A 58,938-nucleotide genomic window follows, 5' to 3' on the forward strand; every position below is an offset into this window, starting at 1 on the left:
TGGAGTTAATGTTTTAGGTCCAGTGACCCTTCATCAGAACCTGTTTTGCATATAGTTTGCTCATAGTAGATGGTACAGTATAAAATTTTAAACAGTTTTCTAAACTCATAAGCAACTCATCAACAGCTCATGAATTTGGAGGTGAAGCTACTCAAACTTCATTTGCTGCAACTGTGTTTGCCCTGATCAGACTGGCACCCAGAAGCTCATATGTACTTCGGCCGCGACACATTACCATTCCTGGCATCCTTCACGTCTAATTGAACAGAATGAATTTCTCCCACCTACCCTGACCTACTCTAAAAACTTCATTATTTATCTGGTCCCCTTGCCACCTTGCTTCCAGGCAGTCTACCCACTTGGCACAGTCACTGCCATCTTACCCCCAACTCAGCTGGTAACCTATCCACCTCGCACCCTACTTATCTAACACACTTGCAACTTACCCAGCTGGAACCCTACTAAACTAGTACCCTATTCAGCTGACAACTTACTTACCTGGCACCCTACAACCCACCTCTCCCCACTCTCCTGGCGCCCCTAACTTCACACTTACTTTATATACTTGCCATATGACAGCAGCCGTCAAAGTGATTCTCTCTGATTTTATATCTTTATATTTCAGAATACAGGAGCTAACTGCTATGAAAAAGGGATTGTGGTTTGCCCCCCACGAAAGAAGTGTCAGAATAGAAGGATAGTTCCACATTTCTGAAGGAGCCCTGATCAGAATCTCGTGTCAAAATGCAGAGTTCTTGCCTTTCATAAAAAAGGATATGGAGTGGCAGTTTGCATGAGACTACCATTCCTTACAAAATATGGTCATATACTTGTAATAATTGTTCATAGTTATTATTCAATGTCAAGAAATAGAACATCCTGTAATTACTCAGAAAGAGAAAAGAAACAGTAATATTGATACAATGTACTTCTTGATAAACATTCTTGTCAAGGTACTGATTCCATTGTTCTTCTAATTGGACAATGTAGATCAACACGATGAACGTTGTATATGTAGATTTTCATGTTGCATAAGGGGTTTATTACAAAAAAGACATAGCATGAATGGATGTGCAGATGTTTGAATAGAAAACTAACCAGCGGAAAGAAAACTCAGGTAGAAAGCTTAGAAAGAAAAATCAGAGAAAAGGATACTTTTTTTTCCAGATTGTGATAGTATTCTCTACCTCAGGACTTCTGCTTTCTAGTGAAATGATGATAAACATTAGATTAATTGTATAGAGGTTTTATGATTGTAACAAATTAAGAACGTGACAAAGAATGAACCAGATTGCAGAACTGGACAGTTTTTTTTGGTGAATTGATACTCTATATTTATGCAGTTCACTTTAGAGCTTCAAATGATAAAATCCTGCAACATAGAGAGAGGTATTTTAGCCCATTGTTACTGAGCATTTGAGAAAAAACAGTCAAAGAAAAATATAAGCTGAACAGTAAAACTCAGCACAAGTAGTGAGACATAGAGAAATAGATGCATAAGGCTGTGAGTTCAAGTAGAAAAACAAACATGATTCTTGGGTTTATATACTTAGAAGCACTGAACCAAAATAGAAGGAAATAAAGTTTGATTTGTACATAATATTTATTATGTCACAGTTGGTTATCCCAACTAGGAAGTGTGTTAAAATCATATGACGTATATAGCAATGCATTTAGACTGATTACAAGATAAGAAGAAAAGCTTGAGGAACTTTTATCCCTCTGGAACAGAGAGGAGTACTTCTAATAGGGATGTTCAAACTATGAAAAATTATAGATTAAAAAAAAAGGTTGTTTCCAATAGTAGCTGGTGAATCGTGAACAAAGGATTATCTCAGAAAGAGCAAAGGAAGAAGTCAGAAGAAAAGTTTCCATACAAAATTATAAGAATGAGAAATGTTTTATCAGAACAGAGGGCATAATACAATTTACAAAGGAATTGGAATGAAAAGAACAAAAAAGGACATAGGGAAAGAGTAGATAAATACACCAACCCAGTGGATTCAAATGTCTTACATAAACATGCAATTCTTATGACTATTTCTTATTCTAGTCCTTTTTGAAGTCTTTGGTTACCATTAAAAATTTATACCTTGTGAATCAATGGCACGAATGGAGGTTGGTGGATATGATCGCATAGACGTTATGAAGACAGGTTACATGAAGACCATATTTGGGAACTGACCATTCAGCAGTGTGTGACCTTTCAGAAGTTCAGGAAGAAAGGCAAGGGTGGATTTGTTAGTATGTGGTGGAATTATACATTAGTAGGAAATGATCTTGGATTGGATAATGTAAAATTCTCATGGGTGGAGTTAAAAGAAAGGGAAAAAAGACACTGAAGAGAGTAGTCTGTAGGCTCCTGAAAAGTAGCTGTTCTGTACGACAAAGAATAAATGGGAAGATAATGAGGGCATGTGAAAAATGTAGTACATTGATCATGGTTGAATGTAATTTTCATATAGTTTGGGAAAACCAAATTGGCAGAGGTAGCCAAAAGGAAAAATTCATGGTGTGCATTCAGAATAGGTTCCTAGAATAATATGCTATGGATCAACCAGGATTCAGGCTACCTTACCTATTCAGGAATGTGTATTGAGACTTGTTTAATAAATAATCTGAGAATAAAAAAGATCTTTCAGAAAACAGTGACCATAGTAGGGTAGAATTTAGCATTCCATTTGAGATTGAGAATTTGGATTGGAAACAACTGTGCTAAAGTTAATTTTAAAAAACCGAAAGAACTGCAGATGCTGTAAATCAGGAACAAAAACAAAGTCGCTGGAAAAGCTCAGCAGGTCTGGCAGCATCTGTGAAGAAAAGGTCAGAGTTAATGTTTCAGGTCCAGTGACCCTTCCTCAGAACTTCCTCCGTTCTGAGAAAGGGTCACCGGACCTGAAACGTTAACTTGGACTTTTTCTCCACAGATGCTGCCAGACCCGCTGAGCTTTCCCAGCAACTCTTTTTTATTACTAAACTTAATTAAAGGTGATTATATGGGAATGAGAATACAGTTGGCTGCACTGGACTGAGAAAGGGGTTTAGTAGAAAAGATAGCTAAGGATTAATGTCAGATGTTTTGAAATAAAAACATTCATGATTCACATGAAAGATATGTCCCTGTAAGGAAGGTGAATTCTAGGAAGGGGATAAATTGATCATGGATAACCAGGAAAGTTAGGGACAGTATCAAAATGAAAGAAAAATACATGCAATGTGACAAACATTAGTGGTAAATCAGAGTATTGGGAAAGTTTTAAAAACCAGCAAAAGATGACCAAGAAATAATAAACAGAGAGAATAAACTAGGAGGACAAACTACGAGGGACATAAAAAGAGAGTAAGAGCTTCTTTAAATATGTAAAAAAGAGAACATAGGCCCTTTAGACAATGAGACTGAGGAAATAATAATGGGGATGTAAGAAAAGGCAGAGGAGTTGGATCAAGTACTTTGTACCAATCTTCATGGTAGATGATATTAATAGCATTACAAAAAATTACAAAAATAATCAATGGTCTAAGGGAGGAAGAGGGGACACGTGGAAATAAACACAATAAGTATCACTAGAGAAAAAGTACTAGGGCAACTAACTGGCCTAAAAGCTGATATGCCCAATAGATGTGATGGGTTACATCTTAACATTTTAAAACAAATAGCTGCAGAGACAGTGGAGACATTGGTAGTAGTCTTTCAATAAGCCTTAGATTCTGGATAGGTCCTAGGGATTGGAAAAATGCCAATATATTACCCTTAAACATAAAGGGAAGGAGACAAAAGAAACAGCTAACTATGGGCCAGTTAGCTTAGCACCTGTCATTAGAAAAATGTTAGAGTCTATTATAAAGTTTGCAACTGCAAAGTATTTAGAAATACACAACATAATCAAGCAAAGTCAGCATGGTTTCATGAGGGGAGATCATGCATGACAAATTTATTACAGTTCTTTGAAGAGAATAACAAGCAGTTTGGATAAAGGGGAAGCTGTAGATTACAATATTTCTGGATTTCCAAAAATAATTTTGATAAGGTGCCACACTTAAGGCTACTTAATGTGATGAGACCATGATGTTGGGAGAGATATATTGCCACGTGTAAGAGATTGGCTAATTAATAGAAAACAGAAAGTTGGGATAAGGGAGACATTTACAGGATGGCAATCCCTAATTAGTGCCACAGGAATCTGTACTGGGGCCATGATTATTTATAAGATATTAATAATTTGGATAATGGAGGTGAAAGTACTATCATCAAGTTTGCTGATAACACAAAAATAGATGGGAAGGCAAGCAGCAAGGATGACACAAGGAGCGTTCAGAGTGATATAGACAAAGGGCAAAGATTTGGCAGATTGCATACAATGTGGGAAATTGCAAGGTTTTGCACTTCAGCAGGAAGAATATGAGAGCAGAATATTATTTAAATGAGGACAGATCTCAGAAAGCTGCTGCATTGAGGATTTAGATGTCCTGATACATGAATCACAGAAAAGTTAGTACCCGGTTCAGTTGTTATTCGGGAATACAAGTGCGGTGCTGGTCTTTATTTTTAAGGCAATGGAGTATAAAATAGGGAGATCTTGCTAAAACTACACAAGGCATTGGTCAGACCACAGCCAGAATTTTATGAACAGTTTCGGTCCCTTTATCTAAAGAAGAACATACTAGCATTGGAGACAGTCCAGAGAAGGTTCGCTGGGTTAATAGCGGGTATGGAGAAATTTTTGTATGAGAAGTTTGAGTAGTTTGGCCTGATGCTCAATGGAGTTTAGAAAAATGAGAGACATTTTTGAAACATTATATTCTTATGGGGCTTGACAAAGTAGTTGTGAAGAGGTTGTTTCCCCTCGTACAAGAGTCTAGAACTAGACAGAAAAATCTCAAGAGTAGGGATTCTTCTATTTAAGGCTGGGATGAGGAAGAACGGAGGGCAGTGAATCTGTTAAATTAGTAAACACAGCGGGCTGTCATTAAACATATTCAAGGCTGAGAAAGACACATTTCTAATCATTAATGGTTATGGGGATAAGGCAGAAAAGTGGAGTTGCTAAATATCAGATCAGTCACGTTCCGCTCCAACATCTTATTATCTTATCATGGAGCATATTCAGGCATCCTGAAATAAAAAATTGATAAAGCATCAGAGAACATCAAATTTTCACGGCTATTTTTATGAATTACTGGACTATTTAACTGCAAAAGGAATCACAGCCAATCCTGATCACATAAAACACTTATGTTTTTATACCAAGTACTTTAAAGACAATTAAGTATTTTTGAAATATAGATACCTTTAATGTAACAAATACAGCAGTCAAATTGTACAATGTCCTGTGATAATTACACTTCACCAACACCTTCCAGCCCAACAAGTTCACCTGGGCAATCTCCAACACATCCCTCGCTTTCCTGGACCTCTCAGTCTCCATCTCAGGTAACCAGCTAGAAACTGATGTCTACTTCAAGCCCACAGACTCCCACAGCTACCTAGAATACCCACCCACCCTCCTGCAAAAATTCCATCCCCATTCTCAATTCCTCCGCCGCATCTGCTCCCACGATGAGGCATTCCACTCCCGCACATCCCAGATGTCCACGTTCAAGGACTGCAACTTTCCCCACGCAGTGGACAAGAACGCCCTTGACCGCGTCTCCTGCAACACATCCCTCACACCCCACCCCCGCCACAACCGCCTGAAGAGGATCCCCCTCGTTCTTACATATCACCCCACCAACCTCTGGATACAACGTAACATCCTCCGACACTTCAGCCATCTACAATCCAACCCCACCACCCAAGACATTTTTCCATCCCCACCCTTGTCTGCCTTCCAGAGAGACCACACTCTCCGTGACTCCCTTGTCCGCTCCACATTCCCCTCCAACTCCACCACACCCGGCACCTACCCATGCAACCGCAGGAAGTGCTACACTTGCCCCCAGACCTCCTCCTTCACCCCCATCCCAGGCCCCAAGATGACTTTCCATATTAAGCAGATGTTCACCTGCACATCTGCCAATGTGGTATATTGTATCCACTGCACCCGGTGTGGTTTCCTCTACATTGGGGAAACCAAGCGGAGGCATGGAGACTGCTTTGCAGAACACCTCCGCTCGGTTCGCAATAGACAACTGCACCTCCCAGTCGCAAACCATTTTAACTCCCTCTCCTATTCCTCAGACGACATGTCCATCATGGGCCTCCTGCAGTGCCACAATGATGCCACCCAAAGGATGCAGGAACAGCAACTCATATTCCGCTTGGGAACCCTGCAGCCCAATGGTATCAATGTGGGCTTCACAAGCTTCAAAATCTCCCCTTCCCCCACTGCATCCCTAAACCAGCCCAGCTCGTCCTTCCCCCACTGCATCCCAAAAGCAGCCCAGCCTGTCCCCGCTTCCCTAACCCGTTCTTCCTCTCACCCATCCCTTCCTCCCACCTCAAACCGCACCTCCATTTCCTTTCTACTAACCTCATCCGGCCTCCTTGGCCTGTCCGTCTTCCCTGGACTGACCTATCCCCTCCCTACCTATACTCTCCTCTCCACCTATCTTCTCCTCTATCCATCTTCAGTCCGCCTCCCCCTCTCTCCCTATTTATTCCAGAACCGTCTCCCTATCCCCCTCTCTCATGAAGGGTCTAGGCCTGAAATGTCAGCTTTTGTGCTCCTGAGATGCTGCTTGGCCTGCTGTGTTCATCCAGCTACACACTTTGTTATCTTGATAATTACAGATTAGCCATTGGCTAAGGACCAAATTTTGGCCAGTACAGCAGGGAGAAATCCTCTGCTGTCTTCAAAATAATTATTTTGTAATTATTGAGACAGCAGACAAAACAAGGTCTCAACCAAAAGACATGTGCAACAGTTCAGCACTTTTAGAACATGCTAATCTTGATATTCAAACTCAAGTGGGACTTGAACCCACATTTTCTGCTGATGCTGGAGTCAGATTTTGGAAGAGGGGTCCAGAACTGAAACGTCAGCTTTCCTGCTCCTCGAGATGCTGCCCGGACGTGCTGTGTTCCTACAGCTCCACACTGTGTTACCACTTCCACGACAGGTTGCTGGACCTAATTCGCTTCCTAAATTAATGGAAGTGAAATCTTATGGCAACGTCTTCAGCAAATCCCAAATAAGAACTGATTAAATTCGTATCCAGTTTAAAAGAAAATGAGCAATTGTTTTTCAGCTGAGAGACTTGGTTAATTACTGAACAAAATTACTGTATTATTAATAATGCTAAACACGTTCGATTTTTAAATAATTCATTTTTTCTGATTTCTTCAAATGAAAGTAGAATCACAGAACCGTTAGGAAGACCATTCGGTTTAATGTGTCTGTTCTGGCCCTCTGAAGGAACAATTCACGTCAGAGTCACTCCTTGCCGTTTCCTGATAACCTAATATTTTGTTTCCTCTTCAGACAATCGTGCAATTCCCTTTCGAAAAGGCTCGCCTATCTCCAAAACATCTTTGGGCAATGCGTTTCCAGATCCTATCCAATTATTACATGAAAAAATTACCTCATATGGCCAGAACTCCATGTAATCGGAATTGTTTTTTGGTGCATGTTTGTTCCAGCTAACTTGCACTTCTAACATTAGTTCACTGAGAACGAGAACCACACGCCCGACTGGCGTCAGGTTAATTATAATACACAGATTATTCTCTATTACTAAAATAGTGATCAATCTCGGCTGTTAACTATGTTCTCCTTTACTAAGATGACCTTTGACAACGGACTCCTTTACTAAGATGGCCGCAAATGCGGCATCGCTGGTTTCCTGTTGCTTGGCATTGTGGGAATGGTGATGGTGACTTCCAGAGTTCCAAGACTGTCAGGTATTACAGCAAATGAATTCTTAATTAATATTTCTTGTATGGTGGATTGTCAGCCGCACTTTGGTTGGTGGTGGAGATTGTTCATACCGGTTTGGGAATGTAAGGACAGTTGTTTTTTTTTGTCGTGAGTTGATTACTCACTTTAGATAAATGGTTATCTCGTCGTTTCTGATTCACTATACTCGTTGTGTTGCGGTAGCTCAGGTGGTTAAGTCATTGGGTAAACAGTCCGGAAACTTCAGCTTATATTCTGGGTACATGGGTCCTACCATCGCCGACTATAATGAAAAACTAGTCTAATGCTGGCCGTGAAGCTATTCCGATGTCTATACCAAACGCAAACAAGGAAATTGCTGGGGAAACTCCGTAGGTCTGGCAGCATCAGTGGAGTGGGAAAACGAGTTAATGATTTGAATCCAGTATGCACTTCTTCCGAACTTTGACTTTAATTGATGTCTTTACTTGTCTGGCCCGCATGACTCCAGTCTCAATGTGTGCTTTCCCCTGAAGTGATCAAGCAAATTTCTCTATTGTATCAAACTGCGACAAAGTCTGACACCAGATGAACCAAGGCTTTGATCTAAGCTGCAGAAATGACTGCAGCAATCTCAGCTTGTTGACTCCCTGAAATCCTCTTTACTAATACATTGCCAAATGTGCCATAATTGAGAGGGCTGCCCTGCAGACTGATGAAGCAAGTCATACTCACTAATCATAACTTACACCACCATTATATCTTGGGATATGCTGCCACACTGGCAGGAGATATCCAGTAGACAGTAGTTGCTGGAGTAGGCCATTTGGCCCTTCGAACCAGCACCACCATTCATTATGATCATGGCTGATCATCCACAATCAGTATCCTGTTCCTGCCTTATCCCCATAACCCTTCATTCCACTCTCTTTAAGAGCTTGATCCATATCTTTCTTGAAAGTATCCAGAGAGTTGGCCTCCACTGCCTTCTGGGGCAGAGCATTCCATATGTCCACCACAATCTGGGTGAAGACGTTTTTCCGCAACTCTGTTTTAAATGGTCTATCCCTTATTTTTAAACTGTGTCCTCTGGTTCTGGACTCACCCATCAGTGGAAACATGCTTCCTGCCTCCACAGTGTCCAATCCCTTAATAATCTTATACGTCTCAATCAGATCCCCTCTCATCCTTCTAAACTCGACCGTATACAAGCCCAGTCGCTCCAGTCTTTCAACATATGATAGTCCCACCATTCCAGGAATTGACCTCATGAACCTGCGCTGCACTCCCTCAATAGCAAGAATGTCCTTCCTCAAATTTGGAGACCAAAACTGCACACAATACTCCAGGTGCAGTCTCACCAGGGCCCTGTACAGCTGCAGAAGGACCTCTTTGCTCCTGTACTCAATTCCTCTTGTTATGAAGGCCAGCATGCTATTAGTTTTCTTCACTGCCTGCTGTACCTCCATGCTTGCTTTCATTGGCTGATGTACAATAACACCTAGATCTCATTGTACTTCCCCTTTACCTAACTTGACTCCACTTGAGATAATGGTGTAATGTTGTGCGGTCAGGAAGGATTTGCCCTTGGGATCCCAACAGGCCAATGAAGACTCCACTTGCTTTTGTTCAAACCACTTGGAAGAAGTATTGAGGGTTTTAAGGGCACAGAATGCACTCTGGGGTACATCAGTGTTCACCACCAAGTGTTGCTCTGTAGAGATGGCCGAGTGTGAAGGTACATAGCTGCTTCAGTGTATCTGTGGCAGGGGCTGAGGGAACTCCACGAGGGAAAGCCTGCATCTGAGAATGACAATAGGAATGACCACTGCACAGACCTTTTGAAGACGTGGGTGTAGTCTTCAAATTGAGGATATACTGCACGATGTTGATCGGCACTACATGATGCTAGTAATGAATAGATTCAAATGGGTCTGGCATCTCAAAACTACACCCTTGAGACTCTTTGGGCCATCAGCAGCAAAATTGTAGTCATCCTAATCTGTGTTCTAATCAACAGGCTGTAAAATTATGGCCCAACATGTTCCCCATTGCAACGTTCTCCTGCAGCAAGTGATGACCCTGGTTCAACAACGAGTGCAAGAAGGTATATCAGGAGCAGAACTAGCCATATCTAACAATGAGGTGTCATAGAACATAGAACATAGAACATAGAACAGTACAGCACAGAACAGGCCCTTCAGCCCACAATGTTGTGCCGACCATTGATCCTCATGTATGCACCCTCAAATTTCTGTGACCAGTTCTGGTAGGTCTTCACAACGTAGACATGATTCTGTTAGTCACTTAGCTCTGTCTATCACTTGCTGTTTATGCTGTTTGGCATGCAAATAGTCCCGTTTGGTAGCTTCAACAGGTATGCCTGATGCTGCTTCTGGCATGCACTTCTGCAATCTCCATTGAACCAAAATTGATTCCTGGCTTGACTGTAGTGATTCAACAGTTCTTTAGGCTAGAGTAAGGAATGCCGTGAGGTTCCCAAAGGTTAGCCCTGCTCTTCCTGATCTATAGTAATAACCTAGTTTTATGACTATAAAACACAATTTCAAAATTAGAAAATGGCATAAAATATGGCTGTATTGCAAACTGTAGGAAGATTAGTGATGAACGTCAAGAGGAAACAGGCTGGGAGAATGGGCCGAATAGTGGCAGATGAAGTTTAATTTATAAGTGTAAAGTGATTTATTTTGATCAAAATAACAAAATAAAATTCAACTTCTAATGGGAAAGCACAACAGAGGAATTTGGAGATGCACATGCACAAATCACACAAGATGGCAGACAGGTTAAGAAAGTGATTAACAAATAGTGTGGAATTCTGAGCTTCAAATATAAAACGCATAGAGTCAAATACACAGTTCAGCCTAATCTGGAGCAGAATCCAGTTCTCGTGGCTGCACTTTAGGAAGGTTTGATGAAGCGGAAAAAACATTCACTAGAATATTTCCAGAACATAGCTTGGAAAAGCTGGAGCTGTTGCAGTAGTAAAGATTTGATAGGGACATTCAAAACTACAAGTGGTCTGGTTTGAGTAGCTAGAGGCAAACTGTTCCCAATGGTGGAAGAATCAAGAACCAGAGGACTGTACTGCCATACAGAATAAATGTCCTCTATAAATAAAAACAAGTGCCACAAAAGTTCCACAAGTGAGTTAATAAAATAAACTCCTTTGAAATGGTGATCTTGTGAAACAGTCTGATAAGTGTAAGATCAAAAGGTAGGTAAGAATCTTAAGTTGTCAGTATCAGTAGACATTACCATTACACAAGCTTTGTGGATACAAAGTCCCATCTTTAAAACATGAATATCCTATATCATGAAGTGTGGCACTCCCACTGTGTAAAACAGACTTATTAACTCAAATTTGCATACCTAGGAGGCATGATCTAGGATGATCTGTTGCAGAATTATATTCAGTCATAATCTGTAACCTCATAGCCTTATATATTATCCACTCTACCACTTCCATCAAGCTAAGAGATCAGACTCTCAAAACACAGAAACAAGTTCTTCAGTCCAAAACGTCCATGCCAAGTAATCATCCTAATATGACCTACTCCCATTTGCTAGCGTGTGGCACGTTTCCCTCCAAACCCTTCCTATTCATTTACCCATCCAGATGCCTTTTAAATGTTGTAATTGTATCCACCTTCAGCACTTTTTCTGGCAGCTCTGCACAAACAAAGTTAGCCCTCAGGTGCTTTCTAAATCTTGCCCCTCTCACCTTAAACCTATGCCCTCTAGTTTTGAATACCCTCATCCTAAGGAAAAAAGACCTTGGCTATTCAGCCCTTCTATGCACCTCATGATATTATAAACCTCAATAAGATCACTCCTCAGCCTCAGATGCTCCAGGGGGAAAAAAAAATTCCCAGCTAATTCAACCTTCCCCACAACTCAAAGTTGCCAGTCCAGACAACTGAAGTAGTTTGAGTTTATAAGCCACAAAACCCGGACAAGTTCTGTCTCAGGCTTCAGCTGATATGCGGCAAGAAGGGGGAGATGACGGCTTAGCGGAATTATCACTATACGGTTAATCCAGAGACCCAGGTAACGTTCTGGGGACCTGGGTTTGAATCCCGCCATGACAGACGGTGGAATGTGAATTCAATAAATATCTGGAATTAAGAGTCTAATGATGATCATGAATCCACTGTCGATTGTCGGAAAAACCATCTGGTCCTTTAGGGAAGGAAACTGCCATCCTTACCTGGCCCGGTCTACGTGCGACTCCAGACCCACAGCAATGTGGTTGATTCTTAACTGTCCTCTGGGCAATTAGGGATAGGCAATAAATACTGCATGGCCAAAGACACCCTCATCCCATGAATGAATAAAGAAAGAAACATCCACACTACACAAGTACCAGGCAACAACCATCTCCACAAAGGAAAATGTAACCACTGCCCTTGACATTTACCACCTGTACATTACTGTTGCTGAATCACCACTGTTAAAATCTGATCCAACAATGCCTTGGTTTGGAATTCTCGTCCCACAACACAGAGCAAGAAAACATGGGCTGAGGTGAAAACATGGCAGAGTAGGGGACTCAATTACTAGGGGTCATGAGTTCAAAGTGAGAGGAGGAAAGTTTAAGGGAGATATGCATGGAAAGTTCGGTGGGCGGTGGGTGCCAGGAACGCGTTGCCAGCGGAGGTGGTTGACACAGACACGTTAGCGTCTTTTAAGATATATTTGGACAGGTACATGGATGGGCAGGGAGCAAATGGACACAGACCCTTAGAAAATAGATGACAGGTTAGACAGAGGATCTTGATTGGCGCAGGCTTGGAGGGCCGAAGGGCCTGTTCCTGTGCTGTAATTTTCTTTGTTCTTTTTTGTGTCACCTGCAATGTGATTGGAGTTACGGAGCAATAACCCCATCACTTAAGCAGGTTACTAGAGTTTGCAAATTAAAAAAAAACTTGCATTTATATAACATCTTTTCTGATTTTAAGTTATCTAAATATTTTCCACAGTTTAAAAAATCCAGCATTTAATCTACACACAGCAATGTGATAATGACCATATAATCTGTCTTCCTGGTGGTGGTTGAAGGATAAATATTGGTGAGGACATCAAGACAGAGTCCGCTGATTCTTTTAGAATCATACCATAACTATTTTTATACCCACCTAAGTGTCATGTGTAACAAATTGCTGCAATTTCTTGACTGAGGTTTAAAGCCACAGACTCAAAAGGAGCTACAATTAATACATTACAGGCCATTCCCGTTACATACACAATGCCTTTGATGTCTGTTTTGTATGGACATTCTCTCACCTCCACTGAACACATGTTTCTTCCAGTTTACCAATAAGATTCTGGCACTTGGCAAACCCCACCTGGGGATTTGTATCTCATTGTGACCCACATCAAAGCCCAAAGAATGTGTAGTTTCTCACCTCACTGTCTCCTTCCTGTCCAACAATCTTCAGGTTCTTAACCCCAGTCAGTGCTCCCCTGCTGCACTCGAGGACCTGCATTCACTCACGCATCACATGTGCGCATTTGAACAATGGAGCGCGAGACAGGAAAGTGTTGCCCCTGACCTGCTTTACCTGGGTCCAGGCAGGTGAATTTGCAGCATTCCTTTGGGTCCTTTTCATAGTGTTGACAGCCCTGGGGCCGCTCACACAGAGCGGCCACACACATTTCTGCTTCGCCATTGTGGCAGGTGCAGCTCAAACATGGGTCGTTCCCCTTTGGAGTGAAATACTTGCCCTCATCCACCACGTTATCTTTTATATCCACACAGGTTTGACTTCTCAGCCTGGTGTTGTTGCAATGCAAGATGACTTGCATGTTGAACTTTAGAACACCATGTGCTGGACAGAGCTAAATGGACAAAGGGATCAGATCTAAGCTCTGCAGAGCTGCTGCGATCAGTTATAAATGATGGTGTGCAATTACAAGTGGAAGATGCACAACAACCTCCATTGTCATTGATGGGAAAGCCCTACACGCCAGTCCACAATATGAATTTGAAGTGTTTCTAATCAACTTCAGAGAGTTGCTGAGTGGGACGATCCATCTTGGCTTTCTCCTTTAGTACTCAGCAACATAGATATCAGTCTTTAGCCAAGTAGATTTATTCCATTTGATATAAAGAGACAGATGGAGGCTCCAGCTACTTCAAAGACTGTGAAACCTGACAACATTCCAGTAATCGCGTTAAAGATTTGTGCTCCAGAACTAACATGCCCTAGCCCAGCTATTCCAGTAGAGCTGCAACACGACATCTAGCCAACAATGTGGAAAGTTTGCCATGTAGGTGATGCCCACAAAACCCAGGACAAATCCTACCTGATCAATCACTGCCCTGTCAGTCCACACTCAGTCATCACCAAAGTTGTAGAGGGAGTAATTGATAGTGTCATCAGGCGCTTAGAACCATTAAGTTATATACCATGGAAACAGACCCGTCAGTCCAATTCATCTGCACCAATCAGACATCCCAATCTGACCTAGTCCTATTTGCTAGCATTTGGACCATATCTCTCAACTCTTCCTGTGTACATATTTTAAAAATATTATAGCAATATTGCTAGTGCAGTGTTTAATACAAAATGTATTGTTATTAAACAAGAAAGTTTGCATTGATGTTGTACGTTTGATTTCTTCAGTGTACCCCCAAAGCACTTCAAAATGGATGACATATACATTTTATAAATACGTTTAAAACTTTGTCAATGTTGACAGTCTTAATGCCTTTTAATAAATAATTTTATTTGCAGTTGACAATGATGATAAGACGATTATTGTTCAGCTTGAAGCCTGCAACATGGGAGCAGTGTCTCCATGAGATTCATACTCTGAGATGGAGAAATACTCGTGACTCACAGCTTCGTTCAGGTCTATTGGTTTTGCAGCAAAGCTGGTTACTTGGGGGAGTCAACAAATTCAACCTGCCACTTGTTAGGCGTTTAGCAACTAAAAGGGTAAGGTACTGTATTATAGTTTTTGGTCAGCTGATAGTTTGACTGACTTACTACAGTGCAAGTAAGATATCAAACTGGTTAATTCTAGTTTTGTTTTCATGTTGTGTTTTATTCTTTAAATTGTGGGAACTAGGCTATATTAGATTTAATTTTTGACCACATGTACACTCTATACCATTGTGATTACATCTTACACTGATCAATGCCAGTGAATATTGGTCCATTCTATTCAATCCACCCTCATAGACAGTCTTCTCTTTTCGAGTCAGTCCAGTGAGGATTGCAATAATCAAGTCAAGAGGAAACAAGGCTAGAGTTGAGTGTTTCAGTAGCAAGATTGCTGCAGCAGGGCAAGGTCAGTTGAAGTTATGAGGTCAAAGTATGTGGTATTCTGTGGTATGCAAAGATACATACAGTTGGAAATACTTGTAATATTGGAGGTGTTTTTTGTTGGGAGATTGTGTGGCAGTTGCCGGCATCTACCCTATTTTACATTTTCTGAAATTGAATAAATAATAAATATTTCCTGCGTCCCATTTCGAAAGTGGCAAAATATCTAATTCATTTTGCGGCTGATCCAATTAGCTTGATTAAAATTCTATCTCCCAGCTAGTTATCTAGTGAGGAGTTAGGAATTGTAGGTTATACTTCAATCATGACTACATTGCATTGCAGTGTGAGAACATGCATGCAAAAATGCAGGATGTAGTATTGAAAATTAATTGTACTTCTGTACTAATTCAAGTATTAATGTAGATAATTCACAGTAAAGTTGGTCTCTTCTATCTGTGCAAAGAGCACAGATGAATTACATGATAACATGAAAGTTTACTAAGCAATCAAGAAATCATTGTTGTCATATTAAGATGTTGAGCAACCAGTAGGCTGAAAGGTTTGGTTCTACATTTGCTTCAGAGAAAATCAGAATGACTATATCCTGGAAACACGAATTGGCAGAAAACTCTGGTAGGAATGGTTTAAAGGTTTGTTAAAATTGGCTATTATGTTAGGCAGAGTAAATTTAAGAACATTAAAAGTGTATATAGCAAGGGTAAAACTATTCACAAGGAACTTTAATTTTCATATAGCCTCTGCAAAGCAATTTGGCACTAATTGTTTAGAAAATGAGGTCATAGAAAGCATACAGAAATTTTTTTATGCTGGGAGGAACCGAACAAGAAATTTCAGATCCAGTATTGTGTAATGAAAAAAAGAATCATTAATAATATTTTACTAAAGGGGCCTTTAAGGAAGACTAATCATATAGCATTGATTTTTGAGAGTAGTTTGTATGTGATGCTAAGGTCTTGTCTGAACAAGTAAGGGTGTGAGTTGAGAAACTAGATTGATTGCTGAAAAGAAAAATAAACCAAAGATTGGAAGAATTTTAAAACCCAGTTAGGATCTTGAAATTGATGACCAGAAAAGAAATTGATAACAAACTAGAAGGTTTGTAAAATTTTTAAGCATTGAAAGGTATAAGATTTTATTAGAAGCAGACACAAGATAAATTATAGTGGTGAATTAGGAAATGGCATTTGGAATTATCAAAGTAAGATCAGGCCGACTCAGACACATTTTTGAAAGATAATTATATTTTATAAATTTCAACCTTTTGAGGTTTTAGCTGGCTAGTGAATAGGAAGGAAACAGATGGTGCATTTGCATTTTCAATATGGATTTAATAAGGTGCTTCATAAGGGTTCTGCAAAAGACTAAACCTCATGAGATTGAGATTATATAATGCCGTAGTTTGAGGATAGATTAGTGGACAGAAAAGAGTGAGAATTCAGTTGGCAAGATCATACAAGGATAAATGATTGGATTCATTAATTTGAAACCTGTATCAGTGTTTGGATGAATCTAGTGCAATGATTCCAAGTTTGCTTACCATATAATATTGGTTAGGGAAGCGAAGAGGCTGGATAGGCTGCAAAGGGTAAGTGATTGGAATAGAACAAGATAATTGGAATAGGATGCGGGGAAGTGAGAAGTTTCCACTTTGGAAACAAAGACATAAACGGAGAATATTTTTAAATGGTCAGCATGATCTTAGTGAAGGGAGAGGAGACTTGAGGGGCTAAATTACCTATTCCTCCTAATTCTCATTCTTTATTTTGAAATGCTCTGATTCAGTTGAATCGTGTCTGTTGACCTTTGTATAACCTTTACTTATTGCTTATTTGCTTTCTATGTTTCCCGCTGTGTAATGTTCAGGAATGTTGGGACATTAAAAAGCTGGCATTTCCCTGTTCAACTGTTCTAAGTGACGTTATAAAGGGAATCGGGAAGATTGAGGATTGATCTGTTACTCAGCAACAAATTATAAATTCCTGTGCTTTGGTGGACATTATAATTGAATATTGTAGAAAATAACTGTCTCTGGTCATTTTTGGCAAGTTTAATAGATAGTTGTGGACAAGTTAGTGGTGCAGCAAAGCTTAAAGATTACATTAAATTGTCAGTTATGATAACTTGAACAATATCCAAAATGTTACAAAATAAAAACTGAAAGCACTACAGATGCTCGAAATCAGAAACAAAAGCAATGTTACTTAAGAGCAGAGATAATGGGAACTGCAGATGCTGGAGAATTAAGAGCACACGTGGTAACATTGAACACAGACTTTTGCTGTGCTATTTTTTAGTGCAATTTTGCAGCCTAAGAAAGGCCCTTGTATGCAGACTATGGGCTTCAGGAATAATAGCTTGCATGCATTTATGACACTTCTTGCAGAGAAAGGTAGATTGAAGAATGTGAGGATGAGTACAAAAACAGCATCAGGTATATGCAAGGTGAAAATCTGCAAAGCTGAATGATGAGATAACAAGGTGTAGAGCTGGATGAACACAGCAGGCCAAGCAGCATCAGAGGAGCAGGAAGGCTGACGTTCTGGGCCTAGACCCTTCTTCAGAAGTCAATATATCAGTGTCGCCTCGTGCTCCCACGAAGAACTCAAACAGTTCAGCCACTTCACTAACACCTTCCACCCCAACCTTAAGTTCACCTGGATCATCCTTCCTGGACCTCTCTGTCTTCATCTCTGGTAACCGCCTAGAAACCAATATCCATTTCAAGCCCACCGACTCCCACAACTACCTAGAATACACCTCCTCCCACCCACCTTCCTGCAAAAATGCCATCCCCTATTTCATATTCCTTTGCCTCCGCCACATCTGCTCCCAGGATGAGGCATTCCACTCCCGTACATCTCAGATGTCTTCGTTTTTCAAAGACCGCAACTTTCACCCCCTTCGGTAGTCGAGAACGCATTTCCTGCAACTCATCCCTCAACCCCCTCCCCGCCATAACAACCAAAACAGAATCCCCCTCGTCCTCATGTACCACCCCACCAACCTCTGGATCGAATGCATCATCTCCTGACACTTCTACCATCTGCAATCCGACCCCACCACCAAAGACATTTTTCCCTCCCCATTCTTATCTCCTTTCTAGAGAGACCACTCTCTCCGTGACTCACTTGTCCGCTGCACACTCGCCGCCAGCTACAACAGACCAGGCACTTTTCCCTGCAACTGCAGGAAGTGCTACACCTCCCCCTGTCACCAACTCCCTCACTACCCCCCCAGGCCCCAACAATACTTCCCACATCAAGCAGATGTTCACCTGCACATCTGCTCATGTGGTATACTGTATCCACTGTTCCCGTTGTGGCCTCCTGTATATCGGGAAAACCAAGCGGAGGCTTGGGGGCCGCTTTGCAGAACACCTATGCTCAGTTTGCACTAAACTGCACCTCCCAGTTACAAGCAACTTCAGCTCCCCCTCCCATTCCTCAGACAACATGTCCATCCTGGGCGTCCTGCAGTGCCACAGCGATGCCGCCCGAAGGTTGCAGGAGCAGCAACCTATATTGTGCTTGGGAACCCTGCAGCCCAATGGTATCAATGTGGACTTCACAAGCTTCAAAATCTCCCCTCTGCCTACCACATCCCAAAACCAGCCCAGCTTGTCCCCGCCTCCCAAACATGTCCTTCCTCCCACCTCAAGACCCACACCCATCTTCTACCTACTAGCCTCATCCTGCCCTCCCTGGACTGACCAATCCCCTCCCTAACTCCCCACCTACACTCACCTATGCAGGCTCCATCCCTGCCTCTTTGACTTGTCTGTCTCCTCTCTACCTACCTTCTCTTCTATCCATCTTCTATCCGCTCCTCCTCTCCCTGTTTATTTCAGAACCCTCTCCCCATCCCCCATTTCTGAAGAAGGGTCTAGGCCGGAAACTTCAGTCTTCCTGCTCCTCTGATGCTGCTTGGCTTTGTGTTCATCCAGCTCTATACCTTGTTATCTCAGATTCTCCAGCATCTGCAGTTCCTATTATCTCTAAAGCTGAATGATGTAAGGGTTGATGGATATGTACCACTTAGCACGAGAGACACTTGGTGCTTCAAGCTCTTGATTAGCTGAAGTTGTGAGGGGTGGAGACAGATTAGGTTGGTAAAGTGAGCACTTGTGAATTACTACTTTGTAGTTGATGTTTCAACAGCTGTGAAAGTGAGGATGTATATTAGCATACAGTGTTCTGGGACAATAGAAAAGGATAATGGATTGGATTAGGAGGTTGAAACATCAGTATATGGTTTTTTTTGGCATGTTGATCCAGGCAGCCACAAATCATTTTTACTACAGTTGAAGATTGTGCTGGAAAGGAAATGTAATTTTAATTGAACTAATTTACTTCTGGGTTTTGGGCATTATCCTCTGTTACCAATTTGAATATTATTCCTTTTATCAATCATTTCTTTCATAATGTTGAAAGAAATCTTGCTGTCTCCAGTTTGCTTCTTCACCTGCAACTCCCCTCATTCTTACTTTGAAAGTTGTTCTTCTATTTGATCTTGTCATTTATGTGGTCATAAATGATTTATGGGAGCTTGGGTCTGACCTACTGTCTTCTTCACAGTGTGCTAACTGTGGAATTACTGCATTTCAAAAGCAATTAGTTGCTTCTGAAACACCTTGGCATACCCCAAAAGATGCAAGCTCTCTCTTTCCTTTAAACAGCCTCTCAGCATCTACCCAGTCAAACCTAGTCAGAAATATACATGTTTTAATAAGGTCATCGATTGTACTTCTTTTTTTTAAACTTATTTTTAATAACCTGATGAAATGGGATTACACCTGAAAGATGTCACTTCTGACCATCCTTCATCCCGGGAAGGTGATGGCCTCATGGTATTGCTGCTTGACCCAAGTAACATTCCGGGGAACTGGGTTTGCATCACGGCAGATGATGGAATTTGAATTCAATTAAAAAAGGTCTGGAATTAAGAGTCCAATGATGACCATGAAAGCATTGTTGATTGTCAGAAAAGATCCTGAATGGCTCACTGATGTCCCTTAGGGAAGGAAATCTTCCATCCTTACCTGGTCTGGCGTATGTCTGATTTCAGACCCTGTCAGGTTCATTTTCGGAGACCCTCATGGACTTGATGTAATAACAAGATACTGGCCTGGCTACAAAAACACAATCCTTTTATTATTAAGCAAGTACGAGCTGTGGAGGATCACTGTACACAACCCGGCACAGTGCTGAATTCCATAAGTGATTCTCCCCGAAAAGCGGACAGTCCCCTCTTTTTATACTCAATGTATGAACTGGCTAAGACACAAAAAAGTTACTACATTCGGAACATAAAGAGAACAGGATACAATATTGATTGTTTGCAAAGTGACTGATAACGGCAAGATGTGTTTTCAAGTTGCCAAAGTGACAGAATGTGATTTCGAACTGCCGAAGTGTCTGGCTTGAACAAAAGGTCACTGTCCTGGCCACTTCAGTAAAAGCAGGAGTTTCATACCTTTATAGAAGTTTCATCCCCTTACAGAATTGCAGATGTCTCACATCTTTAGAAACGTTTCCCACCCAATCCTATTCAGGCAGGAAGTTTAAGACAGTTTCCACATACCCCTGTGTAGGAAGATAAGGGCATACATTCCACATACTCTTGTGTAGGAAGATAAGGAGCATAAATATTAATAGGATGTTATCCCATTAACATCTCAAGCCCAGCGATTACTCTAAAACTACTGTGGGCGTTTGATGACCTAGCTGGTGATCCCTACTTCCCAAAAAACATTTTTTTTTAGATGTGACGAGTGAGATAGTTTATACATTGGCTTTAATTTTTCTGAAACATTTCAAGAAGTTTTCATTTGCTTAGAAAATATTGAATATAATTCCCTATAATCAAAAAGGAAGGGAGATAGAAAGTAAGTCGTTTCAAGCCAGTTGGCCTGGCATAATGTAAGAACATAAGAACTAAGAGCAGGAGTGGGCCATCTGACCCCTCGAGCCTACCCCACCATTTAATAAGATTGTGGCTGATCTTTTTGAGACTGAGCTCCATTTACCCACCCGCTCACCATAACCTTAATTCCTTTATTGTTCAAAAATTTATCTAGCCTTGCCTTAAAAACATTCAGTGAGGTGGCTTCAACCACTTCACTGGGCAGGGAACTCCACAGATTCACAGATTTGGGTGGAGAAATTCCTCCTGACCTCAGTCCTACATCTGCTTCCCTTTATTTTGAGGCAATGCCCCCTAGTCGTAGTTTCACCTGCTTGTGAAAACAACCTCCCTGCCTTTGCCCTATCTATTCCCTTCATAATCTTATATGTTTCTATAAGATCTGCCCTCATTCTTCTGAATTCTAATGGGTATAATCCCAGTCTCATCAGTCTGTCCTCATAATCCAACCCTGTCAATCCTGGAATCAACCAGGTGAATCTCCTCTGCACCCCCTCCAGTGCTAGTATATCTCTTCTAAAGTAAGGAGACCAAAACTGTGCCCAGTACTCCAGGTGTGGCCTCACCAGGACCCTATTCAGCTGCAGCATAACCTCCCTATTTTTAAACTCCATCCCTCTAGCAATGAGAGACAAAGTTCCATTTGCCTTTTTAATTACCTGCAATCCTACTTTTAGTGATTTATGCACAAGGACAGTGTGCTGCAAATTTTTACAATTTAAAACATAGTCTATTTTGCTGTTATTCCTACCAAAATGGATGACCTCATACTTATCAAAATTGTACTCCATCTACCATACCTTTGCCCACTCACTATCTATAGGCTATCTATATCCCTCTGTAAACTTTCAGTGTCTTCTGCACGCTTTGCTGTACCACTCATCTTAGTGTCATCTGCAAATTTTGACACACCACACTTAGTCCCTAACTCCAAATCATCTATGTAAATTGTAAATAATTGAGGTCCCAACAGTGATCCCTGAGGCACACCACTAGCCACTGATGCCAACCAGAAAAACACCCATTTACTCCTACTCTTGGCTTTCTACTAGTCAATCAATCCTCTATCCATGCCAATACATTACCTGTAATACTGCACTTATCTTATGTAGCAGCTCTGGTGTGGCACCTTGTCAAATGCCTTCTGGAAATCCAGATACACCACATCCACAGGTTTCCCATTGTCCACCTTGCAAGTAATGTCCTCAAAGAGTTGCACCAAATTAGTTAAACATGACCTACCCTTCATGAACCCATGCTGTGTGTTCCCAATGGGACAATTTATATCCAGTTGTCTCGCTACTTTTTCCTTAATGATAGATTCAAGCCTTTTTCCCAGTAGCGAAGTTAAGCTAACTGGCCTAAAGTTACCTGCTTTTTGTCTATTTCCTTTTTTAAACAGTGGTGTCACATTGGCTGTTTTCCAATCTGCGGGAGCAACTGCAAAGTCCACGCATTTGCTATTTCCCCCATCACCTCTTTTAGTATCCTGTGATGCATCTCATCAGGGCCAGGAGACTTGTGTACCTTTAGCCCCATTAACTTGCCGAGCACTGCCTCCTTAGTGATAATGATAGTTTCTAGGTCCTCATCTCCTCTAGCCTTCTTGCCATCAGTTTTCGGCATGTTATTTGTGCCTTCGCCTGTGAAGACCGACACAAAATAACTGTTTAGTGTCTCGGCTATTTCCTCATTCCCAGTTAATAATTTAGCCTTCTCATCCTCTAAAGGACCAATGTTTACTTTCGCTACTCTTTTACAGTTTACATATTTATAGAAACTTTTGCTGCCTGTTTTTATATTCTGAGCTAGTTTACTCCCATAATCTATCTTACTTTTCTTTATAACCTTTTTTGTGGCTTTTTGTTGGCCTTTGAAGATTCCCCAGACTACTAATTTCCCACTACTCTTTGATTTTTTTATGTGTTTTTTTTCACTCTGATACTTTACCTTATCTCCTTAGACATCCATGGCTGACTATCTTTTTTCCTACAGTTCTTCATTATCACTGGAATATACTTCTGCTGAGCACTGTGAAAAATCGTTTTGAAAGTCCTCCACTGTTTTTCAATTGACTCACCATAAAGTTTTTGCTGCCATTCTACCTTAGCTAACTCCTCCCTCATCCCATCATAGTCTCCTTTGTTTAAGCACAGGACATAGGTACTGGATTTAACCTTCTCACGTTCCATCTATATATTAAATTCAACCATACTGTGATCACTCCTTCCGAGAGGATCCCTAACTGTGAGATCATTAATTATTCCTGTCTCATTACACAGGACTAGATCTAGGATAGCTTGCTCCCCATAAGTTCTGTTACATATTGTTCGAGGAAGTTATCACGAATGCCTTTTATGAATGCCTCCTCAAGGCTGCATCACCGACCTGGTTTGACCAATCGATATGTAGATCAAAATCCCCCATGATAATTGCTGCACCATTTTTACAAGCATTTGCTATTTCTATGTTTATTGCCTGCCCTACCACGATGTCATTATTTGGTGGCCTATAGACCACACCTATCAGTGATTTCTTCTCCCTGCTATTCCTAATTTCCACCCAAATGGATTCAGCCTTTTGTTCAGTAGAACCTATACTATCTCTCACTACCGCCCTGATATCATCCTTAAAAATCAAAGCAACACCACCTCCCTTACCTTCCTGTCTGTTCTTCGGAACAGTTTGATACCCCTGGATATTTAACTCCCAGTCATGACCATCCTGTAACCATGTCTCTGTAATGGCCACTAAATCATACCCATTTGCCATGATTTGCGCCATCAACTCATCCACCTTGTTTCAAATGCTCCGAGCATTCAGATAAAGTGCCATTATGCCAGTTTGTGCACTTTCTTTTTGAGCCCTGTTACCTTTATTACTAACAGCTCTTGAGTTCTCCTTCCCTTTAACTTCTTTCCTAATTTTCAATGGAATTGAAGCTTCCTTATCACCTGCTAATCTGCTGCTTTGCCTTCCAATGATTGTTATACTTCCTGTACACACTCTCCGCCCCTCCTCCCTACTTACTAATTTAAAGTCCTATTGACCACCCTATCTACCTTTCTCGCCAGAACACTGGACCTGGCCCTGTTCAGGTGGAGTCCATCCCAGTGATATAGATCCCTCCTGTCCCAGAACTGATGTCAGTGCCCTATGAAGAGGAAACCCTATTTCCCACACCACTGTTTTAGCTACATGTTTACTTCCCTGATCCTCACCTCCTTATGCTTGGGCAGCAATCCAGAGATTATGACCCGTGAAGACCTGTTTTTTTAATTTTGTATCTAGCTTCTCATATTCCTGAAACAGGTTTTTTTCCCCTAGTGTTGCCTATATTGTTGGTACCTACGTGGACCACAACAATTGGATCCTCCCCCTCCCTCTCTAGTATCCTCTCAAGCCGGTCAGAGATGTCTCACACCCTGGCACCAGGCAGGCAATACACCATGTGGGACTCTCTATCCTGCTTGCAAATGATGCTGTCTAACCCCTGATGATGGAATCCCCTAGAACTACCATCTGTCCCTTAGCTCCCCCATCCTGAACCGTAGTCCCATGGTCACTTGACTCATCCTTCCTGCAGCCTTGTTCCTCATCCATGCAGGGACCAAGTGCCTCATATCTGTGGGACAATGTCAAGGTCTGTGGCTTCTGTGTTCCTGTCTGCAGAGTCCCTCTACCTGCCGCACTCACAGTCACACACTGCTGTCCCTGGCTGCTGATCGAATTAACATTAGTTAATCTACTAGGTGTGACTGCCTGCTTGAACACAGCATCCAAGTATCTTCCCCCTCCCGGATGTGCTACAGTGTTTGGAATTTGGATTCCAGCTCATCAGTTTTGAGCCGGAGCTCCTCAAGCAGGCAGCACTTGCTGCAGATGTGATCACTGCCGTTCTCAATGGGATCAGCTAGCTCCCACATCATACAGCTACAACACATCACCTGGCCTACCATCTCTATTTAGTTAATTATTTAAAATTAATTAGTTTTTTTTAGTTTTGCAGTGTCCTCTAAACCAGTAAGTTTACTCTGTTATATACTCAAACAGACTCCGATTTTGCCTTCCGAACCACTCCCAGAGGATTTGGCGTCTAGGCGACCTTTCGGAAAGATAACAAAGAGATGAGAAAAAAAATGCAAATAGCTTACCTGCCCACCACACTTAGTCTTTATTATTAAGTTAGAGGCAGTGGAAGAGTGGGAGACACTGCGCATGTAGTGTCTGGTATTAGTTACTCCCCAAATTTATTGGGTGAAAGGTAACTGTTAGCCAGCTGACCACTCGCGCCCGTACTGGGACTCCTCCTCCGCTAAACCACTGAAGGCCGCAGTCACGCGAGGTAATACTTTTATAACGAAAGCTTACCTCCCTGGCTGTCCTTGCGCTCTCTCCCGGACTCCCACCGCTGAACCACTGAAGCATTTGTCATAATGAAGATGTTAGCTCTTACTAAAGATGTCATCTGTTATTGAAGATGATATAGCAGGGCACCTAAAGTTCAAAGTAATCAGGCAGAGTCATCATTGTTTTGTGAGGAACTAGACTTGTATCTACTGGAGTTTAGGCCCTGACGGGTCTTGATAGTGTGCATGCGGAAAAGATGTATTGTCCTGGGGAGAATGCAGAGGTAGCATTATATAAACATAAAGGGAATTTTCTTTTTGAATACTCTTTGGATATTTTTGATGAACAGAAGGTTGAAAAATTAACAGGAATAAGTACAAATATGGAGCAATCGGTCACAATTTTGTTGAATGATGGAATTGACTTAAAGAACTGAGTGGCCTACCTCTCCTTGTTTGTATGTATGCTTGTTATTGCACTGAAGTATTAACTAAATTGTGGCTTGATCCCAAAAATATTATCAATGAATAGTTCCATTCTTATTTAAAATGACTGATGGAGACAATAGTTTTGAATTTAAGACACAACCATCAATGGTTATTATATTTTGGTGGTGGCAAGTCAAGACATTCTTGATTTTCGAAATATTCTGTCTTGCCTTGAAGTTATCTCATGCTGAGGATGTAATTCTTCATCTGTCTTCATTGTCTTGAGAACATGATCTAGGCTGACCGTCCACGCATTATTGAAATCTTCTGGCTTACTGTGTGTACATACTTTTACCAGTTTATTCTTTTGTAAATTCCTGTTTCTCTCATTGAAGCAAGATAAGTGTAAGATTTCTCCAGTGAAACAAAAGCAAGTGAAAAAAGAAGTGGAGATAAAGCAAAAGATGACTGTCACTGAACTTGCAGAAGCAATGGATAAAGATATAGGTAAGTATAAAGTAAATATAATTAAACCTGCCAAAGCACAAGATATAACATGATTATGGAACATATTATATAAACATAAAGGGAATTTTCTTTTTGAATACTCTTTGGATATTTTTAAGGTGTATATAGATTCTTGATGGGCAGAATGTTGAAAAATTAACAAAGCCTGTAAGGGCCCACTTTGTGTTCTCTGGAACCATTGAGCCATTTCTACCATCTCAAACACATTACAAATCTCTGGTCTGTTGAGGTAGCTGAATAATTGTGTTAGCTTTGTCTTGTGATGTTGCCGACAGGTCTTCAGATTTCAGTTACTTTCTTTGAAGCAGTACTAGCAGTTGTTTATATTCAGCTCTGAGGTATTATACTGCTGTTGTCAGCCCAGGAGAACTGAAATTGAGGTTTTAAATTTCTACATGTCAGCCCATTTACTTTAGTGAGCAGAAAGCAGAGAATGGAAACAGTATTTGCTAGTTGTAACCTTGATAAACTTCAAACAAATGTCAAACAGGTAAGACAAGCGTGTCATAGATGATAGATTTTTGCAGCTCCTAGAATTCTGTTTTAGACCATCAAGGATTTAATTATTCTTGAACAGGCTGATGCATGAGTGACAAAATGCTGTAGTTTACCCTGATTTTAATATGTTTGTTGTTTAATTACAATGCTTTTCAGGGTTAAAGTCAGATTCAAAAAAAACAAATTACCCAATCTGAATGATGAAAGTGAACACTGATGTATAGGTCAGGAACGTGTTCAGCAGTTATTAACTTATGTGTAAGTTTGTTTACCTGCTGACTTTATTTCGAAAGGAGCCTTATAATGTTCTGTAAGGGCACATTTCTTACTAATATTACTCTTGGAAAGAAGTAATAAGATTTGAATATTTTGATGTACTTTGTTCCCGGTCAAATGTTAACCGGTACCACAGGTATGCTTTAGACATCTTCTATTATAATCAGTGAAGCAGAAGGCACCATAAATAGCAGCAAACAACTCTATCTCAAAGCAGTTTTATTTTAACTTGCTGTCATTTCTTACTTTTGGGGAGGAATGATATTCTGCTGCATTTTGCTGTAAAGTATTTGTGTTGTTTCTATTGCTGCATGTCTATCTATTATTGATAAAATGGATATTCAACTTGAGAGTCGCCCAAGGATTCCCTCCCCTCCTCTCCAACCCCTCCACTGTTCTTTATGCTGTCAGACTTCTTGGCCACTAACTAGTCTTGTATGAGCCATCAGATATTTCTTTTAATCTGGGAAGCTACTTAGCTAAAGGTCCTAGAAATTCTAACATTCGGCCTATTTGAAATTTTGCTGTGCTGATGCATGTGGTAACACGTGCAACTCCATGCTCCTGCTTTAGATTTTAGGTAATGTTTCCTGGCAATTTATTAAAGGCATGTTTTGACGTGACAACAATGTTGGTCAGGAGTCTGGGGGTGAGGGCCCACAGGAACACACCTCTTTCTCCTGGATGAAAGAAAGCCATTTAAAAAGAATCAAATAACTGACATGGATCTCCTCTGACCCTTGATCATATCTGCTGCCACCTTTCCACAACGGATTGGGCAATGCAGCTGTCACCCCATATTAAAATCCTACTGCTGTACAAATTATTGCCACTGGACCCTGAATTTCCATATCAACGCCTGTGGCAAATGGCCTTAAATTTTCTAAAAGCTGTAATCTTTCTACATATTCATGTTCTTATTCACATCGTAATTTCTTTGTGACTATAGATCATGTATATGAAGCTCTGCTTCACACACATATTGACATAGATTCCATAGAAGAGGACTTTGTCTTAGATGAAAAATGGATAAAAGAGGTCATAAAGAAATCTGGAATGAAATATAAATGGGCAAAACTTGCAGAAGAAAAAGTAAAGGAAAATAAAGATGCTGTGAGGAGGTAGGTAATGTGTTTAATTCACGTATAATCATGCCAGAATGGTTATGTTTAATATCTTAGTAAAATAACAATGTATTTACAAATTTTAAAAATCATGCTATATTGAAACATTTCATCTCTCTATTCTGTGCAAATGAAATCTAACCACTGTAGAAAAGTTGAATACAAATAAGGCTGGGTGGACCTCGCGGCATCATCCTAGATCCCAGAAACAGCGAATGTACAGCCTGCCCAGTTGAGCCTGCAAAGTCCTGCTCAGTAATGTCTGGATTCTTGGGCAAGTAATGGGTGACTGTCCCACAAACTTGTTAAGCAACAATCTGACATGTTCATGTTAACGAAGTCATACATTGCTGCCAGTATTGTTCAAGGGTGTGTAGGTTAGATGGATCAGCCATGGGGAATGCAGGGCTACAAGGATAGAATGGGGGGGTGAGTGCAGGAGGGATGGTCTTCGGAGAGCTGGTGTGGACTTGTTGGGCCGAATGGCCTGTTTCCACTCTGTAGAGATTCTATGATTCTATTATTGAAAACTGTTGAGAAATTGGTTAAGTGAGGATGAGATTTTGCTTCCTTCTAAGGGAAAATCATTACATACTTGCTGTTTTAGGCCACCTCCAGATCCAGCTGTGTTAGTTCCCAGATCACCTGTGGTTACTATAATGGGTCATGTTGATCATGGAAAAACAACATTACTTGACAGTTTGAGGAAAACCCAAGTTGCAGCAATGGAAGCAGGAGGTATCACTCAACATATTGGAGCATTCCTTGGTATGTCTTGCATTCCTCTATATGCTTGTCAGTATGGTACCCGATTAGTAATATTTTAGTTAATTGCAGGTTTTAAAATGTATATGGAATAGATTTTCGGGAAAGTTTTATTTTGTTGAGGGTGTTCTTCTCTCTTCGTACTGCTTCTTTTAACATTCACTGAAAGGTGCATTATGTGTCAGCTTTTTCCTTATAGTTGTATTTCCTAATGTACCATCCATTAAATTTTCCTTTTCTGTTATCTGTCTGTTATTGTGAGGATTGAAGTCAGCCCCTAATCTACTGGATTGGATAAACTGCTTGTAACCCATCATTTTCATCCAGATGGGAATTTTCTCAGTTCCTTGAAATGGATATGAAGATGGGGAACAGGGAAATTTAAGGAAGTAAGCATTTGGTCAGTGTACTACTGAGTTCCCACCTCTAACAGCTAGTGTTAGATCCACTGATAACAACCCATGTGTCAGTGGTAGTTAATAAAATGTGAGGCTGGATGAACACAGCAGGCCAAGCAGCATCTCAGGAGCACAAAAGCTGACGTTTCGGGCCTAGACCCTTCATCAGAGAGGGGGATGGGGGGAGGGAACTGGAATAAATAGGGAGAGAGGGGGAGGTGGACCGAAGATGGAGAGTAAAGAAGATAGGTGGAGAGGGTGTAGGTGGGGAGGTAGGGAGGGGATAGGTCAGTCCAGGGAAGACGAACAGGTCAAGGAGGTGGGATGAGGTTAGTAGGTAGCTGGGGGTGCGGCTTGGGGTGGGAGGAAGGGATGGGTGAGAGGAAGAACCGGTTAGGGAGGCAGAGACAGGTTGGACTGGTTTTGGGATGCAGTGGGTGGGGGGGAAGAGCTGGGCTGGTTGTGTGGTGCAGTGGGGGGAGGGGATGCACTGGGCTGGTTTAGGGATGCAGTAGGGGAAGGGGAGATTTTGAAACTGGTGAAGTCCACATTGATACCATATGGCTGCAGGGTTCCCAGGCGGAATATGAGTTGCTGTTCCTGCAACCTTCGGGTGGCATCATTGTGGCAGTGCAGGAGGCCCATGATGGACATGTCATCAAGAGAATGGGAGGGGGAGTGGAAATGGTTTGCAACTGGGAGGTGCAGTTGTTTGTTGCGAACTGAGCGGAGGTGTTCTGCAAAGCGGTCCCCAAGCCTCCGCTTGGTTTCCCCAATGTAGAGGAAGCCGCACCGGGTACAGTGGATGCAGTACATCACATTGGCAGATGTGCAGGGGAACCTCTGCTTAATGTGGAATGTCATCTTGGGGCCTGGGATGGGGGTGAGGGAGGAGGTGTGGGGACAAGTGTAGCATTTCCTGCGGTTGCAGGGGAAGGTGCCGGGTGTGGTGGGGTCGGAGGGCAGTGTGGAGCGAACAAGGGAGTCACGGAGAGAGTGGTCTCTCCGGAAAGCAGACAGGGGAGGGGATGGAAAAATGTCTTGGGTGGTGGGGTCGGATTGTAAATGGCGGAAGTGTCGGAGGATAATGCGTTGTATCCGGAGGTTGGTAGGGTGGTGTGTGAGAACGAGGGGGATCCTCTTGGGGCGGTTGTGGCGGGGGCGGGGTGTGAGGGATGTGTCGCGGGAAATGCGGGAGACGCGGTCAAGGGCGTTCTCAATCACCGTGGGGGGAAAGTTGCGGTCCTGAAAGAACTTGGACATCTGGGATGTGCGGGAGTGGAATGTCTTATCGTGGGAGCAGATGCGGCGGAGGCGGAGGAATTGGGAATAGGGGATGGAATTTTTGCAGGAGGGTGGGTGGGAGGAGGTGTATTCTAGGTAGCTGTGGGAGTCGGTGGGCTTGAAATGGACATCAGTTACAAGCTGGTTGCCTGAGATGGAGTCTTATCGTGGGAGCAGATGCGGCGGAGGCGGAGGAATTGGGAATAGGGGATGGAATTTTTGCAAAAGTTCTTTCAGGACCATCCCAGATGTCCAAGTTCTTTCAGGACCCACTCCCGCACATCCCAGATGTCCAAGTTCTTTCAGGACCGCAACTTTCCCCCCACGGTGATTGAGAACGCCCTTTACCGCGTCTCCCGCATTTCCCGCGACACATCCCTCACACCCCGCCCCCGCCACAACCGCCCCAAGAGGATCCCCCTCGTTCTCACACACCACCCTACCAACCTCCAGATACAACGCATTATCCTCCGACACTTCCGCCATTTACAATCCGACCCCACCACCCAAGACATTTTTCCATCCCCTCCCCTGTCTGCTTTCCGGAGAGACCACTCTCTCCGTGACTCCCTTGTTCGCTCCACACTGCCCTCCAACCCCACCACACCCGGCACCTTCCCCTGCAACCGCAGGAAATGCTACACTTGTCCCCACACCTCCTCCCTCACCCCCATCCCAGGCCCCAAGATGACATTCCACATTAAGCAGAGGTTCACCTGCACATCTGCCAATGTGATATACTGCATCCACTGTACCCGGTGCGGCTTCCTCTACATTGGGGAAACCAAGCGGAGGCTTGGGGACCGCTTTGCAGAACACCTCCGCTCAGTTCGCAACAAACAACTGCACCTCCCAGTCGCAAACCATTTCCACTCTCCCTCCCATTCTCTTGATGACATGTCCATCATGGGCCTCCTGCACTGCCACAATGATGCCACCCGAAGGTTGCAGGAACAGCAACTCATATTCCGCCTGGGAACCCTGCAGCCATATGGTATCAATGTGGACTTCACCAGTTTCAAAATCTCCCCTTCCCCTACTGCATCCCTAAACCAGCCCAGTGCATCCCCTCCCCCCACTGCACCACACAACCAGCCCAGCTCTTCCCCCCCCACCCACTGCATCCCAAAACCAGTCCAACCTGTCTCTGCCTCCCTAACCGGTTCTTCCTCTCACCCATCCCTTCCTCCCGCCCCAAGCCGCACCCCCAGCTACCTACTAACCTCATCCCACCTCCTTGACCTGTCCGTCTTCCCTGGACTGACCTATCCCCTCCCTACCTCCCCACCTACACCCTCTCCACCTATCTTCTTTACTCTCCATCTTCGGTCCGCCTCCCCCTCTCTCCCTATTTATTCCAGTTCCCTCCCCCCATCCCCCTCTCTGATGAAGGGTCTAGGCCCGAAACGTCAGCTTTTGTGCTCCTGAGATGCTGCTTGGCCTGCTGTGTTCATCCAGCCTCACATTTTATTATCTTGGAATCTCCAGCATCTGCAGTTCCCATTATCTCTGTCAGTGGTAGTTAAGTCATTTAAGATAGTTAAAGGATTTTTTAGTCATTTTGTTTCCACAACAAAGTAATTTTGCCAATATAGTCCCCTGCCAACTCTAGTTCCATATCAGCACCCCAAGACCTCAAGAGAAAGTACTACACAATGGGAGTTCAGGGATTTATGAGGTCTCAAGACTTTTTGATGCTTATCGTACAGAAATGGAAAGTCAATATATTTCCATGTTGGAAGCTTGCCACAGAGTGACAATCTCTTGAGAGACTAATTTCTTTTTTAATAGTAAGACTGATGCTGTGCCAGATACTCTCCTGACAGTGTTGATATCCCCATTACTCCCCTGCTGGTTGGTTCTCACTAGCAATCTCGTGTGTGATGTTGTGATGGCTGATAACTGCCTCATTGATACTACATCCATCTTTTGCCTCCAGACTTTGTCCCATACCTCTTTGGCCAACATTCTTAGAGGTGGGCTAGCTTACATAAGGTTGTGCCTGAAATACTGCTGTGCCTGTTCATTGTGTCAAGACCTCAACATTGCCCAAAGTCCGAATCCCCAAAATCATTCAAAGTCCAATAGGTTTAGCCAAATGCCATTTAAGAGATTCATGAAATGTATTTGTTCCCATTCTAAAGCTTAAGCTAAAAAGATTGAAATTACATCTAAATTTTCCAGAACACCTCTCCTCCTTCAATTATTTAAAGCTTTATCACAAAATCTTAATGTAGCTTAAGGGCCAGCTTTACTATAATAATTTAACCACATTCAGTGTTCAAATCAATGTCTGCTTTGCTGAAATGCCATGGTCTGAGTTGTCTTTTACTACCTGAAGACATTACCCTGTTATTAATGCAAAAATGTCTTGATTTTACACCAACTTATTAGTTTCCTACATAATTTATCTACTGATTCATATACAGTGAGTTATTTTGAAATGTATTGATAGTATGTAAAATGAAGCTAGATGCATGTGTTTTGATGCCAATAAATGTTAAATGATCCCAATAATCCTTATACTTAATATGAATGCAAACAATAGTCACAAAATCAGGCATCTTGCCCTCTTCAACAAACAATAAAGTAGTTTCTCCTGAATTGTGTAATCTCTAATTGAAACTGATTATTGTAATGTTCCTGTACGTAAAGTGTGTGAAAATAAGCTCTGAAAAGTGTTGATATTGCTCGCAAACATGATCAAGAGGAACCCGAAGGATTTTGATCTAAAATTAAATGTGCACATTCAGACCTGTTGAGTTGCACCTGAGCCCACCAATTCTTTTTGCACTTTTCTTCCTTTCTGTTCTTTTTCCCTCCCCACTGCATCAAAATGGGATTTCACAAGGGTCAGTACTAAGTTTCGTGCTACTTAAGGTGTAAAATTCAAAACTTAAGCCGTGTGATTGATAAAGAAGGTAGTTTTAGATTTGGAAAGATATCAGTGGGTTAGTAGTACGGGTAGAGAAACAGTAAATGGAATTCAAATATGTATATGATGAGGTTATACACATGGAGAGGCAAAGTAATACACAGTATTTGGTTAGATACTAATGAGTGTAGAGGAATAAAAGGAACTTAGATGAGACGTCAGTTCATGCCCACAGTATTTAAGATGGCAAGATAGGTAAATAAGGTGGTTAAGAATTTGCTAAAGCATAGATATAAGAGCAGGCAAATCATGATGAAACTGAAAGAAAAGAACTAGTCAGAGCATAGCTGGAGCACTGCTCTGGTTACTGGATTACAGCATGAATGTTCACACCAAAGAGAGGAGATTGTCAAGAATGGAGAATTTTAGCTATGAGAAGAGATTGAATAGATTTCTCCTTGGAACAGAGGAAGGATCATTTTATTTGAGGTGAATAAAACTGAAAGGCCTGGATAGATTGGATATTAAGAAGCCTTTTCTCTTTGCAGGCATAGATTTAAAATAACTGGCAAAGGATTAAAGGAGAATTGACAAAGAGGATTTTGGGATTTGACACTTATATCTGAAAGCTTGGTGGAGGCAGAAACTCTCAACACATTTCAAAAATACTTGGGATTGCATTGATCAACTTTAATATATATGGATATGAATCAGGAGCTGGAGAATGGAATTATGCCGGATAGCTCTTCTTTTTTGACAAAGACACGAAAGCCTTAATTACCTCTAGTTCCATTCATTTTTATTTCTATCTCTCCTGTTATGCCACCTTTATTTTTCCCGTTTGAGTGCTCTACCTTCTCACGTCCCTCCTAAAACTGCAGCTCTTCGCAAGCTTCCTACTCTTCTGGTGCTGTCCCAGGTTTCTGTGTTCCCTTGATAAGCCCACAACTTTCCACAGTGCATTTGCTAGCACCCTCTAAAGGCCTCGTTGAGACATATTGTCACATAATACTCTGGTCAACCATCACCCTGCACAGTTTACCCACTAGTTGCTCTTTAACTAACTTTTCTCTGTCCAGCTCATTCCTTCCATTGCTGACCTTGTGGATCCTATCAATGGATCAACTCTCAAACCATCAATCTATGCCATTTTCCTTAAGGTTGTCTGTTCACATATGAACAAGGCTCTTGCCATCAGTGATTTGATTTATTATTATCAAATGCAGAGCAGTTGTCATATCAAGCTGTGATACATCTCGATAGAATGCTTTCTATGGTGTATCTATAAAACTTGGTAAAAGTCATTGTGGACATTTCAAATTTCCTTAGCCTCCTGAGAAAGTAGAGGCATTGGTGTGCTTTCTTGACTGTAACATTGGAATGGATAGACCAGGATAGATCATTGGTGATACTTACTCCGAGGAACTTGAAGTTCCTGACCACCTTCACCTCAGCGCCATTGATACAGACAGGGTTGTATCCTCCTGTCTGCTTCTTGAAGTTGTTGACCAACTCCTTTGTTTTGCTGACATTGAGGGAGAGATTGTTGTCTTTATGCCAAGCCAATACTAAGCTGTCTATATCCTTCCTGAAAACTATCTCGTCATTGTTTGAGAACTGACTCACTACGGTTATGTCATCAGCAAATTTGTAAATGGAGTTAGAGCTGAATTTAGCCACACAGGAATATAGTAAGGGGCTGAGTATGCAGCCTTGTGGGGCACTAGTATTGAGGATTCTTGTGGAGGAATTGATGTCACCTATCCTTACCAGTTGTGGTCTGCAGGTCAGGAAGTCAAGGATCCAGTTGCAGGAGGGGGAGCAGAGTCCTAGGTCCCAGAGTTTGGAGATGGGTTTTCTTGGAATTATGGTGTTGAAGGCGGAGCTAAAGCAAATAAATAGGAGTCTATGTAAATGTCCTTGTTATCCAGATGTTCCAAGGACAGGTGTAGGGCCAGGGAGTTGGCGTCTGGCGAGGACCTATTGTGATGGTAGGCGAATTGTGGTGGACCAAGCCAGTCTGGGAGGCTGGAGTTGATGTGTGCCGTCACTAACCTCTTGAAGCACTTCATAATGATGGATGTCAGACCCACTAGGTGGTATTATCAATAAGGCATTAAGGACCATATGGAGACACGACATGAAGGTCTGACCAGTCATAGAACAAGAACTCCAGATGGCCTGAGGCCATAACCAGTACCATCGGATGCACCCACTTACCTTCCATTCTTTACCTTAAAACTTTTCAGGTCTAGTGACCCTTCATCGGGACGTTACTCACCGTTCTGAGGAACGGTCACCAGAACTGAAATGTTAACTCTGGTTTCTCTTCACGGATGCTGCTAGATCAGCTGAACTTTTGCAGCAACTACTGTTTTTGTTCCATTCTTTATTTTAACTTTCTCAAAGAGGCGGTGATGAATTAGAAGAGTGTTTTAGATTAGATTCCCTACAGTGTGGAAACTGGCCCTTCGCCCCAACAAGTCCACACCGCCCCTTGGAGCATCCCACCCAGACCCATCCTCCTATAACCCACACACCCCTGAACACTACGGGCAATTTATCATGGCCGATCCACCTACCCTGCACATCTTTGGACTGTGGGAGGAAACCGGAGCACCCAGAGGAAACCCACACTGACACGGGGAGAAAGTGCAAACTCCACACAGACAGTTGCCCGAGGCTGGAATCGAACCCGGGTCCCTGGCACTGTGAGGCTGCAGTGCTAACCACTGAGCCACCATGTCGCCCCTTTTGTAGTTATACATTTGAAAACTAATGCTGTGCTTTCTGCTGATGTCGCGTAGAGACAGGAGGTAGTTGAGAAATAGGAAATCAAGGATGGATCCTTGTAATTCATCAAAGGTATCAATTTGGGAGGGAATTGAAGCCATTACGAGTGATGCTGCAGAAGTGATTAGAATGGATATATGTAAGACCAGTCCCTCCAGCTGAATAAAAGTAGAGATGTTAGAAGAGAATGATGTGAATGACTATGTGAAAGGTTGCAGATAAGAGGAATAGTTTACCTTTCTCGTAGTTATGTAGTGTGTTCTCTGTGGCTTTGAGAAGTGCTTACTTGACTCTGACAGGGATGAGATCTGATTTGATGGAGTCACTTCTGAAATTTCAGGAAATATGGACAGAGTCAACCAGTGACAACATGCCCTTGGACTTCAGAGAAAAGAAAGTGATTTTGGAGAATGAGGTAGAAGTTTACAAAGATGGTGGGATCTGGGGTTGGTTTCTTGAGGAGGAAGATATTAATGGCACATTTAAAGGAGAGAGGAAAACCACTGAGACACAGGAAACTTTTCACAATATCAGCTAATGTGTTGGGACCAAATTGAGTTCTGAGATGGGCACGAGGGAAGATGAGAGAGGAACTAGAGAAAGATGTAAACTCAGGGCTAATTCTAAGGGGTGAGCAATTGAGAAGTTTTCATCCAATGGGCTGCTAGAAGGGAGGGAATGCCAGAAGCTAATTATCAAGTAATTTTGGTTTTAGTAATAAAGAAGTCCATGAGGTGCTCACAGTTGAGGCGGGATGGGGGCTTGCAGTGGTGGAGGAGATAGGAATGGTATTTTAGGATAGAAAGAAGTAAGAAATTACCATTACCAATGATTCTGGAAAAGAGACGAGACCTTGACAGATGGTGATTAGATTTCTGTGACATATCACATCATGGTGCCAGCATCACCTATTGCTGCATTCTTCTTTCACATTTGCAACTTGTGAGATAGTCATCTTCGGTTGTTCTGAACTTGAGAACTTCTTTGGACTGCTCTTTGTCCATTTTTCCTGATTTTCTTTCCATACATGCCCCTAATCAGGAGCAATGAGCTCCTGATGGCATCATTCCAGGGATCATTGGAATGCACACGCCTCTCACCACATCAAAGTAGTGATCCACAAAGAGATTTCCCTTTCCAAAATTCCTTCAATGGCAGACTGGCATTGCAGAAGTGGAAGAAATTTTATCTAAATTCTAGTGGAACTAATTTCAAGGATACTAGAATTTTGTTTAACTTTCTTCCCATTGAAGTAAAAAGTCCAGTAAGTTGTATCATGCTTCAAGTTCCAATGCCATAACAGAGCCACAGCAGAGAAGGAAAGAAAATAAATCCTGCACTCTGGAATCCATTATCCATATGCCCAAATATCTGCAGGTCAAAATTTGCCTAGTTCCTTCACATGCGACCCTAAATCCAGGTGTCGTTGACAATAATGGATGAGATGATTTTGGCAGACACAAACAGGACCCAATAGTGCTCTTCATGGGCCCAGCTTGAGTTGAATGGCTAAGTAGGGTGTCTGCCAGACCCTTTCAAGTCTGATCTTTTAGACTTAAGGAAATGCGAGATGAGGCAAGTGTGAGAGAAAATGCAGATTTTTACTAGGAACTAGGACAACCAATGTGGAGGTGATGTTGAATAAATCATGAGCTGCGTAAATGTTGAGCTGAATGGAGGGCCGAAAGCTGGATGATTGGGATTTTGAAAGTGCCATACAGTACAGAAGGAGGTATTGTCAAGGTGTGGCAGGAGAGTGATGCAAGAAAGTGATCAGAGATGTCCTTTTCTGTGTTTGATAAAATTGGCGTAGTGCAATTGCAGGATCAAAGCGGTGACCGTAAATTCAGTTAAGGAAGATGTATGCAAGGAGAGATTACAGGAAGATAAGAGAACATAGACTCAGAACAGAGCTTATCTGAGAGGGTGTGATGCCTGGCTTGCAGCAAGAGAGCTGGAATGTTGAGCAGTACTAAAGAACTGGATAGAGAATTGCAAGAGCAGAGCATCTGACAGGAGACAATTTAAATAGAGGAGTGTTGATAGAAGAGTGTGTAGGAGGGGTAAGGAGAAATGTAATAATCGAAAAGAAAAAAACGTGGAAAGACAGTAACGGACTCCGGTCTGGTGAGCAGTCAAAATGTATACGCAAAGGGACTCTGGAAATGTTGAGCTGAGTTGGAGCAAAATTCGGGTATTTAAAAATTTGAAAGGTAGGAGATAATGGGAAGGAGTACAGCGTACAGGGCTAAAGTCAGAAATCTAATAGAGAGAGAATGATAACATTGGTGAGATGGATTCAGTCACACCTTTCAAGACAGAGCAAAATTCCAGATTCAATTTGAATTGCAAATATAAGCCCCAAATCCTTTCTCAACTGCAAAAGACATTCCAAAGCTCCAGTCTCCTCCACCTGTGCCTCCAGTAGGAAGTGTGGGCGGTTTATGAGCATTTTTGTTATGAAGTTGAGATGATTAGTTCTTCTGCCTCTGTAGCTTTCCCTTCTTCCATGAAAACACCAGGCCAAACTTATTCTCAAGTTTCCTCTGCCCTTGCCCTGAACTTGCATCTTTCTGTAGTTTCTCAACAGGCCACGATACTGAAATGGCCAAATTAATGTTGCAAGTGGCATCCTTTGTAATTGTGGTAAATTATTACCCATCCTCCTCAACCTATCATCAACCTTGCACACAATTGATCATAACACCCTCTCCTTTGATATTCACATAAGTAAACTTGTGCTTGCCCGGTTCCAATTTTATCTATTTGGTTACAGCGAGCAAATTGGTCATAGCACTTTCCTTTCTGTTCCCATACAGTTACCTCTGACTTCCCCATAGATCTATCCTTGGCTCCCTACTATTTTATATTTGCATGCTGTCCCGCAGTAAGATGGGTCAAAGGGCCTCAATCATTCTTTAATTTTAATATCATATGAAAACATGTCCGGTTTCACAAGTATGTTGATAGCATCTATTCCCTAGCTGTTAACTCCACTTTCTTCCTGGCAACTCAATACTTTTTATTTGCAATTCATGTTTGTTGTATTTAACCCCATAATGAGCTTCCAACCATAAATCTGTGCCTTCACGAAGGCCATCTATTTCCTTCTCTGTAATATTGCCCATTTCCATCCTTGCCTCAGCTTATCAATTGCTAAAATTCACCTTCGTGCCATGTTGCCTCTGGACTATTCCAATGCAGTCCTGGCTGGGTTCCCATTTCCATGAACTTAAGCTCATCCAAAATTCTGCCCATATCCTGATTTACACAAAAGGCATTTCACCCATTACTCCTGTACCTGTTTATCTAATTGGCTTCAGGTTAAACAATGCCCCAATGTTAAAATTGTCAACCGTGTTTGTAAATCCTTCCATCTTGCTACCTCATATCTCTTAAACCTCCTCCAAGATATCTATTCCCTTCCAATTTTGGCCTGAGCATTGCTGATTTTAACATTTCCATCATTTCTGGCCATCCTTTCAGCTGTCAAGCCCTAACAGTGGAATTCCTTCAACTTAAGTCTCTGTCTCTCTCTTTATCCTAGTGTTTTCTTAAAACCAATTTATCTCCTTAATATGCCTTTAGTGATTTGGTGTCAGTTTTCGTTTTTTAACACCATGGTGAAATCCCTAAAAATATTCCACTGTATTGAAGGTATTCATAAAAGTAAGTTGTTGTTACATTAATGGTGCCAGTAAGATTCCATAATGAAGAATGAAATTCTGTTGAACAAAAGAAAGGCAGTTTTTCTTGTTTTTGTAGTTTGAGCCATGAGCTAAATTACATTCTCACAAATCAAACTCCAGGCCATAATTTTGTAAGCAAGTAGTTACTTAGGGATATGGACCCTTCTATTTAGAAAGAAAGATCAGTTTGTGGTTTCTGTAGAATGATTTTATTTCTTATCTGAAATAAAAGTGTCACTTCCATTTCTAATTGGAAGGCCACTTACTTGAACTGCTGCATTTGATGTGGTGTAGGTACACGACACTGCTGTTAGGAAGGGAATTCCAGGATGTCGATCCAGTGACAGTGAATGGATATAGTTCCAAATCACAATGGTGTGTGGCAAGGAGAGGTACTTGCAAGAGTTTGTAATCTCTCACAACTGATACTGTTGTTCTTCTTAGTAGTGGTAGAGCTCAAACGTTTGGAGGGTGCTGTTAAAGAAGCATTGCATTGCATCTTGTAGGTGGTGCACACTGCTATCACTATGCATCAGTGCCAGAATGTGAGTGTTTCAGTTCGTGGACGGGGTCAAAATCAAGCAAGGTGGTGAGCAATCTTCTTGAACACCAGCAGCCTGCTGTGTATAATCATACTCACAATGCTATTAGGAAAATAGTTCGAGGATATTGACCTCGTGACATTGAAAGGGTGGATATATTTCCAAGTCTGGGTAGTGAGTAGTTTGGAGGGCAACTTGCAGATAGTGTTCCCATGTATCAGCTGCCCTTTTCATTCTAGATGGTAGTGGTTGTGGGTTTTGAAGATGCTGTCAAAGGAGCTAAAGTGAATTTCTGCGGTGCATCTTGTAGATAGTACATGCTATAGCTACTGGGTGTCATTGGTGAAGCAACAAAATATTTGTAGATGTGGGGCAGTTAGCAGGTGGCTTTGTCCTGGAAAGTGTCAAGCTTCTTGAGTGTTGATTGGAGTTATAGTCATCCAGTCAATAGGGAGCATTTCATTACTCCTGATTTGTGCCGTGTAGATGGTCGCAAGAGTTTGGAAACCGAAAGAACTGCGAATGCTGTGAATCAGGAACAAAAACAAAAGTTGCTGGAAAAGATCAGCAGATCTGGCAGCATCTGTGAAGAAAAAGTCAGAGTTAACGTTTCAGGTCTGGTGACCCTTCCTCAGGACAGCTCTGATTTCTCTTCACAGATGCTGCCAGACCTGCTGAGCTTTTCCAGCAACTTCTGTTTCTGTCATGAAAGACTTTGGAGTTGGGAGGTGAGTTATTCACTACAAGACTCCTAGCTTCTGACCTGCTCTTGTAATCACAGTATTTGTATAACTAGCCCAGCTCAGTTTCTGCTCATTGGTAACCCACAGGATGTTGATAATGGGGGATTCAGTGATAGTAATGTCATTGAATGTCAAGGGGTGGTCGTTAGATTCTCTTTTGTTGTAAATAGTCATTTCCTGTCTTGTGCTTGTCATTCCCAAGCCTGGATATTGTACCGGTCTTGCTGTATTTCAGCATGGACTACTGCATCTAAGGAGTCATGAATGGTGCCGAATATTGTGCATCCATATGACCTCGATGACAAGGACAAGTGGCTCTCACCTCACCTCATGCATTCAGCTCCTATGTCCAAGTTTGGACCATGGCTGTAAGGAGTTCAGGAGCTTAGTATCCTGGTCAAACCCAAACTGAGCTTTGATGAGCAATTTATTAAGTGAGTGGAGCTTGATAGCACTTTTGATGATCCTGAGCATTATTTTATTAATGATTGACACTAGACTGATGGAGAAGTAATCAGTCAGGTTGGAATTGTCATGTTTTTGTGTACAGAATCTACTTGATTATTGACAGAATAGATAAAGGTTTGGGATGATTCACATTTAACAGCCACAAATGTCTTCCTGTGAGCTAAATATGATTCCAGCCAGTGAAGATTTGTCATCTGATTTGGCTGTAATGGGGTCAGGAGCTGAGTGGCAATGACAAACCCAAAATGATTATCAGTGAATAGATTATTGCTGACTAAGTGCAGCTTGATATCATGGGTAATGACCCCTTTCAGCACTTTGCTCATAATCAAGAATAGACTGATGAGGCAGTAATTGGATGGATTTGTCCCCCTTTTTTCACGTCTCTACTTCAGTAAACTTTAACCAACGTTTCTTAAGCGATTGTGCACGAAAAGAATATGAAGCATACCAAAAATATTTAGCCTCTTTGTACAAATAAAACTCTGTGAAAGGTGGCATAATTATTATGCAATTTAACTAAAGCATGGATGTTCAATCTTCTAATTTCTATAGTATCCACTTCCTTACTACTGTAGTGTCAGTGTCTTTCTGATAACACACCATTTTTTCAGTTTTGCTGTTGTTTGCATTTCCCAACTGAAATGTTTTACTTGATTATGCAGTGCACTTGCCATCTGGTGAAAAAATAACCTTTCTAGATACACCAGGCCATGCTGCCTTTTCAGCGATGAGAGCCCGTGGTGCTAATGTGACTGACATTGTGATATTAGTAGTTGCTGCAGATGATGGAGTAATGAAGCAAACCATAGAATCAATTCAACATGCTAAAAACGCTAATGGTAAGTTTAAATCTAGAGTTATGTAGATGCCAGAAATTAGTTGTATGTAATTCATTTTTCAGTGGATACTTCATGTTTCTTTTAATTCATTCTCAGGAAGTAGCCATTGTTTATTATTGTCTTGAAGGTAGTGTGGCTACTTTTAGAGATCTTTGTGTAATTAAGAATCTTGCTTGACATATCAAAGGGTATTAACAATCAACATGTTGTCTAGAACTGGAATCAAATGCCAGCACAGATAGGCACAGCAGGTTTCCTTCTCTGAGACGCATTAATGTTTTTCTTCCCGATTACATTTAAGGTAATCGTTTTCTGATGTCAGCCTACGAATTTTCACCAAAATATTGCTTTCACTTTCACAGTTTATAATGGTGGTATTTTAACTCAAAACCTCTAGGTTGCAGATACTGCAAACATTACATTATTATGCATCAGAAATATTGGAGAAAGGTAGCATTTGGCACCTTATTCACTCTTTTGAAAATCACAAAATCTACCAATAACTTTTAACAAATGATTTGAAATTTCCACTTCCTCTCTTGAAACCTCATAAAGATCACTTGATTCTTTAGTATAATATTGCATGCCATCTGCTTCTGATCTAGTATGCCCTTTATTTTTGTTCAGCACCAGTTTGAAGTACAACTTTGAAGTTTTGGTCACTTGGTTCCTAATCTAACAACAATTGTATTGCAGTTAGCCAAACTCAGCTTTAAAAAACTTAATTCTTTTCATGAATGTAAGTAAGTAAGAGCTATGGAAATTGATTGTCAAAAATAGCTGATAAAGAAAATGTTTTCAAATGTCTTTTGAATATTGTATCATGTTATTTATTTCCATATAATTTTAACTGTTCTCATTGCAGTTCCAATAATTCTGGCAGTAAATAAGTGTGACAAACCAGAGTCAAATCATGAAAAAGTAAAGAAGGAATTATTGGCTTATGATGTGATTTGTGAAGAATATGGTGGTGTTGTTCAGTCCATAAATATATCAGCCCTTAAGGTAATCGATTTTAATAGTATGCTTCATTCACTGCTTTCTGAATGTTGTAATTTTATCACATCTACCAGGCTATGAGTCATAGAGCTATACAGCACAGAAAACAGGCCCTTCAGCCCACCATGCTTATTCCAACCAATAAACACCAAACTAGACTAGCCCTATTTACCTGCAGTTGGTCCATAGCCTAATATGCCCTGGCATTTTAAGTATACGTGCACTCGCTTCTAAATCTTGCAAGAGTACTTGCCACCACCACCTTCTCAAGCAGCACGTTCCATATCTCTGCCACCCTCTGGGTAAGAAAGTTTCCTCTGATATCTTCTAAACCATATACTTCTCATCTTAAACTAATGCGTTCTAGTCTTCAATATGTCTGTGATGGGGATGAGATTCTCACATACTACTCTGTCTATGCCTCATATTTTTTGTTAACCTCAATCAGACCACCTCCTCAGTCTCCTGATTTCAAGGAAAAAATCCCCAACCTACCCAGACTCTCCTTTTTCACTGAGACTTTTGATCCCAAACAACAGCATGGGGTGAATCTCTCTGCATCGTGTCTAGTGCAATCAGGTCCTTCCAATAGTGTGGCGACCAGAACATCTGCAGCCTAACCAATGTCTAATAAAATTGTAAGACTTCCTTGCTCCTATATTCTATGGCCCAGCTAATGAAGACAAGTATCCTGTATGCCTTCCCCACCATCCTGTCTACCTGTGCTGACATCTTCAGGGATCTATGCGCTTGGACTTGTACACCATTGTCGCTTAGTTCATTAATTTTCCCCAAGGGCCTACTATACATTATGTACATCTTTCCCTTATTAGACCTCCAAAAATGCATCACCTAGCTCTTGTTGGGATTAAATTCCATATGCCATTATTCTGCCCAATTTTACAATCACTTGTTAAAATGTTTACACTCCCATGTTGGATTTCTTTAGTATGGAACAGTCAAAAAGGTTAGAAATGATGACTCACAATTAAGTCTTCATTCAAACTGCTGCAGTGGAGCCAACTATCTACGGGCACATGGAAGCAAGCTGGAAAAAAATAACATCTAACTTGACATTTTTGAAAATTGCATCTCTTTCCACCTTGAATGCTGTTCAGCATGTTTTAATTAGGCCAAAGCTAATAAAGCTATTTGGAGTAAGGGAAGAAATCATAATTATTTCCAAGTTACTCAAACAATGTAACATGCATTGCTGTGAAAGAAAAGTCTCTGGTAAACGGAAGAGCATGTAATTCCAATTCTGGCAGAAATAGTTCATATCCTTATAAGAAAGTAAGACTGTCCACATACCTTTGAAAGGTAAAATAGAAGCATTTTGGATTTCTCAAACTGTATATGTTTTCGAATTGTGATTAAATGTTTTCATATGCTGTCAATATTTATTAGGGAGACAATTTGATGGCTTTAGCTGACGCCACTGTTGCTCTGTCGGAAATGTTGGAGTTGAAAGCAGATTGTACAGGACCTGTTGAGGGTATTGTTATTGAATGTCGAAATGATAAAGGAAAAGGGTAAGTTATTGGTGATGCATGGCCTGAGTTTGAAAATTAATATATTTCCGAACAAAATCATAAATGGTAGTTGACCAAATTGTAGCACTAATATTTTGTGAAAGGAAAGTACAGAAAATGTTTGAATCTTTGATTTTTCATAGCTATGTTAAAGATTGACATATGTGTATATATAGTTTTCTAAAATACGCTATTATAATGCACTTACCATGTATTTGCAATGAACTGTCGGATCAAGCAAACTATTGCTTCATTATTTGTTGCATAAATAATTTAAGCCTAAATGAGACAACATGCTGTGATGGGATGCAAGTTCATTTCCACAAGTGTCTATGTTCAAAGTGCCCAGCTTCATGAATTGGTGTTGAGTGGAATCCAAATACTTTGCTAAACAGCAACGCAGAGAATGGTGGAAGAACGATATCTAACTGTATTCTTTAACTTGTAAGCAGTTTACATAATGGCAAAGATGGAAGTTTAAAATAGATTCCATTCTAAATTGTAGATGGGACATTTATTTAAAAAATTCTTAGCTCCAATAATTGCTGATCTTTGGAATACTTAAGCATATGCTTGAAACTTTCGAACTAGTTTTGCAACTTATAATGGCCAAAATCATCTCTGTCACCCGTATCCCTGTCACTTCACCTGAAGACACACAATTTTTAAATTGCTTTTGACTGCATGTGCCAAGCCATCATTGTAGAGGGAGCCCTCTCTACAAGGTGGCCTGCAGCTGCAGTTATGAATCTGTGGCTGAAGCAGCTCCACGAGAGGGAGGGATAAATACAAGAGGCTTTTCTGCCAGGAGGCCTCCCCTAAGGCCCTGTTGAAGTTTACCTAAAACATTGGGCCCAGTTACTGCCAGTAAGATCCTGGCAGTATGTACAAAAAGTAGCTAGTTAGTAGGCATTAATTGGCTACCTATCATTTCCTGGTAGGCAGTGTTTCTATTGTTCACTCTCATCCAGCAAAATTATCTGGAAGCAGCAATATGTCAGATGATGGGCTTGATGTATTATTTTCAAAACTCGTTCCCCACCCTGACACACTACCCTGAGGAACTCCTGCAGTGATGTTTTGGGATTGAGATGATTGATCTTTTGCTACATAAGTGACAATCTTTCTTTCATATCCACCACCATAAATGTATTAAACTTGTCAAATCACTTTTTTTTTGTTTTGATAGACCAGTCACCACAGCTATTATCCAACGTGGAACATTGACAAAAGGTTGTATCCTGGTAGCAGGGAAGAGCTGGGCCAAGGTACGACTAATGTTTGATGAGAATAACAAGCCAATGAAAGCTGCTGGACCAAGTACCCCAGTGGAGATAATTGGCTGGAAGGAACTTCCATCTGCTGGAGATGAAATTCTTGAAGTGGAATCAGAGGTATGGAAGCAAAATGTTGTGTACTATAAATGATGGTTAGTATTACAACTGTATAATCTGATGTCAGTGACGGCAGCAAAATATTGTGTCTTGTCACTTTGGTTCAAAGTGAATGATATATATATTGAGGCTTTACGCAAGACCTTGCTCGTATGAAATTTATATTACTAACTGATTAAACGTAATAGGTTAGAGCCTGCAGTTAGTCTGATTAATGAACGTATTTCCAGTGATTCTGTGGGAGCATCTGCTGGTATTTAGAATGCCTAGGAAGTCAAAATAATTGAGAGGAATAGATCTTAATTCTTATAATATGTTTGTTCTCATGATCAATTAACTCCTGAGAATAGGTTTATTACTGTCCTAAAGTGTGCTCCATTGATAGTGATTTTCTTGAAAACATGAATTTTTCACTTTTCTAATTGGCTTTCTTGGCTGTTTAGCAAAGAGCCAGAGAGGTTTTGGATTGGAGGAAGTATGTTGAGACACAAAAAAAACATAAGCAAGACCTTGAAGTGATTGAAGCAAAACAGAAAGAACATCAGGAAATGTACAAAAAGGAACGGGAGAGCTTTAGTAGTATGAGCTGGAGACAGAGAAAATCAGCTATGTACAAGGCCAATAAACATCTAATGTCAACAAGGCCTAAAGAAAGGACTGAGACTGATGAACTTTCACTTCCAATAATAATAAAAGGTAAATGGATTTATGATCTTATGTTGTCCTGAGTCATGTCCCCTCTACCACCAACACACCTCAACCGTGCTACTCCCCCACCCACGGTTGTACACGATATATCATCCTATTTACATGGGACCTCTGCCATTAATGTGAGTGGGGTTTCAATAAGCTCTTTTTTATTGAAGTCTGAAAGCCCTCTAATACTTTGCCCAAGTATCTTATGTGAGGATGATGCATGATTGTGAATGTGGATATTCTATTCAATTGCAGTCTGGCCCAATCCTGATGAAGGGTGCCAATCCATAACATCAGCTTTCCTGCTCCTCTGATGCTGCCTGACCTGCTTTGTTCCTCCAGCTCAGCACTGTATTGACTCTAATTTCCAGCATCTGCAGTTCTCGCTATCTCCTGTTTTCAACTTATGTGCTTGTCCAACATCTGTGTATACTTCTAAAATTTGGGGCTCTAAAGCTATTGATAATTTTTTTTCTCCATAACCCAAGATCAGTTATTGCAGCCCTACCATATTCCTAGCTAAATGAGGATTTCATTTGCACAGCTTTCTTCATCTATATAACCTAACTTCTCATTGAATAAATTTGAAGATAATGATGTACTTCATTGGTGCAGTACAACCATATTGGATTCTTGATTCTACGTACTGTATATTGTTATTACTTTTCTTCATAGGCTAAGTTTGATTTTCTGCTGGGCTGTTAGGTTTCTGTCAGATGTTCTCAATCCATCTAATTTTGGATGAAGCTGTTGCCAGTTGGATTCATTGCATGCACTGTTGTTGTGGTGATGAATGTATTTATTTCCTTGTTGCTTTATCTCTTTATCCAGTGTTGGTATGTTTTCTGCCTTGGTTATAAATTCAGAAACACAAACTGAGATGGTGATTGAATATTTGAAAATTGTACTTTGTTTCTCTGTAGGTGATGTTGATGGCTCTGTTGAGGCCATTCTAAACATTTTGGATAGTTATGATGCTGATGAACAGTGTAAACTCAAAGTGATTCACTTTGGTATTGGAGATATCAGTGAAAATGACATTGTTTCAGCAGAGATTTTTTCAGGTAAGCGTTCAATTTTGCTTTTAACTATGTATTTATTTACTTTTTAGTTGTTATTTCTGCTCCTGTGATCAATGTAGCTGAGCAGTTGTGCTGGAGATTTGCGTCCCAGCTCTTGCCATACCCAAAGGCTGTGGGGGGGACAAAACTGATAATCCTGATTTCACACACTGCACCTGCACACACATTGAGAAGGCATAAGACAGATCCAACTCAGCCAGGTTTTAAGTTCTGGAACAGACACAGAAATATAACTCTTTTAAAGTCAGATTGCATGCAAGGTACCAATGGGATTATTCAATGATATCCTGACTGTAGATAATCAGAAAAGAGAATGAAGAGCTTCCATGGTTATTGCTCTATCATATTAATTTTTGGGTCTTCGATTCTAATATAGTTTGGTGAAGTACAAATTGGAGCCAATATGAAAGACTAAATGAGCTTAGGCTTTTAGGCTTTATAGTATTGAGAAGGAAATATGTTAACTTTTGCTGAGATATACAAGGTGTGAAAAACAAATAAAACAAGTTCAGAACATTACTGTTTAGGTTAAGCATATAACAGACAAACAGCACAACTTCAAATGAGAGAAAATTTGAAACATGTCTTAGAAAAAGTTGATATTCAAAGGACAATTCACATTCAGCAAGACATATCAGGTAGGATAGTGAAATCAAAGATGTTTTGTGAAGGTCGGGCTGTAATTGAAAGCTAGGCTGAGGGAATTAAAACACTCTGGACAAACTAAATTTAATTTGAACTGGCTGGCATTGACAAAAATGTTTCATTCTTCAGTACCAACACACTCTTGATTCAGTTTGCAACTTTGCAGTAATGCTTGTGTCACACTGAGATGACTCCTGTTGTTAAGGTTTTACATTTTTTATGGAAGCTTATAATTCCAGAAATACTTAGTGGAAACAATACCAGGTTCAATTAAGTGCAAAACGTAACATCAGATTTACATCATGAAATTCTCAAGAATACATAAGAAATCATCCCAAGTTTCTCTTGGTCTATTAGTCTCAGTATGTTTATCTAATGACTACTGACATTAAAATTCATATATATTTCCCAAATCTGGCCATTAAAATGCTTCAGATTCTTTTGAAAGCTACAGTTTATCTTATCTGGTGCTTGTCACTCGACTGTAAAATTTGTTGTCATCAGCAAATTTTACGTTACTAAAAGTTGCCACTATATTATTCATAGTGAACAGGGATTTGAAACACCTAGATACTGACGCCCCCACATTTCTACGGTTATTGTTCAGCCAATTTTGGCTCTGCTGTTATCATCAACTAATTTAACTATATCTTTTATGAATTACGTTAGTTTTGTTTGCTGTATTTTCCTTTTAAATCCATGGTGGATTGATAGAATCTCAGTGAAGTTTAATAAATATTGAAAGCAGAAAACCTATAAGTAACTCATTGGGGGAAATATTGTCAGAAATCTATGTATTAATTTGGAACTAGAAAGCAATACTGAGGCAATAAGAATGTACTTTAACCATGTATCTACATTGGGCGAAGAACAAGTAGAAATGTTCATTTGCTGGTAATGAATGTTTTCCTGAATTTTTGTTGTGAATACCGTTGAGATAGCATTCTGGTGTAGGATAAGAAATAATGAAGGTACCTCTGCAATTACAGAGAAACAGCATTCTTCTTGGATTTTTAGGTCTTGTGTTTGGTTTCAACGTAAATGCAAGTAAAGAAGTACAACAGATGGCTACCAAGAGAGGAATAAAAATCAAATTGCATAAGGTTATCTACAAACTTATTGACGACCTCAAGGATGAACTGAGTGATAAGTTGAAACCAGATGTCGAAGAAAATATAATAGGTATGTTTTGTGTTTTGCCTCATAAATTGAATGGACATTCTTTGTGAGATACAGATAGACAAGTAAGTTTAAAAGGCTGTGTGTTGTAAATATGAACTGATATATGCCCAGTTTTTGACTATTTAGATATGTATTTTATAAGAGCAGTTTTCATATTCTTTAATTCTATTTTGTTTTACTTCCAGGAGAAGCATCTGTGTTGGCATGCTTCCATGTAACAATAGGTAAAGCAAAGGTTCCTGTAGCAGGGTGCAGAGTCCAGAAGGGTCAGTTGCACAGAAAGATGAAGTTTAAGCTCACTCGTAATGGAAATATTTTGTGGAAAGGCAAGTTTACCTCTTGTGCAGTTCTATGTATATAACCTGCAAATGTGCTCCTGTACTGTAGACCTAATCTTGCTATTTCAGAAAAAGCAATTGTCTTTCTTTAAAAACAAATTAATGAATATTTTACCTTTTATGAGTATTTTGAGGGGCTTTGTTCAGCTGTTGCACGCATATCCAGTTGTTGCACAATTGTATTTATACACTTTCTATGAAATTCCCTTTTATTTAACAAATTATGCCTACAAAAAATCCAACAGGAGGCAAAGCATTGTGAACATCATTCAGTAACTCACTAAGACTCTGGAATGGTCCATAAAATGTAAAGTCTTTTCTAAAACAAACAAGAGAATTTTTAAAAAAATAACTTTTTCAATAAAAACCAAAAGAACTGTGGATGCTGTATAAATCAAAACCAAAAATAGCAATTGCTGGAAAAGTTCATTAGGTCTGGCAACATCTGTGAAGAGAAATCAGAATTAATATTTAGGGGCCAGTAACCCACAGAACTAGGAAGCTATGAAGAAGGTACTATCATGCTTTTGATAAGGTCCTGCAGAGGAAATTAGCATGTAAAATAAAAGAATATGAGATTGGAGATAATGCACTGTCAAGGATAGAGAACTGGCCACCAGACAGGAAACAAAGAGTAGGAATAACGGGTGATTTTCTGAGTGGTAGTTAGTAACCAGTGGAGTGCCGCAAGGATCAGAACTTAAATCCCAGCTCTTCTCAGTATGTTTAATGATTTTAGATGAGGGAACTAAATCTAGTATCCTTAAGTTTGCAGATGATACAAAGCTGAGTGGGAGGGAGAATTGTGAGGAGGGTGCAGAGAAACTTCAATGTGATTTAGACAAGTTGTGAATGGGAAAGTAAAAGGCAATGAAGAAAAATGTGAATAAATGTGAGGATCCCCGTTTTGAAAGATTATTAGGTGAACAGTCTTAGGTTAGAAAAGGAGGAGGTACAATGAAACCTGGTTATCCTTACTTTCCAGTTCCTGAAAATAAGCATGCAGGTTGTAGCAGCAGTGAAGATGGCAAATAGTATGTTGGCCTTCATAGCAAGATAATAAACTAAAGGAATAGGCTGTCTTGTTTCAAATGTAAAAGGCGTTGGTGAGATCGCACCTGGAGTACTGTGTTCAGTTTTAGTCTCCTTACCTGAGGAAGGATGTTCTGGCTATGGAGGGAATACACCAAAAGTATACCAGTCTGATTCCTGGGATGGCAGGACTGACATTTGAAGTCTGGGGGGTGGGTGCAATCTCGTATAAAATTCTAACAGGATTAGACAGGGTAAATGCAGGAAAGGATGTTTCCAATGACTGAGGAGTCCAGAACCAGGGATCACAGTCTAAGGACACAAGATAAGCCATTTAGGACTGAGGTGAGGAGAAATTTCTTCACCTATTGTGTGGTAAGCCTTGTGGCATTCTTTGCCATAGGAAGTGGTTGAGACCAAAACATTAAATGTTTTCAGGAAGGAGATCAACATAGTTCTTGGTGCTGAAGGGATCAAAGTGTATGGAAAGAAGGCTGGAACAAGACACTGAGTAGGATGAAATGAAATAGAAATTGCTGCAGAAACTCAGCAGGTCTTGCAGCATCTGTCAAGAAAAAGCAGAGTTAACGTTTCAAGTCTACTGACCCTTTTTAGAAGGTACAGAATATTTCAGAAAGTGACTGGGCTAGAAATGTTGACTCTGCTTTCTCTCCAGACACTACCAGACTTGCTGAGTTTCTCCAGCAATTTCTGTTTTTGTTTCAGAGTAACCACAGTTCCTTTTTATGTTACTGAGCATGACCATCAGCCATGATCATATTGAATGACAGAGCGGGCTCGAAGAGCTAAATGACCTACTACCAAGTTGGTTGCAGATGTTTTAAAATGTTTTGCTAAGTATTTGTTACTAACAGAATAAAACCGAGTTCATAGCCTAACAAAACTTTGCCTTTCGTTCAGGTTTTCTCGCCTCTCTCAAACATCTGAAGGATGATGTCCCAGTTGTAAAGACGGGGATGGAATGTGGCCTCAGCTTGGATAAAGACATTGAATTTAAGCTTGGTGATGAAATTATTTGTTATGAAGAAAAACTAATTCAGCAAAAAATATCTTGGGATCCAGGATTTTAAACTTGATTACTGCAAGAACCTAAGAATTTTTAAAATTACTTAAATTGCACTGTTAATGTAAAATCCAATGAAATGACCAAATGGAAGATTTAATAATGATATGTTCAGAATTTCATGGGCAACTACTTTGAAGGATTGTGAATGGTATGCAGTGGATCGAAGATCCTTGAAATAACTTTCTGGTAAGAATAATGCAAAGTCTGGCTTTGGCCTTGGTAGTTTTAAAACCACAATTTGAAATGCTGTTGTTTTAATGTGTGCATTTTTTTGCTCCTCCAGTATCAGGTTAAGCATTGATTATTGATGAAACATCATTAAAACAGGCTAAATGTGGATCTCAATGCTGATGATATATCTGGTTATGCACGTGGTGTAATGATCTCCATTGTGTTTTTACGTTGAAGGAGTGTTGTTGGCCATAGGCAGCATTCAGCATAGAGGATCTGGCTTATAAAATCCAAATGGTATTGAAGAACAAGATTTTCATAAGACTCAACTGCAACTGAACCTCGACTTCTAACTACAAATATGCAAAATTAAAAAAGTAGTACTTGCATAGTAGCTGCTATGAATTTAAAAATTGGCTATAGAAAACAAAGATTCAAACCAAGCTGGCTGTAATCATAGTTAAAAGATACTCGTATCTTTCCATTAGGTTTCAATACTGAATCATAGTTTTAGATATCTTATGGAAAGAACCTTATAACTACGAAATTGTTTTCTCCACTTTGTGTCTTTGAGTTGGTCTGAAAATTAGATGCAAGTTGCAGTGGACTGTTGGGTGTTTGAACATGATATGGTGGTAAAAGACACAATCAGATTTCTGTTCTGGCGCTAAACTATTGAGCATTGATATGGGTATAACAATTCATTAAGATTATTGACAAAATATTGGAAGTGATGGAGACATAATCACACTTTTGCACTGGAGTACTGAGAATGTACAAAGTCCAAAATTACAGACCATAGATTTAAGGTGAGAGGGGTAAGTCTTAAGAGGGACTTGAGGAACAACTTTTTCACACAGCGGCTGGTGGGGGTGTAGAATGCGTTGCCAGAGAAAGTGGTAAGGGCTAGTACAGTTACAACATTTAAAAGGCATTTGGATGGGTTCATGAATAGGAAAGATTTAAAAGGATATGGGCCAAATGCTGGCAAATGGGACTAGTTTAATTTAGAATATCTTGTTGGCATAGTTGATTTGGACCAAAGGGTCTGTTTTTGTATGTCTGTGCGATCCAACAAACACCAAACCACACTAATCCCATTTACCATTGGTCCATAGTCTACTATGCTGGCATGTTTCATATATTTACCACCTCTGGATGTAAAGTTTTTTTTTCTCAATAATTCCTCTAAACCACTTACTCTTCACCAAACTTAAGCCCATCTGGTCTTAGGTATGTCTGCCATGGGAAAGATTCTCACTATCTATTCTGTCTGTGCCTCTCGTAATGTTGTATATGTCAGTCACATTCCCCCTCAGCATCCTTTGCTCCAAGGAAAACAAACACAGCCTTTCGAGTCTCTCATAACTGAGACTTTTCATCTCAGGCAACATCCTGGTGAATCTCCTCTGCCCCCTCTCCAGTGCAGTCATGTTCTTTTGATAGTGTGGTGACCAGAACTGTACACAGTATTCCATTTGTGGAATGCTTTACAAAGTTGTAGTAAGACATTTTTGGTCCTATATTCTTCATCCTTGCTAGTGAAGGCAAGTATCCCATATGCCACCGCCTTCTTCACCATGTGTACTGTACTTTAAGGGGTCTATGGACCTGTACACCAAGGTCCCTTATTCCTCCGAACTCCCTACAAACCTATCATATTATGAATATCCTTCCCTTATCAGACCTCCCGAAATGCATAACCTCACACTTATAAGGATTAAATTCCGTCTCCTGTTGTTCTATGAAATTTATCAGCTGATCAATTTCAGACTGTAGCCTGAGACCATCCTCTTCACTAACACTCCCTATCTTTGTGTCATCTGTAGGCTTCCTAATTAAATCTTCTAAATTCACACCCAAGTTGTTAATGTACACAACAAACAAACAAGGATCCGGGTAGTAATCCCTATGGACACCAGTGGTCACAGACTTCCAATTACAAAAGCAAAGCTCCACCATCACACTTTGCCTTCTGTGTACAAGCCAGTTTTGGATCTAGCTTGACCTTTAATCTAGGAAAAACCTGAATCACATTTTCTTTTCATTGGTATTATAATATATTTATATTTGGAATTATTGGCTTCTTTGAATATTACTGTATTAAGATGCTGTAAGAGGTACATCTGTCTTGGATCAGATTGATGCAGGCATTGCTACTTTATTAAAAAGCTTTCAAAACACCCATTTACAGTTCAAAAGTGCAGCAAATATACAATTTTAGCTCTGACAGCAGTGATTCTCATCCACAGAATGCGCAGCCCTCCGCTCCAACCCCCACCTCACCATAAAATCTGTGGACAAGGGAGGCGCAGTTGTAGTATGGCGCATTTCCTGTAACTCATCCCTCACAATCTGTCCCCACTATAACCGCCAAGAGAATCCTCCTCATCCTCATATACCACCCCACCAACCTCCAGATCCAACGCAACATCCTCCGACGCTTCCGCCGTCTGCAATCTGACATGACCACCTAAGACATTTTTCCATCCCCCCCTGGTCTGCTTTCCGGATGGACCACTCTCTCCATGACTCCCTTGTCTGCTACACACTTCACACTCCACTCCAGCCCCAACACACCAAGCACTTTTCCCTGAAATCGCAGGAAGTGCTACACCTGCCCCTACACCTCCCCCTTCACCCCCATCCCAGGCCCCAAGAAGACTTTCCACATCAAGCAGATGTTCACCTGCACATCTGCCAATGTGGTATACTGCATCGGCCATTCACGTTGTGGCCTCCTCTACATCGGGGAAACCACGCGGAGGCTTGCGGACCGCTTTGCAGATCACCTAACTGCACCTCCCAGTCGCGAACCACTTCACCTTCCCCTCCCATTCCTTAGGCAACATGTCCATCCTGGGCCTCCTGCAGTGCCACAATGATGCCACCTGAAGGTTGCAGGAACAGCAACTCATATTCTGCTTGGGAACCCTGCAGCCCAGTGATGTCAATGTGGATTTCACAAGCTTCAAAATCTCCCCTTCCCCTACTGCATCCCAAAACCAGCCCAGCTCGTCCCTGCCTCCCTAACCTGTTCTTTCTCTCACCTATCCCTCCTCCCACCTCAAGTCGCACCCCCATTTCCTACCTACTAACCTCATCCAGTCCCCTTGACCTGCTCAAACTCCCCAGACTGACCTATCCTCTACCTACCTCCCCATCTACACTCACCCCTACTGGCTCCATCCCCACCTCTTTAACTTGTCAGTCTCCTCTCCACCTATCTTCTCCTCTATCCATCTTCAATCCGCCTCCCCCTCTTTCCCGATTAATTTCAGAACCCTGTCCCCCTCCCCCATTTCTGATTAAGGGTCTAGGCCTGAAAGGTCAGCTTTTGTGCTCCTAAGATGCAGCTTGGCCTGCTGTGTTCATCCAGCTCCACACTTTTGTCGTGGATTTTCCAGCATCTGCAGTTCCCACTATCTCTAGTACCATTCCTTAACTGCTTTTACATGCAGCATTGTGACTTCAAAATTTAAACATCTGGAATTACTTAATTATAATACCTAAAATATCAATATAACTTGAAACTGCTTTCAAAGTGTGCGAGTTTTAATGGTTCACGAATGTACCCTTGTGTCAGTTGGTTATAATTATAACATGCAATGTAGACTGACCCCCATTTCTGATTCCTTTCCAGTTGGCATCCTTTACACAGTTCCTCTCTTCATATCATTGTGCAATGCTTCTAAAACTTTTATCTGGTATGAGACCATTTTAATGATTCAGACTTTATGTGAAGATTTTGGGGGCGATGAGAGCTTTTGAATGGGATCAGGGATTTTACACAGAAGCTTCCATAGTTATCGTTGTTTCGAGTGCTCAACGACGAAAATCTTAACATATAGTACAAGCCACACTATAAATTGGACTCCTACATAATTATTTATAATACTCTTTATAACTTTGTAATTTTCAGCTACATAAAATCTTGAACTTCCACTTCTACAGGATATTTGATATTAATGACTGTAGATTACACACACAACCAGATTTTATGATAGTCAACCATAGGGTTTTGGAATACACAAAAGAAAATTTAGTGTGATATAACTGTAGAAGTTTTTCCATCCCCTGAAAATATTACGACTCATTTACTTTTGGTAAAAATATGTACTTGTTTAAAAAAACTGCCTATGCGCATCTCAAATTTATCTGATTTGGACAAGCTTTGGATGCTGAGATGAAAGAAGAAATGGCAAGTTTGTTGCACCTATCTCAATATCTAGGACATCGATTTCATTCACTAATTCGTTGAGGAAATTATTGGGGGAAAAATATCTCCAAGAAATAACTAGCACCTGGTTTTCAGAGGTTTTTTTGTGGCAGTGATCAGAGAGTCTTTCACTACTCGTGGCCAACAATAGAAAAAGAAGTGATTTATGGGGGTGGCGGGGTGGGGGGGGGGGGGGGGGGGGGGGGCCTTTATTTCAGGTCAAGATCCTGTGGCAACCACTGCTGCCTCTGAACTCACAAACCAAACCCCATTTTTGTGTGGGGGATATGGCCCACAATTTGCGAAGTCCTGTCATTGTAGACATTGTTTCACTAATATGTGACACAATTTTTATTTTTTCTGTTTTCAGATTTAGTGATCATGAGGTTGTAGAGCACTGGTTTAAAATAAAAGCAATTTCTGTGCATTTTGTATTGCAATTAGTATTTAGGGAAAAATACAGTGTAGGAAGCTTAAAGAAATTACTGCACTTTTTCTTCGTTGTGGTTTTTAAACTTGTATTCAGCTGGATCTGTGCGAATAATTGTTATAAGCTATCACATCCCATTAGCGATGAATGTGGCTAAAGATAACAATTTCCTTTACTTTTACCTTTACGGCACTCAATTTAAAAAAACCGTCAATGTCAAATGTTTGGTAAATGTGCGTCAGGGTCCTGTTCTAAAATCCATACTTGGATGTTAGTGAAGAGCAATGCCTGTGACTGGAGCTTCTAACAACCTATAGTTATAATCAGAAATATACAAAAGTGTTCTGCCATGTATGCTAGTATCTTCTTTGCATTTTTCATCACATGTCCCTATACTTCTAAATTTTTTAAAACCTCTCCCGAAGACCAAAGATTTGCAGATTAGGTGGATTGGCCATGCTAAATTGCCCCATAGTGTTTAGGAACATGCAGATTAGGCAAGGATACAAGGATAGGGTGGAGTTTGGGTGGGCTGCTCTTCAGATGATCAGTGCAGACTTGATGGGCAAATGGCCTCCTTCTGCACTGTAGGAATTCTATAATATTCAGTGATATTCAGTTGCAGTTGAATAGCCTTCCAGTACTGTCAGGGTTGACAAATGACACTCACGAAAAATGGAATACCTCTGTGCACATGTAACAAATATATGCCTTCAACAGAGCGGGATATTTTCTGAAATAGTAGTTGTAAAAATAAATCCAATTCTGTCATTTAACATATTACTTTTTAAATGTGAATTTCAACATTTCACCAAAGGCAAATCAATAAAAGCAACTTGTTTTTCAGCAGTAATACTGTTTTCTTTCAGAAACAAAAATTATAATGTAAAATTATATTTAGTACCACTTAAACCTTTTGACTATCTTGACAAGGTAAATCTCCCCTAATATGCCTTCAGATTAGCTTTCATACAATATCACAGAACTCTTACAGTGCAGCAAGAGGCCATGTGACCCATCAAGTCCACAACAACCCTCTGAAGAGCTTCCCACCCATACCCTGCCCTATCCCCATAAAACTGCATTTGCCATTGATAACTCACCTAACCTGCATGTCCCTTGATACTACGTGGCAATTTAAAATGGGTATTCTACCTAACCTGCACATACAAGAGAAGTTTTAGCAAATTTAAAAGGACACGGACATGTGATGAAAAACACTGAGGAAGTACTAGCATATATGACAGAACATTTCATGTACTTTGAATTTCCTATTCTAATTATACGTTATTAGAAACCCCAGTATACTGTTGCAGGAGTTCCTCAGAATTCTGTGCTGCACCAAATCATCATCATCTGCCTCAATGACCTTCATCATGAACTACACTGTGAATGTTTAGTCAGGCAGTTCCATTTGCCACTCCATAAGGCATTGACATAGAGGTTTGAGTTAATGTGATATTTTCTTTTGTG

General features: G+C 40.8%; 1 protein-coding gene across 3 annotated transcripts; it reads left to right on the forward strand.

The window, feature by feature from the left end:
• Positions 1–7,794: 7,794 nt before the first annotated feature.
• On the forward strand, positions 7,795–57,198 carry mtif2 (mitochondrial translational initiation factor 2). Of its 3 annotated transcripts, XM_059648518.1 has the most exons (14): positions 7,795–7,840; positions 14,576–14,779; positions 26,229–26,340; positions 28,085–28,256; positions 28,867–29,027; positions 42,482–42,658; positions 43,524–43,663; positions 45,065–45,189; positions 46,379–46,583; positions 47,027–47,279; positions 48,203–48,343; positions 50,024–50,188; positions 50,374–50,514; positions 52,480–57,198. In XM_059648518.1, exons 2-14 carry the CDS (start codon positions 14,582–14,584, stop codon positions 52,647–52,649), a joined length of 2,160 nt encoding a protein of 719 aa, XP_059504501.1. In that variant the 5' UTR covers positions 7,795–7,840; positions 14,576–14,581; the 3' UTR covers positions 52,650–57,198. The 3 variants fall into 3 exon arrangements, with proteins under 3 accessions (XP_059504501.1, XP_048392155.1, XP_048392154.1); XM_048536198.2 differs by lacking the exons at positions 7,795–7,840; positions 26,229–26,340 and having other exon boundaries at positions 14,708–14,779; XM_048536197.2 differs by lacking the exons at positions 7,795–7,840; positions 14,576–14,779; positions 26,229–26,340 and adding an exon at positions 27,055–27,117.
• Positions 57,199–58,938: the final 1,740 nt, after the last annotated feature.

The sequence above is a fragment of the Stegostoma tigrinum genome, chromosome 9, assembly GCF_030684315.1.
Source record: "Stegostoma tigrinum isolate sSteTig4 chromosome 9, sSteTig4.hap1, whole genome shotgun sequence".
NCBI lineage: Eukaryota > Metazoa > Chordata > Chondrichthyes > Orectolobiformes > Stegostomatidae > Stegostoma > Stegostoma tigrinum.

Bases quoted from the DNA above. Each gene is read 5' to 3' on its own strand.
- mtif2 (XM_059648518.1), top strand. From the start codon at position 14,582: ATGATGATAAGACGATTATTGTTCAGCTTGAAGCCTGCAACATGGGAG. The intron at 29,028-42,481 runs GTATGTCTTGCA...TTGATTATGCAG, and splicing joins ACATATTGGAGCATTCCTTG to TGCACTTGCCATCTGGTGAA. The intron at 48,344-50,023 runs GTAAGCGTTCAA...TTGGATTTTTAG, and splicing joins TTCAGCAGAGATTTTTTCAG to GTCTTGTGTTTGGTTTCAAC.